The 72,089-nt window shown below is 40.6% G+C and overlaps 1 pseudogene across 1 annotated transcript; it reads left to right on the top strand.

Annotated features, from left to right (window-relative positions):
* The first annotated feature begins 26,797 nt into the window (after positions 1-26,797).
* On the top strand, positions 26,798-47,657 carry LOC309646749 (GSK3B-interacting protein pseudogene; annotated as a pseudogene). Its single transcript has 2 exons — positions 26,798-26,809; positions 45,235-47,657. The product of its transcript is annotated as a GSK3B-interacting protein pseudogene (transcript).
* The last annotated feature ends 24,432 nt before the right edge of the window (positions 47,658-72,089 follow it).

Consider the following 72,089-nt stretch of genomic DNA (forward strand, 5'->3'; position numbering starts at 1 on the left):
TCCGATGCAAACCACCAATCCAGAGCCCACACGCCCACCACCTCCTCTGCTGCACACTGGGGCCACTATCCCCCTGCCCTAATCACCCCAGGGCTAGGTCCCAGAAAATCAGGGACACCCCTAGGTCCCAGAGCCCACTGAAATGATTTAAAATAGCCAACCCGAAGCCTGATTCCTCTGCCTCATCTGTTTCTCCCTGTGGAAACCACAGTAAAGACTTTTGTCCAATTTTCCTCTCGCTCCCTCTGACTGTTGCCTTTCCTGCCACTTCCCCGTGTGGCCCCCCATGGCATGGCGACCCCTCGTCTTGGGATCTGTGAGCACAGCAAGCTCTCTTAATGGCAGTCCTATCCTGATCTGTTGGCTTTGCTATACCTAAATAATAATAAGACCTACGTTTTAGAACGGTTTAGAGTTCCTGATCCAGAAAGAAAGCTAAGGATGGAGGAACGCTATCAGCCTCTCTCTGGGAACCTCACTTTATACCAAGCACAGCTGTCAGGGCTTCCCATGGGCTAATTCCACCAGTTTTCACCCAACTCCTACATGAATACAGACACATTTCAAATGAGGAAACTGGCTGGGATCAGAGAAGGTAAATAATCTTCCCAGCGTGACACATCGGGAATGGAAGAGAAGCAGAGGCGATGGTACACATTTTCTGAAAGGCTAGAGGCCAGTGGGGATGGCTGTGGGCTGACTTCAAATCGCAGAGTTTTGCATTTATGAGAAGAGCGGAAATCACCGTAGCATCTCTGTGCTGTTGCTGCAGATAAGCCGTCTGGCTTCTGCACATGAAAGAGTTCTGCCCCTGGGTTTTTTAATAAATGATAATGAAAACTGATAGATTGGCTGGACTCCCATCAAAGTCTTGTGCTTATCAACCGGGGACAGGGCCAAGCTTTCACAAATCCCTGCCCATCTCAGACTCCTGTTCTCAGAGCGCAGACACCTAGGGAGAGAACTCCAAAGACTGAAGCACACTGAGTCCTTTCCTGAGCAACAGTTTCATATTGCTTTCCTGCATTTCTGTTGCTTCAAAGCTCTGGGGAGTGAGTTGTGAGAACCTCAAATCCATTTTACAGCTGAAGGTCCTCCATTAGGCCGTTTTAGTTGGGGGAAGCTGAGAGATAAACCCCAAAGTGAACTCCACAAAGTCCAGCTTTGTCTAAATCCTATCAAAACAAGGAGTTAAAAATTCCAGTTCAGTCGCTGCCCCCATCTCCCCACCTTCTTCATTTTGCTCTAAGAGGACTTTGTAACAGGTGGTGCATTTGCTTTTTTGCCAGATTCCTTGTGACTTAAAACCAGTTGACTTCAGTCCGATTAATGTGTATGGTGTCGACAGCCAGGGGTGTCTGAATCCATAGGAGCAAATGACCACACTTCAAAAGATACCCCGGAAGGGGAAGTGTTAGTGTCACACACTTGAGTGTGAGTCGATGGCGAAAATCACACGTCAGGCTCCACAAAAGTGACCTTGGCTGAAGGCCACTGGCCCCAAACTGCTGGAACCGACGGGGTTTGCCTCTCTCACTGATTAAACCCTTCTTCCTTCAGGAAATCCTTCAGCTTTTGTTTATCTGGAGATTTCAGAGACAAATCTTTCCTTCCAAAAATCATGTTTGAGGTCCGCAGAGTCTGGACGAGAGGAAGCTTTGCGATAACTGTTACAATCGACCCTCACCATGGACCACCCAGTCAGGGATGTACAGCCTCATGATTGCCCAGAGAATTCAGATGATGCACCCGCAGGGCACAAGGAATTGATGGTTGCCAACGATAGGTCACTGAGGAGGAGCCAGCATCCTGGGGAGTCAGACCATTTCTGGAATTGACAATTACTAGGTGGCGTTATGCAAATTTGCCATTTTGATAGTTTAAAAATGGTCAAAGGGCAGTGTCACATGGTTGGATCCCATTCTACAGTATCTCCCCCATCTTATCATCATCTGGGCAAAAGAGTGACCAACCATCCTGATTTGCGTGGGACTGTCCCAGTTTTAGCCCCGAAAGCCCACTTCTAGGGAGACCCTTCTGTTTTGAGCAACCCAGGGACGCTGGTCACCCTGCTGGGGGAGCAGAATCAGACCCAGCTTGTGATGAAATCTTCAGGGCTCATTCGACTCTCGCTTGAGGGGGACCGCTGTAAGATTGACGTCCACTTGCTGGCTGGACTGCTTGCTGGGCAGGCACTGGCCGAGCCCGTTGGTCACAACCAGGTGAGCTCTCTGAGGGTGAGACCAGGCAAGAGAGTTGGGTGCTGCTGAGCCCCACAGCCGATGGTGCTGGGTGGACACAGGCACTGATCTTTCCTTAGGCTTCTCCCCTTGTGGATTGCTGCTCTTATGAACAGCTTTCTATTGGGGTTGCTGGTACGTAATATTTTGCTTAAAAAGAACACTTGTCAGAACAATCAAACGATTCTTGCAAAGTCAGCCAGGAACCTCCTGATTTGATTAGCTGTTGTCGTCCCCCTGGGACGTGCTGTGGTCCCCAGTGGATGTGAGAAGCCACGGCACAGACAGGGAGCATCTTTGTAGGAAGTCCATTTTACTTCAAGATTTAGGGAGTTTTTCTCTGTTACAAAAGCAGACTTACAAAGAGGTAGGGTAGAACATTTTTATGAGCGTTACATATAAAACATGGAGAATGAACAATTTTGAAGTTACTTCAGGCTCTACCCCTAGGCTCTCAGCATAAAGTTTGAGGAGCACAGGCCCAGATTAAAGTACTAAACCATGGGAACCTGCTTTTACATATCATTCAGTTATCCTCGGAAATTGGTTTCATCCTAACATTCTCTGTTAAAAAAATTTTTTTTCATGTGGGTCACCAAAAATGTGGAATCCATTTTGTGGAGACAAGCAAATTTTTGTTAATATAATTATCTTTTTAAAACTATTAATTTATTTAATTTATTTATGGCTGCATTTGGTCTTCATTGCTGCACGCGGGCTTTCTCTAGTTGCGGCGAGCGGGTGCTACTCTTGGTTGCGGTGCGCGGGCTTCTCATTGGGGTGGCTTTTCTTGTTGTGGAGCACGGGCTCTAGGTGCGCGGGCTTCAGTAGTTGTGGCACGCGGGCTCAGTAGTTGTGGCTCGCGGGCTTAGTTGCTCCACGGCATGTGGGATCTTCCCGGACCAGGGCTCGAACTCGTGTCCCCTGCATTGGCAGGCAGATTCTTAACCACTGCGCCACCAGGGAAGCCCGAGACAAGCAACTTTTAATCAAAAAGTGTAGGGCACTGTGAGTGATCAGACAAATGATTACAATTTTCTGAATAGATTTTGGACACCAGCTTTTGAAAGCCTAGTAGAGGCTTGAATTCAGCTCTTTTTTATACTTTTTAGTCTGGTCTGGTTTAGTGTAGTTTGGTCTCTAACTTTATGTAAGTTGTCATTGTAATAAAATTCTCCCTAAACAACTAGAACACTTGGTTGATTTCAAATGACTAATTATTGTTATTATTATGTGAGAGCACGAAGGATGTTCTGTCTTAAAAATAAGGCATGGCAAAAAAATAATTGCCATGGTTTGCAATTCACATTGGATGGCTCCCAGTGGTTAAGAAGCAGGTGAGCACAAGATATAAATCACTTGTTAAAAAGAGGCTATTTTTGTCCTTATCTTGGCTTCATCTGGTAGAAAGTATTATTTAGGGCTGCGTGTTAGCAGTTGAGTAGAAACTAGGAGTTGGGCTTAATTTCAGTTACCAGTTCAGTTGGCCAAGCCATTAGCCTGGCATTTTGAAACTTGAGTGTCAGAAACTACAGCTATCGCCCATAAGGACAGTGTGGCTTCCAAGTCCAAAATGATGAAGATTCCATGACATTGACCAGGCGTGGTGGGGGAGCAGGTACCTGCCTCCTCTCAGCTGCCTGAGTCTTTGGAAGTATGTTGTTTAAATGGATTTATGCTTCTAAACGTCTTCGATTGTTTTGATGAGGTGGCCTTGGCAAATAGGTTTCTGTTTGTTTCTTTTCTTCCCCTGGGTAAAGATTTTTACAGTCTTTGAATCATTCAGTTTTGTGATCATTGTCTTTGTCAGGAGAGAGAAAGTTGATAGATAATATGTACCCTTAACATTTTCTCCATTCTAAACTGGCATTTTGCTGTAATTTTGTGTTTTGTATTGAGTTTTAAGTGACAGTACCATTATGTAAGTTAGTAAGTGTTCAACAATGATCAAGAACTAAGTTAGATTCAAACTCACCAAGACAGAATTATTATTTGAAATTCAAGTTATGGATATTTTCCTTTGATTTTTATGGATTTTTCCATTTGTAAAACATGCAACGTTTCAATACTCATCTCCTCAGTAAGAGATGATAAAGCATATGAAAAGTTTTAGCAACCCAGGAGGCTATATTTCTCTCTTTTTTTAAAAAAAATGGGGGTGTTTTATTTCTAGGTAATCAAAGGAGATTCCCTATTATCACAGAGAGGTATGGATAGATTATCAAATCTTTTGAGTATGAACTGGGAAGGAATCATGAGATAGTACGCTGGTATGGAGTTGTATATTTGAGAAAGAAAAATGTAAAAGAGAATTACTTCTAATTAGAAAAGCTACCACTTACCCAACAAAAAAGAGACCAGAGTCATCCAAGATCGTCGCACACTTGAGTTTCTATTATTTTGCACATAAATCCAGGGAATTAGACGAAATTTAAACAAATGAGAAAAGCAGAGGAAGTGGATTGGAATAGTGACCATACCTGCTATCCTGTGGGTGCAGTAAGAGGGTGTGTGTCCGAAGACCTCCAACGGAAGCTGCCAGAATTCCTCGGGTCAGATTAAGAGAAGAGAAAACTGCTCCAGAGTCTGAGAGAATCTGACTTTGAATCTGGGCTCTACCATCTGCGAATTATATGAATTTGAGCAACTTACTTAACTTCTTTGAGACTCAGTTACCTCGTCCATAAACTAGGCATGAACAATATGTACCTTGAAGATTTTTTGGAGAGAATCAAGTTGAGTAATACCTGTAACACCCATATGCTGGTTTCTGACACACATTGGGTTCACAGCCATCAGGGAATATATCACCGTACCACTACACCAGCTCCTAAGGGGTAAACCCTGACACCAAGCACGGTGCCTCCGGAGGAAAAAAAAGAGTCCCCTCCCTCCAAAACCAACCATTCTCAACTTTGAAACCTTTCTTTATATTACTCGATCTAACAGTTATTTATAACTGATATTTGAGAGCGGTAATTAAAATATTCCAAAATCTTAAATCATCTTGGTGTTAAAACAAAAAAACCCAATAGTGACAGTAATAAATATGTAACAGGTGAACACTGGCCTTTGGTTAACTCTGGTGAGCTTTATGGGGTGTTAGCGGGATAGGGCTTTAGTATTAATCATTATTAACTACTCTGCGTACTAGTCTTGTTTCCTCCAGGAGAGGGAAACCAGGTAGAAATTTGAACAGGGAACGTTTAAGGCAAAGAATAGTAACTGTAACAAGGGATTGGGGTATGAGATGCGCTAGTAAGGAGGAACGAGAACTCTAAAGGATGTAGGAGCTGCCACTGCCTCCCAGGCGTGAGATGCACACCCAGGAAGGGCTGAGACCCAGGCCTCCCCGGGGAGGGCACAGCCCCGGCTGACTGGATGGCAGACAGGTCACTGCGGTGCGGGCACTGATGGAACTTGCTGGAAATCCATCCTCTGGACCTCGCCCCAAATCTTTCCTCTAGGAAAGCTGTGCGGCAGAAAGCTGTGTGGGGGGGACATCTCCCCGGGGACACTGAGCCTGGGCCACAAAACTGCTACTGGGCACTGCTCAGGGGAGCTGCTGGGTGCAGCTCGGACTTCGCTGCAGGAGCTGGGGGCTACGGGGGCCGCCTGCAGTGCAGGAGCCTGAGGAAGCAGGAAGCAAGACCCTCCTGTCTTGTTTCCCCAGTGGCCTTCGCTGACAAAGCTCAACAGCACGCCAGCCGGCAAAGCTGGAATATTTCAGCGGCTCAGAACCATTTTCACAGAACAGGCCAAAAGGATGAATTTGGAGCTGAGGGCCAGTGAAGGGATAACTTCACCATCAGAGAGACAGCTTTCCAGGAAGACAGATGAGACACATGCAAATGAGAGAAAAAGTGATACGAAGCCCAGGAGAGCTTAGCCCTCCCTCCTTACAGAGAGCCTGCACCGCCTTGGTTTTTCTGGGTATTTGCTTTCCTTATGGACTGGGGGTGTGAAGTTTGAACGGAGGGCCATCCGTTGTAAGGAACAACTTCACGAAACTGGGTTATGGCTATAAAAATATTGGTGTCATTATTCGTCGTGCTACGGCGTGCATTCAGATGAGAAGTCTGCGGGGTTTTCTCTCTGGTTGCACCCCTCTTGAGCAGCAGGTGGTGTTTCCCTTAAGATGTGAAAAGCAGTGGGGTGGGACCCGGTGGGACCCGCCCCCCTGCTGGTGCTCAGCTGGGTCTCGACTTGTGCAGCTGGTGGGATTTGGAGGAGGCTTAAAAGAAAAAATTAATCAAGGCTGGCGATTTAAAAAGGAAACATAAGTGAGACTAACACAAACATTGATAATATGAATATACTTCTTCTGGTAGAACATAAATTTTGCTCTAAGCTTTCTTTCCAGCGGCATTATGAATCAATCAGTGTTTGATGGACTGATTGCCAACAAGAGCAATTATTAACTAAGGTGAATCAATGCGGAAACAATGCCTGGATTACTATGTCTGCACGTGGCCCGTGTGTTTGAATTTAGTAAAATAAACTCCAAAGAGATGAAAGTTTCTAAAGTCACTTAGGCTTTATTGTTTCTTTTTTTCCTATTTTCTTTCCTGTTTGTTTATCTAATAATTGGTTACTTATTTTTTAAAAACAGATTTTATTAGATGTCTAAGGAATTAAATCTGACTGAACTAATTCTATCTCTAATAAAAGGCAAAAATCATCATTGAAAGAGAGGGAAAATTAAAAAAAAAAAAGAAACTCAGAAAAGATTACCTTTGTGCTTATGTTTATTTGATTTGTTCAAGTCTGATGAGGGGACACAAACGTCTTGTAGGCAGTGTCTACATCGAGGTGCTTTAAATTTCTCTGGGTTTTTAATACTGTATTTCTTCTCTCTCCACTTAAGATCCATCTAGTTTCTCATGGGCAGAAATTATGTATTCTCCGCTCAAAACAAAAACTAAAACAAAAACACCTTGCAAAATTGGCTTAAGTAGTCTACGCTTACTATATAGATAGCAGGAAACCCTAACTAGCAAGAAAGTTCAGTGTGGCAGAACTGAATCTTGTGCCTATCAAAGAATCTAATAGAGTAATTAACAAAATGTATGTTTAGTAGCTTCTTACCCCTTTACTGCCATGAGTAGTTTAGGGTTGCAGAGCATGTCACATTTGCCAGTAACATCTGTGCTTCCTATTCTATCATGTTGATTATTTTTATTAGTTATTAAACAAATCGATTCTCTTTTTAAAAAGAAAGGAACTTACAATGTAAGTCAAGAAATCTTTTTCTAGATGCTTCTCAATGGCCCAGCTCCGCATGCCTTTACTCCTGGGGTCTGGATGAAGTTTCCCTGTTCAATGAGTTTGTGCTTCATGGGAAAGACTTAAGAGAGTTGGAACAAGTGTCTGTCAAACAAATATAAATTCCTAATTAGGCAGAATGAAAATCCCCAGAATATTTTATCATCACAACCATTCTCAAAGTGATGTTAAGGTTACATGGGGAGAGCTTACTCTGGCATTTTTGATCAAGCTCAGCGGGCGCACAAGCCCTCGGGGTCTAGGGTGATGCTTTCCGAACGTATATGCAAATACTTGTACTGAAATCAAGAGACAAATACAAAATGTCAATTAATTCTAAAAGAAATTGTGAATCAAATGGTCTGTTAGAAAAACTAAGGCAGCATTGTTCCTCTCCAAGAAGAAGGCTGAAAAGATAATTAGACATCAGTAGAATACCAAAACATTACTGGGGAAAAGGGCAGAGTGACTTATGAAATGCACAGAAATAAAAGTCAGCACAGAGACCTAGACCCTCACTAGTTCTGAGTGGTAAGATGACTACTAATGTGGACGAACTTGAGAGTTAGGTTAAGTTTCATGCAGTTCCAGGATATTCCTTGGAATTATTCAAAGAATCAGAAAGTGTCACATTGCATATTCCCTTTTGTATTTATAATGGGCAACAAAATGCATTTTGCTAACCTATGCCTAAATCAATTTGCATGTTTTAAAAGGCCGAATTCAAGGGCACAATTTAACATAAATTGCATGTTAGTGGTTTTGTCGCTACCCTTAACAGCCACGAGTCAGACCCAAATAAAAGACACAGGAGCTAGAAAAGCAGATCAAAATTCCAGCTTTCTGGCTTATCAAAGCCGGATGGGAGAAGGGGGCTTGTACTCATTCGTCCTCTTTGAACAGATTCCGTGCCAATATTGCTGTTTCCTCCCCTGTCCCCCGCTTTCAGGGTGGTCCATCCTCCGGAAACTCTCGGCTCCTGGAGGGGATGCCCGCCCCTAGCGAGCGCTCCAGCATCTTCCAAGGGCGGGCGGAGGGGCAGGTGCTGCCCCCTAGCGGACGACCCTCGGAGACGCGGGCGGCAACCCCGACGGCTTGTTGTCTGTGGATGCTTCTGTTTAATTTTCATTCTGTTTGGCTCTGAAAAATGCTCTGTGTGATCCAGAGAAAATGGGAGTTCGTTTCTTGCACTTTAAACTTCTTTCTTTTTTCAAAAACTTCCTCAAAAAGCCTTCATTTTTTTTTTGAATTTTAGAATTTCATTTATTATTTTATACAGCAGGTTCTTATTAGTCATCCATTTTATACACATCCGTGTACACATGGCAATCCCAATCTCCCAATTCATTCCACCCCCCCCCCCCCCAACTTTCCCCCCTTGGGTCCATACGTTTGTTCTCTACATCTGTGTCTCTATTTCTGCCCTGCAAACCTGTCCATCTGTACCATTTTTCTAGGTTCCACATATATGCGTTAATATACGATATTTGTTTTTCTCTTTCTGACTTACTTCACTCTGTATGACAGTCTCTAGATGCATCCACGTCTCTACAAATGACCCAATTTCGTTCCTTTTCATGGCTGAGTAATATTCCATTGTATATATGTACCACATCTTCTTTATCCATTCGTCTGTCGATGGGCATTTAGGTTGCTTCCATGACCTGGCTATTGTAGATAGTGCTGTAAACTGCTTTCTTACTTCGGATTGAGTGAATTCTTTCTTCCCTTGAAATGAAGACTCACTGGTTGCCAGGTTAAACTCATTCTTACTTAGCCAAAATAAGTTAAAAGAAGATAAAACAAGATATTAAATAAAATATGGTAAATACAAGTTAAAAATTTTTGTTCATTCTTACCAGAGTTTTAAGATATACATACATATACATATATATAATACGGCAGGCCCGGTCTCTGTATTTTCTTGCTCTGATTAAAATGAAATTTGAGCGACTAATTTAGGGCAAAGCAAGAGTCAGAGCTAAGCTGGTTGGGAGCACAGACTCTGGGGCACAGACTCGGGTGCCTCCCGTCCAAAACGCAGGCCTTAGCACCTCTCTCGCCATATTGGAGGGTCTAATGAGATCATGAACTTACCCAGCTCGGTGAAATGCTAACAGTACTCCTTATTAAGCTGCATGTGTGCACAGTCTGTATGAAAAGTAGAGTTTGATTTTACAAGAGTTATAGCTGAAAAAGCATGATTATGTAAACCATTTGGAAAGATATGCTTCCTAACAGTACTACCATTGGAAGTAATCCGTCTGTACCTTCTTTACTTTCTTATATTCTGATTTGGTTTGTGGCCGCTCTGTATCCGTTTTTCCTTACATGGCTGCTTTGAAGCCTCATGAGATGTCTGGGGCTTTGTTCCGGAATCTTGTCTTCACTCTGCCCAACCGTGAGGGCCTGATGCTAGTTTAAGGGCATCAAGTTCTCCCTTCCATGCATAACAGAAAGTAACATCCTAACAACTCCCAAATCTGGCATTACTAACTCAGATTCTTTTGGTTCCGTAATCATTTAAAGCTATTTTTTCTTTTAGAAATGTATTTAACAAACGCTAAGGAGTACTTCCTAAGCGCCAGACACTTCCCCGAATACTTCATAAGTACTAATTCATTATAACGTCTCTATGAGTAGATTCTATATTTTATCTAATTTTTATATAAAACAGAAACCAAGATAGAGAGAGACCAAAGGCTTACCGCAAATTCCACAGTTAGTCATTGGTAGAAGCAGGATTCCAAGCCAGGGAATCTGGCTCCAGCCCTGTGCTTTTAACAACTCTCGGCGACGCTCGTTAAATCATCTTTGGGTCTGATGCTGCCGAGGAAGGGAGTTCTAGGCTTAATTAGATGGAGATTGAAGAATTTAAGATTTCTGAAAAAAAAGTTCAAGCAACGGTTGTGATGTAATTGTCCACAGCAATCACAGGAAAGGTGATCCAGGAAGATGGCACATTTTGGACGGTGGTTTTGGTTTGGTGTGGCTTGTAGCACAGAGGAAATGCAAGAGTTCTGAGCACAGAAAATGAGGAAGAGCCGGGAACTGGAGCAGAAAACAGGGTGTTTGCAAAATGTTTGCAGAAGAAGGCGTTGGTTGGGCTTAGGTTTCAGTGTGTAGTTTCTCATCTTTGCTGAGAGAGAAGCGCAGGGGAAATCGTGTGAGGTGAGAACAAGGAGGCTGGTGGAGGGCTGAACATCAGACAAGGTGGGATTGGAGGACGAGGGGGCTTTGCTGCCATCTCTTCTTGTCTGGGATTTGCTTCCCCATTTCTCCTGGGCTTTTGAACTTTCTAAATCGGGAGGTGTTTGTGTCTCAGAGCTATACTTTCGGAGGAAGCGGACACACACTAGAGATGAAATGTCACCATCAGGGCTGCGAATGATCTCGATGAAGAAGATCACTGGGATCACCGAGACAGCCGCTGTACGAGCATGGAGTTCATCACTGAGCTCTGGGATAAAGCGGGTGCGTGCTAACGGCAGTGGAGAGCCTCCTGGGCCAGGTGAAGTGTCCCGAAGGGACACTATGCTTAGCAACGTCGGGAGCATCAGGCCCACGCAAGCTGCGAGGTGACGTGGGCTCCTGACACCTCCCCCGCATAGCTGTGGAACTTTGTGCAAGTTAATCAAACTCTCTGTGCACCCATTCCCTCGTCAGAAACATGCAGAAAACACTCAAATGATGGCGCTTGTGAAGTGTCTAGTCCAAGCCCTGGCATGTGGTAGGTGCTTAAATATTTGCCGAATGAATAGTGGGAACTCAAAAAATATTTGTTGTGCACTGGAAAGAAGTTAAAGACTCAAAAGGCCCTCCTTATACTAAGAATTTGTAAAAACACAAGAGAGTAGAGAATGGTATATCAAACTCTATTCCCACTACCCAGAAATGGTGATACTGCAGAGTTGTCAGAGATGCTTCATTTTCTGAATAAGAGAAAATAAACCATTGTGGCTTTCAGTGTCATGCTGGGATCAAGGGAATGTACAAGGAGTGTAGAGCTCCATTCTCTGGGCAGGTAGCACAGGCACAGAGATAAGAGGGAGAAAGCTTGCTTTGTAGCCAGTGAAAAGGTATTTCATAGTGGAGCAAACATTGGCTCCAAGCCTCCTTATCCAGAGGCATTTCGTCTGAGGACAGAAACACACAGGGATGCCCTCGGGGTGTCTCTGTGCCTGCGGTATTTGAGGAACTGTGGAGAGGTTGACTCTTCAGAGAAGCAGATAGAGATGGTTCCAAAGGGAAACCGTCTGTGAACTAATGATGAGAGAGCTTAACCAAGGCAATCGTAGGGGAGGAAACGTTGTCCTCTACCCTTCCAAGTTCTGTTGGCTGGTCTAGTAATCAAACTGACACAAGACAGATTAATAGGAGAAAAACAAATTTCATTTTGTATGTATGAAGTCCCCATAGGTAGAGGGACCTAAGTAGTGACTAAAGCGGGCTGTTCATGTATCTTTTTTAGACAAAGAATCGATTCTTTGTGAAGGTTTGACAAATTAAAGGGGTTTTTGCTTGGGGTAGCAAATTAATGAAGAAGTAATGAAGTTTGTTTATACATCTTTCTCGGCCTCAAATTCCTTGTCTCTGGGGATAAGGATGGTCTCCATCTTCCCAGCACAGGGAGGCTACCTTCTCATGGGAGCTTTGTTTCCTGCCTTCAGGGGAGCAAAGGAGGGTCAGTGTGTTCTTCACGGACTGGCTGTTTCCCATGTAACTTTAATACAAAATAATCACTATGTCAGCTTGGCATATTTTGGGGCCACCTTCCCCAAGCCTCATGACAACACTGTGGGTTAATCCTCAAATGAATGGTTAGTGAGAACCTAGGAAAGGAAAGATTGATTTCTTAGGACTCAGCAAAGTTTTCTCAGGAAAAATCTTTCCAGAATGAACTTTGGGATATAATTTTGGACTGGTACTCCAGGGAAATTCTACAGCTGTGTTTAAGTGAGGACTTGATATGTCCCCTTTGATATCTTTGTTGACAAGATGATAAATATAGCTATAGACAGGGTGATGATGCAGTTAGACTGGTAAGAAGGTGGTTGAACAACATTTGTATGAAATGCTGAATAATGGTTGCTGACAGCATCGTAAGAAGGGGCTCCTGGGATGCCTTGGCTCAGTGGCAGTGACCAAGGCATATTTAATAATGGGATGGCTCTTCAGAGATGACATAAAGATTATTCATGGACTTTCAACATTAACATTTAGACACATCTCTACAATTCCATTTTTCTTTCTGGAGGATTTGTTGATTTAGTCTAACAAATGTCACCTTGTAAATATTAAAGTTCACTACATGAAAGGAAAATGGTAAATCTCTCATATTCAGTCATGAAGCCTTTATTGTAACTGTAACACACTTAGAATTATCTTAAAAGTAAGAATGAAACTCATCCTTTTGTTAAAGCTTCAACTCTTCAGGGCTAGTAGTTTATCAGTCTTTTATACCTTGATCTCCTCCTTCACTGCATGCCCCTGTTTAATAAATTAGGTTGCAAAAAATAGAATTATGTGTGGCTTTGAGGGATAAACACATCTTTTTTGATTGGTGGTGGTCCTTCATTCATTTAGCAAATGGTAAAATCTCCTTTCGTTTGGGTAGCTGAGTCTTCAGGAATTGAATCGTAATTGATCCGGGCTAATTACAGGAACCGCATATCTTTTGCCAGTGGTTGGTCTAAGGATGTCCATGGGACCCAGTTCTAGCCAATGAGGTCAAACAGGGATTTTGTCGGGAGTTCTGGGAAAGATTTCCCTCCTTGATAGAGAGAGACGGGGGCAGGGAACAGCCCCCTTTGGCTCCTTCGCTTCCTCCCTTTGGACACTGCTGTGTGAACACGTGACGTCTGTAAGGCAGCAAACTCAAGGACACAAGCCTACATGCTGAGGCTCACGGGGTGAAGGGTGAGGAGACCTGAGTGTCTGCTGGCATCGCTGGGGAGCCTGACCACCCCTGGGGGCTGCCTGCTTCCCGACTGGTATTCACGCAGCGATGCTGCTATTGTCTGCCCTTGCCATCCACCTCAACAGAGCCTAACTGACGATGAGGTATCCCTAATTTTTGGAAGACCCCAGAATAATTTCTTCCAGCTATGCGGGTACAAAATTAGAACTCTGCAAGTTCTGAGACAGTGTATCCGCTCCCCCCAGAAGTTAATGCTGCCTCTGGGGGATCCACTGAGAGAGAAAAAATGCCATTTGGCCATTGAGAGATTGTTCTGTTGATTTGTGCACTGGGTTTGCTTGCACATGCTATGGGAATTAAATTAATTTGAAAGCTCCCTTTTAGATGGATGATTTGAAGCTAATATTTAAAACATAAAAAAGATATATGTGTACTGAAGGGGTAGACTTAAAAATAAATGAGATCTGACATTCTCTTTTAGTGCATTTTTCACTTTTATTCTCCATGCCAGTTGATTTATTACAGCTTTTCAACTGTGAGCTTATCATACTGCAATCTTCCCTAGGAAAAAGCAATTTGAAGGTTGTGGCTGAAGGCACTTTGTGATGGCAGGAAATCAAATAGAATCCTGACTTTTATTTAAGATTGTCAACTTGATGAATAGAATAGACTGAAGTTGACTTAAAACAGACAGGACCTGATAAAAATGATCTATTTCTAACAGGTGGAAGGCATGTGGAACGATGGTTAAATAAAGCATATTTGGTTCCTCTGTTACAGAAATTATGCATTTAGCTTCTTTTGAACATTGAGAACGAAAACAAGCTGAGACCTAGCATCTTCCAAACCAAATTCTTTTAAAATAATGTCCATTTTGATAAATTTTGAAATCATATACATATTCCTCCTTTTTACTTTGGTAGGAATATTAATTCTTTGACAATTATTTTTCCTTTGTTATTCAAAAAGAATTTGCCTTTTTGGAATCAGTTTTCTGTTTTAATTTGTTGTGAAATCCTAACCTTGTACGCTTAACCTTGTACTTTGTGATTTTTCTTTAAGGCAGTGGTATGCAAGCTCTGAGAATCACTTACTGAATATGGCTGAATCATCACATGTTTGCGGACTGCCCTCTCTGTGCCCTGCAGTAGGCGTGAAAGACCTCGGACCATCCCACGGATATGCTATTAGAAATTTGAGACTCAGTTGCAAGTGTTTTGACGGAACAGTCTATGGATCCTGGTCTGGTTGAGGGTAAGTAAAGTCTGAACTGAAATCCGAAAGACAAACAAAATCTATGTACCAACACTATTTTTATCCAGCGGTTTTTCCCCTTGGTAATTCGTTCTTGAGTGTATGTGCTGTGTTCAGGAGACCTTCCTCTGCTAGGGAACTGGCCTGAGCCCCAAAGAGTGAAGGGAGAACCAGTAATACCACAGGGAGGCTTAAAGATAGTTCCCTAAAGTATTCCAGAAAGACAGCATCCTGAGAAAGGCCCAGGAGAATCTGAGAAGGAAGATCAAATGGCAGGTTCCGAGCAGGAATATACGTAGCTCGTTTCTGTAGCTTTTGGATCCAAGAAAACAAAAATCAAGTGATTAATCTTACATACGAGTAATTTTATTTAATTTCCATTTTATGTCATTCAATCATTTAGCAACTTGTAGGGTCTCCAAGTGACAACAGTTTGAGAGTTTTACTTGAGGAAGAGCAGGCCCAGCCCTGTACCTGGAATAGTGTCACCGTCCAGCCCTGGAAAACGTGCTTCCCGAGGGTGGGGCTGTTGTCTCTTTCATTCAGGGCTCTCGTCCCGCTGCCTGGAGCGGGCCAGGCACATAGTGGGTCTGCAATGAACACCTGATGAAGGAGGGGAGGGAGGGAGGAAGAGCTGTCAGATCAAAAGTGAAAGTGTGCGCGTAGGGCTGTGCATGCCTTAGGAAGGATGTTTTCAGCTCTCAGTTTTCCGTTCTTTCTCCCACTCGCAGTCGCAACTTCTACAGAAAAGCTCAGAGGTGCGTTCTAGAGAACTCCTAAATGTACTAGCTTCCACCTGAAAAAGTTGTCTGTTTTAAAATAATGTAGTGCTTCATCTTGACAAAATTCCCTTACGAAATTACTCCTATTCCCCTCTACTTGCTAGTCACAGGCTCAGAATTCTCCCCAAATGATTTACAACTTTCTAAAATATCTTTCCACAAAAAAATAATATTACACATGTAGTCGACCATCATTAGAAAATGAATCTTTGAATTGATTAGATAATCGGTACATAGGTTCCATGGACATCCTTGTGTTTGTACAGAGGGAGACTTCATGCTCAGGAGAAGTACATGGCCGGTGAGAGGTGTGATTTGTGGGGTGCCCGAAAGCCCCCTTTTATATTCATTTACATTTTTATGGGTAAGATTTATTATTGGGGGGGAAAGATAGCAAAGCTTTCAGGTTCTTGTTAAATACAAAGTCCCCAGGGTTGAGAGTGGGGACCATGACAAGCGCTTAGCAGCCTCTAATACTTTAGTATGAACTAGGATCCTGTCTGAGCTGAAAGCAACTTGGAGACCGTTTACTACCCACTCTTCACGTCATAGATGAGGCACCCACAACCCCGGGGGTGTAAGTAATGGTGCTGATGATGCTGGAGAAGACCTGAAGGGGACAGCGCACACCTACATTTTGTTGCCCCTGCACCTAATTCACCCATATTCAACAGGTGAATTACAGGATGCCTGCTTCTTTCACAGTTCCCTGGGCAAGTTCTTATTTACAACTGACTTTCTAGGGGTCTCTACAGACCATAAGCATGCTTCTTTCTGTTCCTAAGCTCACCAGTGAACAGGGAGGAAATGCTTCAATGTGAAGAAATGAATATACCCCTAAGGATGAACCATTTTCCCTTCTCTCTGGTGAAAACAGCCCCTTGGAGAAAGCCCTTGGGGCTGCTGTGGCAGCCCAGGCGCCAGGAAGCCAGTATGTTTCTTTCTTTTATTGGTTGTACTTGCTAAATTCCTGTCTCTAATGAGCTGATAGACCTTGAATGAACACAAAGTTCATTTATTTCCTTTGCTAGGTTTACATATTTACAGAAAAACCCCTCCAAGTCCTGAAAGAATAAAGTCATGCAGCTGCTTCAAATCTTTTAATTATGACAGAAACAACGTTTTAGTTTTAAATCAGTAAAACTAAGTTAAATGGAAAACTGACAGCGCATGCCTGACAAACACATTTTCTTAAACAGATGGAACGCTTTGGGTCTCAGACACTGCTTTACTAGAGTTTTCAATTCATAGACTTTGCAAAGACCCTGACCCAAGTAATTTTTTTCAGAAGCATCAGATTTATAGTGAGTTTTAAATAAAAACTAGAGGCTTTTAAAAAGGCAAAAATTATTATTTAGGGATTACACACAAGAGTTTGACTTCCTTATTGGAGGACACAGAAAAATGTGTTGAATCAGATAAATACGTTTATTTCAACAATGTAATTCTAGTTGCATCCCAAATTAGCTTACATAAACGGTCTTCAGTAGGAAATACTAAAGTTTGGTGAGATTAAATTGATACAAAATCTATCGCACTCAAACTTTGTTTTAGTTGTTGATAGATTTGAAATTAGGCAAAACGAAAATGAAAGTTTATTTTCTCATGACTCCAGAAAGATTTGTTTGGTGTTTCATGTAGGTCTTACTAGGTGTATTTAATTATTTTAAGTTCCCAACTTTATAATTAAAAATATTTCCCTGAAGTTGTTCCACATTAACTTGGAGAAGTCATCTAGATTTCAGGGTAGATAATTTCTTTAAAGAAAAAAAAAAAAAACAACTGTCCAGAAGTTTCCAGGATGCAGTGCTCTGAGTATGATAGCTGAATGCAGATTCTCCAATATTCGCTCTTCCTTTGATACTCCTGGGCTCATTTATACCCTGGGAGCTAAAACAACTGTTTTTGGAGAGAAAAATCAGACCATCCTCTATAAAATATTTGAAAACATTTCTTTCCAAATAAAAAGGTAAAGAAAATTGCTCTTTTTTTATCCTGGCTTCTGAAATACTGAAAAAAAAAATTCAGAGAAAATATTTGACCTCCAAATTCCCATATTTCTACATTTTAATACATTTTCTACTTAAAGAGTGGATTGCCACTCCAAATCAATTTATTCTCCATATAGTGAGGCTTTTGCTTATCCCAGAGAGCAGCCTATGTTTTGGCTGCCCCTGGTTGAATTGTTCTTCCTAATTTTGCAGGAACAGAAGACTCAATGCCGAGGGGCATTTAAAGAATCTCAAAAAACCTTTTTTTTTTCATTTGAATTCATGGCATCTTGATATGCACCGTAAAGCATATTTAATAGTAGTTAAAATGACATATTACTCAATTTATTCAAAGTTTACGTATTCATTCAAATGACCACAATGAAAGAGTGCATGCCTGGAAACCAAGGAGCAGTTGTGATCACACAAGGAGTGTTTGTTTATGTGAACTGTACCTACAGACAGGACAGATTATAAATGAGCTCACTGCTGATTTACTGAGCTCACAGATTTATTACTCCTTCGTTCAATACTCATTCGTGACACCTTTAATGTGTCAATTACCCACTGGGAACATCTTGATGAATTAACACAGGCTCTCAAGGGACAGCCTGGGGGCTTCGAGGGGGCCCTTCGTGTGTGCACTGATGGGGGAGCTCTGGGAAATTCAGCGTCCTCACCTGACTTGGAGATCAGGTGCAGTACATACTCTTGAATACTGCACAGGGTACTTATTCTACAGGTGTGGGACTACAGAAAAAAATCAAGAATTTTACTTTCGTAAGACCCACAGCCAAACCTGGCAGCAGTCCTATCAGAGGTCCCAAAGGACGTTCCTTTGGGGAATAAGGAACAGATCCTCACAGGAGGCACAAAGGAAGGGCAGGGCACTGGCCCTAGTGCATCTCGAGTGCAGACGGCCTTTGGCTGTACCCGGGAGTCAGTTCAGAAGCTCTCCGTGGATGACAGGAGAGTAACGCCCTAGTCCTGTGGATTCTGTTGAAAGGAAGGCTCCACCATCTGCCTCCAAAGAGCTTGATGGGAACAAACAGTTAGTGAATAAAAACATAGAACGCCTGTCCCCGGGCCACTGCTCTTCTGCCTGGGCACGAATAACCGGAAACTGTTGACATTCAGAGAGACGGGTCTACACAGAACCATTCCTTGGCTTCCGTTTGGTAAATGCTTCTCGTTCCCAGTACAGGTTCTGACACTTAGTGGGTGATTAATAAATGCCAGCTGAAGGGATAAGTACCAGATTCCTGTAATACCAGACACTTCGCTGAGTGATAGAGAATAAGAAAAAAATAAACTCCTTCCCCCGTTCATGAAAATATCAGTGGGATCAGAATTATGAACTTCTAGAAATTGAGACAACTTTCTCTTAAAATAACCCAAAAAACAAAAACCTATTTATTCCCTTCCTGGCGTAGTTCCTTTCCCTCTAAAGTGGCGGTCAGTATACAGAAGTCTCGTGAGCATCAACCGGCGTGAACAACGTCAGTCTCCCCTCCCCGGCTTCCCTCCTCTTCCTACCTCCTCAAGCCCTAGTCAAATAATTGTCGAGGAAAGAGCTCAGGATGGCATTACAAGAGCCCTAGTGGGTGCAGCATAAAGGAGAATAAAGCCTTGGTTTGCTTTGATTGTGCACCCTGTATCCCACGAAATAGATCCTTCGTTACTTCTTCCCACGCTAGGGAATTGACTTCCATACGCGTTTCCATTGGTAAAATTCTGAAACATACTTATGTCTAATTGTAATTCTAATCACTACACTTCTATGTGATCTAGATGAAAAGGAAAAGAATAAACTTTTTGTATTTTGAAATTTTTCCATCATATACAAAAATAAAGACAGTGGTGCAATGAACCGGCTGGGCCGGCATTCAGTTTCCACAGCTGTCAACATATGTCTTCTTTGCCATCTGTACTTCTGCCCACAACCCCTTGACAAGGATTATTTTCAAGTAAAACCCGTATGTCATAATGTTTCATTTCTACATATTTTAGTATGTATTCCTAAAAGATGAGGATTCTTTAAAAAAACTAGGATACCATCATTACATCTAAAATATTGATAATAATTTATTAATATCAAACATCTACTTAGTATTCACATTTCTCCATTAGACTTTAAATTAGTTTTTATAGATATGTTTGAACAGGATTGAAATGAGATCCATACATTGACATTGGAGATATATATCTTAATTTCTTTCAATAATCTGTATGTTCCCCTTTCATCTCTGTTTACTTACAATTTTTTAATTTTTTAATTTTTTTAAAAAATTTTTTATTTATTATTTATTTATTATGTTTATTTTTGGCTGTGTTGGGTCTTCGTTTCTGTGCGAGGGCTTTCTCCAGTTGTGGCGAGTGGGGGCCAGTCTTCATCGCGGTGTGCGGGCCTCTCACTATCGCGGCCTCTCTTGTTGTGGAGCACAAGCTCCAGACGCGCAGGCTCAGTAGTTGTGGCTCACGGGCCCAGTTGCTCCGCGGCATGTGGGATCTTCCCAGACCAGGGCTCGAACCCGTGTCCCCTGCATTGGCAGGCAGATTCTCAACCACTGCGCCACCAGGGAAGCCCCGCAATTTTTTAAAATGGAAATAATGAGGTAATTTGTCTTGTAGAGTTTCTCCATGTCTGTATGTTTGTGGATTACATACACATGGTGGTATTTCACATATTTTTTGGCTTCTTGTAGTTTCCGTATATTGGTAGTTATCTCTAGAAGCTTGATCAGCCTCAGATTTGACGTTTTTTTAGAAGACTTCCTCTTAGGTGCTGGTGTCTACCCTCATCAGGAGGTGTGTAAGGTCTGGGTTGTCTCTTTTCTTGTCAGGTTACCAGCCATTGATGAGTACTGCCTGGCCCTATTACTTTCTTAGAAATTGCAAAATGGTAAAATTCTAATTTTCATGCACTCTTCATTTATTAGCTACAAATCTTCTATAAAGAGAAATTTCCCCTTGTTGATTCTTGGGTTACAATCCCTTAAGTATGGATTGTGTAGAAAAGGCAGGATGATTTTTTTTCCTTATTAACCAGTTTTCAAAATAGAGTGTTTCCTTTTGATCTTACAAAGATAACCACTGCATTTTTTCAAGTATAATTATGAACTTATGGGTTTAATTAAATTATATTTAATAAGTTTTAATCCATTGCAGTTATTATTCTCCTTGATACTCAAATCAACTTATTTATGGCCAGTGAGCGCTTTTGATCCTCGGAATCTATAGCTTTCTTGTTTTCTGTTTTTACCAGATAGTAAATATTTTAGGCTTAACAGGCCATAAAGTCTCTGTTGCAATTACCATGGACAGTATGTAAATGAGCATGTTCTTTATTTATAAAAACCAGGCCCAAGGGCCATTGCTTGTGGCCCCCAGTCCTAAAGTATATAAACCTATGTTCTAAAAGAAAAATACAGAGCAAAACGCATCATTAAGTTCATTTAATCTTCACTCTACCTCTTCACCCTACCAAAACATAGTTCTGTTTAATAGAAAAGGAAAAGAAGGCAAGCTTGGCAAAGCAGAGGTAGACTAAACGGTGGGTGCAGTGGCATTGATTTGATGAAATAGCAACGCTAATTTCTTCTGATTAAAAACATATAATATAGATATAGGTGTAAAAGTATCATATATACTTATAATAAATATATGTAATATATACTTTTACACACACACCTCTATATACGTGTACATACATGGAGCTATATCTCCATGTACGCACGTGTGTGTGTATATATGCATGTAAATGTCTTGGCTTGATTGGCAGAATGCCAACAAGTTTTATAACCACAGGGCAATATCCAAACTGGTCATGTTAAAAGCCCTCCTCAGAGCTTTCTTGGGGATTCCCAGGTGTCCCTATTGGTACCAGAAACTCAGGGTTGGCTGAGTTCTCAGTTTGCCTGACATAGGCTTTCCTGTTGTGTGGCTTCCTCCACACAAACCATCCAGCAACCAGCGATACAGACCCTGTTTGACGCATCCATCCACCTCGTGATGAGATGCTCACTTCCTCCGGAGGCAGCCCGTTCCTCGAATGATTCTTTACATGATTTTCTTTGTATTAAGCCCACGTCTGTATTTCCTCCCATCACTTCTGTAAGAAAGTCATTCCCAACTGCCTAACTTGGTCAAGCTCCTCTGTTACATGCTTTCCTACAACCTGCACCTCTTCTGTGTAGAATATGTCATCTCCATTTGTGGGCTGTTTGGTTAGTTACGACTCCTGTATTAGACTATAAGCTTCAAGAGGGCAGGGGTTACATGTGTTTATTCACTTTGTCTGCCAAATATCTAGCACATAGCAGGATCTCAAGAAATATTTGTCAAATGAATGAATCAGTTCTTAGCTTTCCCTCTGTAGTTATAGAGAATAAGTACAACCCTTTAAAATACCATTCTCCCCTTAAATCTTCTTTTTTCCTTGGGTAAACATCTAAGCCTCCTCGATACTTCCTCCCATTGCATAGGTTTTGATTTGTTTGTTAGTGTGGTTGTTTTCCTTTGACCAGATTCCGGTGGTGCCCTCAGAACTGAACAGTAGTCTTGAAGCACCCGGACCAGGTTAGGGTTTGAATAGGACTGTCACCTTCTTGTTGTAGGACTGAAACCACCATCGATGTTTGGTAACAACATTGCATAATGTTGATTCACACGATGCATTAAAAATACTTTGTCTCCTTACTTTCATATTTCCAAGTGTTTACTGAATCTGCTGTCAGTTGACACTGTCAGAGTGTTTGAGTTATTCAGATTCACTCTATTCCCTGTTTTCTCACACATGATATTGGTTCAAATAAACGTCCTACTTCCCATATTTTTTTAATGTTGAAAGCCTATGTGTGTGATCCCCGAGTAGCACAACTGAACGTAAACACGTTACTATTCTTCATCAAACAATCTTAAAACAAAGAGGGTACTTTCTTCCCAAACGACTGAAGTCTCCCCCCACCCATCCTAATCACAACACAGCACTCCAACTGGTTAGAAGACGATCTTTGTGTAGTATATTCTCTTAGGAGCTCATTTGCAATATATTTTGGTTGCTAAATGTTTACCGACCCATTGTTTCTGATCTGTTCCCTGTTCTGGACAATGTTCCAGAGGACAGCAGCCGTTTACCAGTTTCCATGCCCCTGATAAATGCCACTTGCCACTCCAGCAAAGCAACCCCTTCCTCGGGATTTGCAGTGGTAATTGAATGTCTGGATCAGGCATCTGCTGTCGTGAATCCTTCCTTGGAATACATTCAGCAACTGTGTAACCTCATCTCTCTCACAAACAACACAGGCCTGGAACATTGTGATCTCTCTTATTAATTAAAGGCACAGGGAGCTTGGGACCTGCCTCTCTGAGAGATTCCAGACCAGCAAGGGCTCTGGAGAAGAGCTGGCCCAAGAATAAATGCCTGACAACCCTTTTCCTTCTAAGGGGAGATCCATCTGATTTCCTTTCATGTAAGGTGGACAGAACACACTGAGTTATAGATTTCCTCTCTGCCCTTATCAGAATATTTCATGGGCGTCACAGCTGTGGGTATAAACATGCATGATAGGAAATCCTAAGTGATGCAGGATATTTTCGTTCAACGTTGGAACACAGAGACAAGGTTAGTGCCATAGTCTCTTTTTTAAAGGAAAGCCTTTTTATTTTTTCTAAATTAATTAATTAATTAATTTATTTATTTATTTTTGCTGTGTTGGGTCTTCATTTCTGTGCGAGGGCTCTCTCTAGTTGCGGCAAGCGGGGGCCACTCTTCATTGCGGTGCGCGGGCCTCTCACTATCGCGGCCTCTCTTGTTGTGGAGCACAGGCTCCAGACGCACAGGCTCAGTAGTTGTGGCTCACGGGCTTAGTTGCTCCGCAGCATGTGGGATCTTCCCAGACCAGGGCTCGAACCCGTGTCCCCTGCATTGGCAGGCAGATTCTCAACCACTGCGCCACCAGGGAAGCCCCCATAGTCTCTTTTTTTAACCATCTTTCTGGTCACCCCAGATGCTTCTACAATACCTGCCTCATCTTCGCTCAGTGGACTCTCCCCCGTTTCTTTCCCAAACTTCGAGGCCAGGAATTTCATTGCTGGTTGGACATCTCCAACAGGATTTTTACATATTTCCTCAAACTGAACATGTCCAAAATCAGAGTCATCAACTTTCTCTGCAAATTTTTTCAAAACTCCGTCTTTCTGTTAATAATTATTCAAGTTATCTGTTTCTTCAGACTCAACATCTGTCAAGCTTGCAACCTCTCCATTCTTGTGCATCTGTGCAGCTTGTGAGGGTGAAATCCATCTTACATCTTTCCCCATCTCATACCTTCAATCCATCCCATACATTTACATCTTTCAAAACATGACCACTAGACCAGAAGTTCCACAAAGGCAGGGGCTGTTATTTTTGTGTTCATGGCTGTATTCCTGACCCAGAGGACTGTACCTGGGGCACTCGAAAGTGTTTCTTAAGTGATTTACAAGCTCCACACATTTCTGTATGTTATTGCAGCCTGAAGAACTCCTTAGCTTGGTATTCAAGATGTTCCAGGACTTAGCCCTAGTCTGTTACTCAGAATCAAAGCAGTTCTCCCAGATGCCAAGTCTAAGGTTAAATAAAATGACTAAACAATTTGCTCCACTTAAAAGTAAGTGGCACTTTTTTTTTTTTCTGCCAAAGGAGTCCTCCATGAAAGGCGGTAGCTTCAGTGGTCTATTTCCCAGACATAATGATGAGCATAAAAAAGGAAAAGAAAGAAATATCATGATATCATTTGGACCCTTTATAAAGAGGGTGTGGTTTTAATTTTGAACCAATCCAGGATGTAGTAAAATTGCCAAACTCTTTTCATGGTTTTGAAATAGTGAAAATTGATAATTTTGAATAATTTAATGGGTCAAACTTACTTAGGATTTAATAAGAAGAAATTATGGCCAATTGTGAGGCCTGCTCATCTACATACAATTTAGCTCCACAAGTATGTACTTATTAAGTGATTCATGGGTGTTCTTTTTCATAGAAGAAATGATGCTTTCATAGCTGCTTTCTTTGGGCACAGAGGGATGGGAGTGGAGTGCAAAAGGAAAGAGAAGAGGGCGAGAGTAAGGGGGCCGTGTAGTGAAGTCATCTTCCTTCAGCACCGCTGTTAGCTCATTAGCTGAGCTTTCGGGTAGCAGGAAATAGCAGCAAATGAGGCAATTTAGCCTGGAGAGCTGACTTCACAAGTGGGCAGAGAGCGGAGTCGCCCGTTTGCTCTGTGGTCAGAGGCATCAAGGACTCCTTATGTCACACAGTGTCAACTAGTGAATGCCTGGCAATTTCGATGAACAATACAGTCATTTGGCTAAATGTTTTCTCTCCCATTTCGGTAGAATTACTCCTGGGTTAAGGGCACATCACTCCTCTGCAGTCATTTGTACTGTTAGGGGCTTCCTTTTGTGGTCGAGTCCTCAGAGACGAGAAACTTAGGCAGTTCTGTAGGAACATACACAGGACACACTCAAGTGGGGGAAATGGTACCAAGAGGAAGTGACGCTCAAACGCCATCATTTTGACAAGGGCCACTGGCTATCCATTCATTCTTTCCGTAAATAATGATTGGACACCAGAGCACTATTTTCACATAGGCCAGGTACAGAATTCTACAGTTGATGGAAATGTTTCTTAGGGTGAGGACGCTAGGGGTGTGAGGGGCAGAGAGATGACAAATGCCATGATCCAGGGGTCAGAACGAGGGCCCAGGGAACAAGGATTTAGCCAGTTCACCTCTTGCTGGGGTCTCCCCAATATATATATATATTTTTTGCCTACCTGAACACCAACTTGCTTTCAGAGGTTGCACTTAGAGTTCATATCACAAGTGTGTGTGTGTGTGTGTGTGTGTGTGTGTGTGTGTGTGTGTGAGAGAGAGAGAGAGAGAGAGAGAGAGAAGGCTGGTCGTCATGCACAATTTGTTCATTCATTCATTGAACAAATATTTCTAGAGCAGCTGCCATGTGCTTGGTTGGGGCATGAGATCTGGTGGCTTCCTCAAATCTCTAATCCTGCAGGGAAGACAGATGAGAATAGGTAATCACATGTGTGACGGATACTATTGACTGGACCTCTGGTGAGCCATGAACGCATAAAAACCATCGGGGAAAAGAGTAGGAGGACAGAAGGTATCATTACCGAGGAGGTAACTATATTACTGAGGAATTTTTAGGCTGCTTATTGATTCGGGGCTTTTTCTAGGGGCAGAAGGAATTAGTGAAAAGATTTGAAGCCAGGGAATAACATTATCATATTTGGGTTTTTAAAAAGAACATTTTGGGTTCAGTGAGGAGAGTGGGCTAGAGGAGCTGGAAGGGGCTTCTGGTGGGTTAGGTAGGCGACCACTACTGGACTTCAGGCAGTGGTGATGTTGGCATGGTCTAGCGTCCTGGCAGTTAGGTTGGAGAGACGTGAGTTGATGAGAGAGACACTTAGGAGGTTGTAGGTTCAAGATGAGGGCTTCCCTGGAGGTAGTGGTTATGAGAAAGACAGAGTCAGAAGTGCTTCCAGGCTTCCACCTTGAGCAACTGAGTGGATGGAGGGAGTGCCATTTACCACTGCAGGCAAAATAAAGAAGCAGATTCAGCGGAGAGTTCATGAGTGCGTTTTTCCATAAGTGGAATTTGAGGTACTTATGGGATAAGCAAATGGGAATTTTGAGTGGCTGTCTCTTAGCATGGGAGAGCCTGCATCCCACTGATGGAAACAGATTATTCTATTGGTTTCATCATGACACACTTTGGAAAGGCTCCCCATCTCCTACTGCGTCAAGTCTAATCTTTTAAGATCAACCGTTATCTGGCTACAACCTATTTGAACATGCTCCCTTGGTTTAGTCAAGCAGTTTTTAACCCTTTTTTTTTTGCGGGGGGGGGGGTGCGGTTTGGGGGACAGAAGCCTTTTTTTTTTTTTAAGTAGAGGGAAGGATTTTTTTAAAAATTTATTTATTTTTGGCTGTGTTGGGTTTTTTCGTTTCATGCGAGGGCTTTCTCTAGTTGCGGCAAGCGGGGGCCACTCTTCATCGCGGTGCGCGGGCCTCTCACCATCGCGGCCTCTCCTGTTGCGGAGCACAGGCTCCAGATGCGCAGGCTCAGTAGTTGTGGCTCACGGGTCTAGTTGCTCTGCGGCATGTGGGATCTTCCCAGACTAGGGCTCGAACCCGTGTCCCCTGCATTGGCAGGCAGATTCTCAACCACTGCGCCACCAGGGAAGCCCCAGAAGCCTTTTTAAGGATCTCTTAAAAACTGTGAACCTTCTCGCTAGAAAAATGCACAGACCAAGATGCCCATACAATTTTGCTCCCAGTGACAATGGGCTCAGAGGTGAGTTTAATTCCCTCCCATTGGCTGGGCTTGTTCGTGTATGGATCAAGTGTCGGGTGGCCCCATTTCCCAGTTTCCTGTGGGCCATCCTGCCTTCCGCCTGAGGCCGTGGTGTTATGTACAGTCTGTGCTGCCTTTCATTCTCAGAGCTGTTCCGTGTGGATGATAAATTAAGTGCTGACCTTCATCAGGGGATCCTGCACCTCTAACACTACACAGACCTTCTGGGGACGCACGCACCCGCTTGGGGCTTTATCAAAGAGCACAAAGAAAAATCTGTAACACCAAAAGCAAGGGATAAAATTAAGCAGCTTGTGATGACTACTGGACAGTATGAGATTTATGTGTATCATTATTAATGTTCATTGATTATTCTAAGATATACCACCTATGGCTTTCTTTATTTAGCACGCCCAAGAATATGTGTAAATGCTAAGTAAAGGACTTGTTATTTAGCGTATTTAGCATTAAATTATTAGAAATTATTAAAACATAGCTACGAAGTTGCTCACATAATGCTCACAAAATTTTTAAATAGTTAAATTTAAAGTCATTTCCTTGGGTCAATTTTAGGCACACTAGGCAGAATAAATTTAAAAAAATTCTCTGTAGAGTTTCTTTCACCATACAGATCTTTTAAAGATTTTCTAATCATATGATGGAGGATGTTTTATAGTTCTCAATATGCCTGTTATTTGTAATAATTTGGTGGCTTGCCTTTGCTGGTCTCCAAAGGCAAGAAACTGAATATTTTGCAAGTGGCTTTCATGATAGTATTCGATAGTCATTCTTTAGAAAATTAGTACAGCTTTGGGTCTATAATGATATTGCCATTTTTCAAGAAAATGATGACGCGGACACTTGGAGGCTGTTATATACCAATTCAGATTGGATGGTTTGGTAAAGCACTTCCTGTGTGCTCAGTTTCAGGCGGGGACAGCGGGGAAGGCATGTGGCATGGTCCCTGTCCTCCCTGTGCTCATGCGAGGCACCACATATGAGGATGAACTACAAGCTCAGTAAAGCATCAAGGGCTAAACTGCACTGCCCAGAGGATCGTTGCTATGGGAGATGAATCTATGCTGTTTCAGGGCATCAGGGTAGGCTTCGTGGAGGAGGCATGATTTGGACTGGATCTGAGCGGCTGTGCAATATTTATATAGGTGGAGAGCACAATGAGGGCATTTCCAGCCCTGAAGGGAAAGAGCAGGTTGTACGCTTTTTTGACAGCCTGTGTATAAATCAGAAGCTCCCCAGCCTACAGCCTACAGATACCAGCCTACAGATACCAATGAGGTCACAATAGTATTAACAATCTAACTTTTGCTAGTTGGTCCCCCCTGTCGTACTAGCACAAGTCTTCAGCTCACCTCCTTCTCTGGGGATCCTCAGCTGTCCCATACAGGCAGAGGAACAAAGTCTTCTTTAGATCTCCCCTCCACCCCCTGAATTGGTGTCAGCTGTGGGTAAGCCATCACCTGCCCCTTTTGTGGCCCCCTCTGTGGGAGTAGCCATCCTTCCCCAGGTGTCAGATGGCTGAGAGATGCCACTGGCTTCAAAGAAGGTGGCAGCATCCATGTAGGGTGACTCATGGCCCTACAACTTCTCCTGCCAAAGAATCTTTAAATATATTCCCTTAAACCTGAATACAGAATTAGGAAACTATTGATGTAGAGCCAATTTTCTAGGTCTAATAAGTTCATATAATGATCTACCTATGTAGGAAAAGAACAAGCTAATCCACAGGGTGATGCGGAAATACCTGGTTGAATTCTGTGGTAGGTTAACCCTTTAGGGAATGTGAAGTTGGATCCATTTGAGACTTTTTGTAGTTAATACTGTAACCGAGTAGGACTCTATGGGGCCTTCCCGGGACAGGTCTTCCCCCATAACCTCTGCTTTAGCTCCTCTCTGAAGTACCCAGATAATAGTATTTGATGCACATTTCCTGAGTTGTTTGCAATGTGAACCCCCACCCTTCCAACAAATGGAAGAGGTTAACTACTTGCCGACCATGAGCACAGAGCCCCCAGGCCTCCTGGAGCCTAAGGACTGATGATCTGAACCCCCGTGACACCACCCTGTGACCTCACCATCAGCCAATCAGAGAACTGTGCACAAGCCGATCACATACCCTGTGACCCCTCCTCCCTCACCTGGCTTTTAAAAGTGCTTTGCCGAAACCCTTCGGGGAGCTTGGGGCTTTTTAGGGCATGAGCCACCCATCTCCCTGCATGGCCTTGCAATAAACCTTTCTCTGCTCCAAACTCCAGCATTTTAGTTTGTTTGGCCTCGCTGTGCGTCGGGCACACGGACTTGCATTAACAATACCTCTCTTTGCAAGTATAGTAAGAATACTGAGCTTATTGGCGCATACTGGCTGTTAAAAGTCCAGATACCGTTCTATCTGTTGGAAATTGACCTCTGTCTTGATTTCCCAAGTGACCCCTCACTGTCTGACGCCCACTCTCTTACCGAGGACCCACCTCCACCTCCCCAGATCCAGTGAGGGTCATGACAGGGGGTCCAGGACCTCGAAGTTAATGTTGGCGTTAGGTCTCTGTGTTTGTTCCCATGCCAGACCAGTGCTAAATATATTTTTGTCCATTGGCTTTTAACACATTTTCATTAAACCTCACAACAAGTTTTAAAATGTTCATTAACAGAAATAGAGTTACAGATGTAGAAAACAGACCTATGGTTACCAGCAGGGAAAGCGGGGGGAGGGATAAATTGGGAGATTGGGATTGACTTATACACACTACTATATTAAATAGATAACTAATAAGGCCCTAGTGTATAGCAGTTCCTAGTGTATAGCACAAGGAACTCTGCTCAATACTCTGTAATGGCCTATTGGGTAAAGAATCTAAAAAAGAGTGGATATATGTATATGTATAACTGAATCACTTTGCTGTGCACCTGAAACTAACACAACATTGTAAATCAACTATACGCCAATAAAAATTAAATATTAAATAAAATAAAATGTTTGTTAAAAACCATACAAGGAGAAAGATAAATTTAAGGAATGTATCAATTATTTCACACAAAAAAATTAAGGCTACTAGTGGGTCTTTGTGGGTTATTTTGGCCTGTTTATATCTCAAATTTTTGTCTAGGAAACAAGCCATTAATTATGCAAATTAAGTACTAAGTAAGTACTTAGAGAAAAATTATTTTGTTAGATTTTCTTCTCAAATTTAGGACTTTTAAAGTCAGTGCATTTAGCGTTTTTAGGATTAACCAAAAAGTTTGCATTTTACCACCCAATGATAAATCTACTTAGCTGGCTGTAACCAGGGCCCCTCTCTGGCAGCAGGAGGTTAAGAATAGAACAGGTTATCAATGGAGGTTGTAAAACTGCTTTCCCGGAAGACCTTTGTGAGTAAGAGGAGGTACCATGTGTCAGTCCTTCAACATTGAGTTTTTCAACAAAAGAGCAATCTAGTTTCTAACCCGAGGGAAGCCCTGACTGATGTGGGCCCCTCGCGTGATCTGTCCATGGGGAAGGGCTGTGGGATGTTAATACTGGATGCACATGGTCAAAGGGCAGCAGAGCGCAAGCAGAAAGGAACCACAATGGTCAGAGCACTGCTGTTTCCTGCATTGAGTCAGACTGTTCCCTGTGTACCAGTCTCTGTCATCGCGGGGCCACCCTGGGTTCTAGTTGAACCACTGCCATCTGTTCCCTTGTTATATAAACAGAAAAATAAGCATTCTATTCATGAATTGGTTTTGTTGAGTGAAAGAACTAACTTGGTCCTCAGTAATTTTAGGAACAAAAAAATGGATAACCAAAGTATTTCACATGGTGCTATGTTCCATGAAGTTCCATGCCTGACCCCTTTGGGAAGGACACTGGGAAGACCTCATTCAGGCGTCTTGGGTTTATTCCATCAACGATCTGGACACATGAGAGGAGAGGTACTGGTTAGATCCACAGGGGACAGAATGGTAAGTGTGGAGGATATGGGGGACTGACTCTCATCAGTCCAGTATCCCTTTCTCTCTGTGTGTCTTCCTGTACTGCACTCACTTCTTTCAGATTCTCTTGCAGCTAAGGCTCCAGGTATTCAATCATCACACACCCTCACTCAGGCTGTGTCTTTGCTGCATCCTCTCTTGTTGCTGGCAAGTATGGTCCTGAGGTATTGATACTTTTCATCTCAGCAGGCAACCCAGTGGTCAGGTACTAGTTTCAGAGATGATGTGAGGCTGATGCGAGGCATCCAATTTCTGCTTATTCTGGTCTAGCAGTAAGTACTGTTCTGGAGCTAATCAGTCTGTGGGCAGCTTCCTGGGCCATGTACCACAGCATTTGATTCCCTGCATCTGCCTGTGGCTAAGACAGCAGCTCCCCTGGAAGGTCAGTTCTGCAGTATTGTATTTCCTACCCCAAAATTTGTAATGCAACCCCATACTTAGGATGTAAACAACTTCTCAGAATTGCAAATATTAATTTTGATGCTGTAGAGATTTTTTATTACCAAGTTATACATGTTTAAATTTATTTGTTTGCCTGTTTCCCAATTTATTTTCACAAGTATTATTGAGTTACTTGATGTAGATTATCTTTTCTTTAAGGAAAAAACATTTTGTTTTGGATGTCCCTGATCCTTGTTTGACTAGAGGATTGGTCCTGCATTGGTTGTTATAACTAAGCATCTCTCAACTATTTAAGTCCCTCACTGATGTTCCAGTCATGGAAACAATTTAGATGCCACACAATCATAAGAGCTGATGCTCCAGGGAGGCAAACAAACCAAGCACTTTGAAGAGAGAATACTTAAAACAAGGTTATTGTAGCAGGACCTGATGAGAAAATGCTGTTAGTGTCTCTAACTAAAATTGAGAGAGCAAAGGAATTGTCACACAGCATGCAGATTTAATGCTTGTATTCAAGAATTGTATTAAAATGTATTAAAGAAAATAATGAAATTTTGTATTGGAATAGAGACTAATATGCACCATAAACATCTGTTTGAGTGTCCTAGTGCCCTGCATGGGTACTTATGGAAATCAGTAATGTTATCTGGTAAATGACTTAGTGAGAGCCTAACTTTCCAGGAGGGAAGTGGGAGAGGGAAGAAAGGAATGAAAGGTGACTGATAGAACACCAGAAAAAAGCAGATTGAAAAATAACATATTTTGTTGTACTGGAAAGAAATCCCTTTGAAAGTTAACTTCTATATTCAACTCATAATCAAAACTAGATTACCTTAGCCAAGACTTTGTATGTCTTCTTCTATAGTACCTAGGGTTAAGAAAAAAAGAGGAAAAAATATCCTTGCAGGATGAAGAAACTGGTTAAATATTGAGCATGATTTTTTTTTTATTGAAGTATAGTTGACTTATAATATTTTGTTAATTTCTGCTGTACAGCAAAGTGATGCAGTTATACATACATATATATATATATATATATGTGTATATATATATATATATATACATTCTTTTAAAATATTCTTTTCCATTATGGTTTATCATAGGATATTGAATACAGTTCCCTAGGTAGGACCTTGTTGTTTATCCATTCTGTATATAAAACTTACATCTGCTAACCCCAACTCCCATGAGCAAGGTTTTTTAAAATCGATCTAGACTCCGGTTATAAAATGTTTATGAGTGTACTTCTGTGCCTGACATTGTAATAGGAGCTTTACAAGTGTTACCAAGTAGAAGCTCATGCTGCTCGCCACGTGACAGGCCGATAAATCGAGAGATGAGTTGTTGAGGGAAAAAATAGTGACTTTATTCAGAAAGACAGCAGACCGAGGAGATGGTGGACCAGTGTCCCAAAGAATCATCTTCCCTGAGTGAGAATTCAGGCTTCTTTTATACTAAAAGGGGAGGGGCTAAAGTCCTGGTTCTGGTCAGCGTCCAGAGGGGATGCGTTCATTTCTTCTTTCCTGCAGCCATTCACGGGTGGGCCAGGTCTGGATGTTTCCTGTGAGCTAAACAAAGGTATTTTAGCTTAACGTTCATTACATGGGAGGTAGGGATCCCATCACGTATAATTTAAGCTTATAGGCAACACCCCCTTAGTGATTAACTTGTAGTAAAAGCAATAGAACCCAAAGGTTAAAGTAAAAAGAGATAGATCCAATACGGAGTCAGATTTGTTCTTCCTTATTATGTAAGCACTGTCTTGTTTAATTGTCTCCAAACTCTTTGAGATGGATACTATTATTATTGACATGCTACAGGTGGGAAGATCAAGACTCAGAGAGTTTAGTTCCCTTCTCAAGGTCATTCAGCAAGTCCCTGGCATAGCAGAGATCAAGATTAAAGTCTGTGAGATTTCAGTTTCCAAACTATGAACCACTGCATGATGCTTCTTGGTTGGGCTTGAAGTCCTGCCCAGGGCAGCTTTTTATTTCTCTTCAGGAGAATCCTGTCACCATGATCAGTGTTAGTTTGCTCTCAGTTCTGGAGGCTGAGGAGTCCAAGATCAAGGCCAGCAGGTAGATTTCACTCTGATGCCTCTTCTCTGGGCTTGTAGGTGGCTGCCGTCTTGCTGTGTGCTCACATGACCTCTTTTCTGTCCATGCTCGGAGAGGGAGAGAGATCTCACTTTTCCTGTTCTTATAAGGCCGCCAATCCTGTAAGATTAAGGCCCCACCCTTATAACCTCATTTAACCATAATTACCTGCTAAAAGGCCTGAGTCCAAATACAGTCACATTGGGGGTTAGAGTTTCAACATATGGATTTTGGGGGGAGGACACAATTCAGTCCATATCACTCGCTGATGCGGACACCCCCTGCTACTACCCCCACCCCAATCAAAGGACAATATTTAGTAATTAGACACTATTTCCCCCAATCCTGGATTTTGGTAAAAATGGAAACTTTATTGGAGGTAAATTAAGGAGCAGAAGTCAAAAGGTCTTCTGCTTGGCTAAAACAGAAGAGGGGCATGGCTTTCTGTTTTAGTGGGACTCATGAGTTAAAGAGGTCACCAGGATGTCACAGACCTGCTCCCACCCTCAGGAGGGAAGACTCTACAGCTACCCCCATACTCTGCTGGGTAACAACTCTCCCATCGGCTGTTTGCTCTCCTTTGGTAAATCATCACTGATTGTTACTAGTTGTAATGGTGAGGTGGTTGGAGCCCAGAACTCTTCTCTGGCCATTGTCATAGTTTCTCCTCACAGAATAAAAGGGGCCGCTGTGATGTTATTTACCTTCCAAAAGATCTTGGGTTCAAGTCTTGCTCTTCAGAGGAAACGTTGAAAAATATCAGAAGTGATATGACCAAATAAAGGGTTATTTTCAGTGTTCAGTTGATGGCTGAATACATTGAGGAATCCCTAGAACATCGTACTTTTTCCAGTTACCATGATGGGGCAGTGGGAATTAGGGTTGGGTCTTCACTGTCCATCAGTTTGTTTTGATTTATCTGTAGGACAAACCTTATGTTCTGGGTCTGGGAGACAACATAGTCAAAACAAACAGATAGAAAATGTTAAAAAATAAATTTTTTCTTGAGGGCAGAGACTATATTTTATTCATCTTTGAACCCTCAATTCCCAATTCTTTGCTTCACAAGTGCTTGTTGCATGAATATACTCTGAATCTTTGAAGACTTAGTCCTACTATTTTGCCCTTTATTTAGCACTTACTCATTGTGGGAAAAAAGATGCGGTTACTGCTTCCCATTTTCTTTAAGACATGAGATACTGCTTTGTTCTAAAAAATCCTCTACTGAGAATTTTATGATTAATATTCTCAGAGGTGCAATGTTGCTATATCTTCTGGAAGTGAAGCCATGTAAGGACAATCTGGAAGAAAATTATTTCACAGTGGGCGAGTAGGATGGCTTTCTGTCCACTCAAATGTGCAACTCAAATGAGTAATAACTTGGGTGTTGAGTGCAATCATTTGGCATTCGATAATAACATGTTCCAAAGACATTGAGAATGGCTCATCTTTTGGGGACAATAGCTAACTTTTGGAGATTCTTGAAGGGTTAGGCTGTCCAGACCAGCATTAATTACAGAACATCAGGTAATTAGCATATTTTCCCTAATGCCTAGATTCATTCTCATTTCATTTTAAATTTAAAACTATTTTCTCTTCACTCCCCTTGTTAAATCTTTCCCAAAATTTTTAAAAAGCATATTTTTTTGGAGAATAAGGAAGCCAAAGACGTGTTCCTTGATCTGGGAAGAGTATCACAGTGGGAAGACAGGACTCGGAGGTAGGAAGCCAAGATTAACTGTAATTACAGGGTGTTGTGGCGAGGGCTTGATCCCACCCTTCTTTCCCTGCTCCTGTCTGCTCTCCTGAGTCACTTTGAGTCACTCTTCAGGTATCGATTGCAGGATTTTTCTGCTTCTGTTGTTTAAAATGAGGGCTTTTTATTTTTATTTATTTATTTATTTTTGTCTCTTGAGAGAACATAATAGCCTAAATTGGATTTCTGTTGGTTCCACGTGGTCTGAATGCTTCCCTGCCTTTGAACTCCTCTGCCCCAGCGCATGAGCTCCTACACCCTGATCTTGTCAGGGCCCTGGGATCCGGAAACCTCCTTTTGCTTTAGGCTTTTTCACAGACTAGTTCTTTACCAACTGATTAATATTGAAGACCTTGTCTTCTCTCCCACAAACTGTGCAGAACGCTGTCTGCCAGCCGCACAGAGCACAGGACGGCAGTGAGGGGTCGCCCGGCTCCTGCAGGTGCATTTGCCTTGCTGGGTCTCCCGCTGTCTCCTCTAAGCCTCAGCAGCTTTCAGTGTGCTCTGCGGAGAGCCAGATTTATGGAACCACATAATACAGTCTGTACATCTGTATAATACTTATATATCCATGTAATGTAATAATACCAATAGGTAGGTTTTGTTGTTGTTTTGTTTGCTTGTTTGTTTTTCTTTTTCTATTTTGGCCCACTGCACTGGCACGTGGGATCTGAGTTCCCTGCCCAGGGATGGAACCCACGCCTGCTGCAGTGGAAGTGGGGAGTCTTAACCACTGGACTGCCAGGGAAGTCCCAGTTTTTTTGTTTTTGTTTTTCTAACAAAAGAATCTTTTGTCCTTTGAGTTCAAAGCATCCTAATATTTCTTGTAAAACATCACATATTCCCCTAGATGTAGAAATCAAGGGCATTATGATTACTTTTTTTATTTTTGGCTGCATTGGGTCTTCGTTGCTGCGTGCGGGCTTCTCATTGCAGTGGATTCTTTTGTGGAGCACGGGCTCTAGGCGTGCGGGCTTCAGTAGTTGTGGCACGTGGGCTCAGTAGTTGTGGCTCACGGGCTCTAGAGCACAGGCTCAGTAGTTGTGGTGCACGGGCTTAGTTGCTCCGCGGCATGTGGGACCTTCCCGGACCAGGGCTCGAACCCGTGTCCCCTGCATTGGCAGGCGGACTCTCAACCACTGCGTCACCAGGAAAGCCCTGATTACTTACTTTTTAATCTAGTGCATGGAACAACTTGACATGAATCCCTTAACCAATACAGATGGAGCAGCCTCTGTGTGTCAGGCACTGCCGTGGGTCCTGGGGAGACGTGTACCCTTTGCGTCGGGAAAACTGACATCAAGCAAAAAAAAAAAAAAAAAAAAAAAAAATCACGTGACGACATGTCAAGGGGGTGAAGATTATAGCAGAGGGAGGGGCCGGAGAGGGGCGGTGAGCAGGCGTCAGGCAAGGACTCTGAGGAGTGTCATTGCTGCAGGGATCTGCATCCAGGGAGCCCAGACGTGGCCCTGCTGGGGCAGATGCTCGGGCTGGTCCCCACCTCCCTCCTCCGCCCCCAGCCGTGTGCACCCGCGCCCTGGAACCTGATGGTCTTCTCTCTTCTCTCAAGCTCCGGAAGCATCTCTTTGCTCGTCCTCCTCAGGGCTCCCCCCAGGGCTGTGGGAACTCAGCCCCAGCAGGGAGTGTTGTGGGTTGGTCGTCCTCTTGAAGCCGAGGAGGTACAAGGTGGAGGGTAAATGCCTTTCTTCCCCTGAAGAGACAGTTGTGAGGAGGGCGGGACTGGCCCCTCGTTGCAGGCCGCACCTGCTCCCGCGCTCTCCGTGGGCTTTTCTCCTCACGCCCCTTCCTTGGCTCCGGGGTCCCTGATCCCTTCTAAATAAACCACTTGCATCCAAGTCCTTATCTTAACTTCTGGGTTCGGACGAAGCCGAACCAAGCTACATGCTAATTATTTTCTTGATGTTGCTGTTTTTCTCTTCGAAAGGAAATCCATTTTTAATGTGTCTGAGTCCTAAATTATTCTTCCCTTATTAGACTACCCTCTACAGACGGTTTCCTCAGTCATGCCTCTTTCATCTCCGTTACCTCATAACAGTCCTTCCCCATTTTCTTCTTCTTCCTTCTCCTCCTCCCCTCCCCCTCCCCTCCTCCTTCAACAATTAAACGTCAAAGGATAGAGACTCTTACTAGTAGAAGCCGAGGCATCTTCTTCAGACTTTAAAAACTAGGGTAACGATTTATTTGAGTATTGAACACCATTGTACCATGTAACGTAATACCCTTCTGTAATGTCTAAATATAACAGTGAAACACGGACATTTATAAAAAGAAGCAGAGACAGCCTGCCCAGATATAGACTGTAGTACCATTAATTAATATTTGTTGAATACTAAGCGCACAAAGCAGCTGCTATTTCATAGGCCAGCAAAGAGCAAATGCCAGTTTTATGGAAGGAAGGGTAGCATCGCCCCGGGCTGGACGGGTACACGAGCGTGCAATCACAGGCTCAATTTGCAACCTCTGCAGAAACGGGACACCGCTCAACAGTTCTGGGAAACGAGTCCATCCTCCCGAGCTAATCAAATATCTCACAGTGCATCACGGAGGGACTCGCTTCGTGAGAAGTGAAAAGTCCTCCATGTTTCCGTGAGTGCTAATGATCAAGAGGAACATTTCAAAATCCATATAAGTAAGAGCATAGGCGAAGATTTTACAGCGATGGTGTGACCCTCCTGGGTCAATAATAGCTCCTGGAATATGAAAACATAGACTGAAGCTCTGCATGACAGAGTACTTTTCCTAAATGGTGATTTCAACCAGAAGAAAAGTGTGTGGATAGTAATACAGCATTCTTCAACATGCAGCCACTAAATCTTCAAATCACTCCAAAGAAGAAGTAATTTGTGATGTTTGTTATGTACTTTTTGGTTAAAATCTCCTCCCGTGATGAAGGCATGTCCTTGCTCTTGTAGGTTCATGAAGAGAACCATGTGTTGCCGTGGAAACTAGGATGAGGGGTGTTGAAAAATGGAACTTGGGAAGTAGGGGAGGTGCCATGCAGCAACCGATGGGACCACAGAGTGTCCCCCAGTTTAGGGGAGCAGGGGGGCCTGACCGCACCCCAAGGTGTCCAGGCAGAGTCAACTCCTCTCTTTTTTTAAAAAACGGGACCGAGACGCTCCACACTGGAGTGTGTGACACAGTGATGGAGACCTGACGGCTGCAGGGGCTGCTCTGCCCTGGACAGGTGGCCCGTCTGAAGCAGGTATGAGGTGTGGCTGGCAGGAGGGACGCCATGGAAGTGCCAGGGAGGAGGGATGGAAGAGGAAGGACAGATAGTTTTCTGTTGTGGTTGTGGGAGGTTGGTTTTCTGGTTGTGGGAGGCTCTGGAGCCTGCCCTGAGGACCCACCCACATTCAAGGCTGCGATGGGACCCCTGTGGTCTGTGCCAGGCCGGCCTTGACTCTGTTCCTTGCTATCTGTTTGAGGAGCTCCTTTCAGCAGCCATGGGACTCGGGGATTCTGCAGTAGCAGAAACAAATGCCTGGTGGCTCGTAGCATCTTGTGAAACTATAGCATCGTCATGGTGCCCACGGCACTTTGGGAGTTAGAAGTGAATGTCCACCACCCAAGTCCCAAATGAATGATCTGAGCAAAGACTAAAAAAGAGAAAACGCTGTCCTTACTCCTGTCACCCGCACTTCTCACTTGGAGATACCTGTCCTGGCAGGCGCCCTGCTCTCTTCTTTTCCTCGGTGAGGTCCTGGCTTCTAAGGATGTTCAGTACGACATCTTGGCCTTAAATAGCTTCCCAAGTTTGGTACCGAGGTCTCAGAAAGTGCAAATTGGTGATATCCACGTATTCTGGCTTCTCTTGTCTATATTATCCCTCACTGGGGGCTACAACGGACCCCAGGGCAGCTCCTCAGTGGAAATCTCTTATGTGAACAGCGCATTTAACATTCCCATATAGGTCATTCCATAGCACTGAGTAGCGTTCCCTGTGCTCTACAGTAGGTCCTTATTTGTTACCTCTTTTATATATAGTAGTGTGTATATGTCAATCCCAATCTCCCAATTTATCCCTCCACACACCCCCGCTTTCCTCCTTGGTAACCATAAGTTTGTTTTCTACATCTGTGACTCAATTTCTGTTTTGTAAATAGGTTCATTTGTGCCATTTTTTAGATTCCACATATAAGTGACATCATATGATATTTGTAGAAATGGGTTTTCTTGTCTTGCACCTTGGCTATTCCCTTGCTAGATGCACGTACCAGGAAGCACCAGACAATTTAACTTGACCAGAGACAGCATGCTTAACTTCTCTTATTTTTTATTTTTATTCTTTATGCTTTTATTTTTCCTTTTTGTTCCCTCTCAGGGGGAATTATATATTTAGGAAAAGGACTAGTAACTTCTTTACATAAATATATGATTGGAATAAAAATTAGAACAAGTATTAAGTATTAGTGAAAAGGATACCAGATTAAAACTAGGTATTATCTTTTCTGAATCATGTTTAGTAGTAGGGTTTAATTATTTTAATGAATGCCAACTTATCTGAGTCTCCGATAACTCTTCCACAGAAATCTTAACTAAAACACTAATCTCCCTCTGCTAGCAGGATATGGAACCTGTGGTGAATGTTCAAGAGGGAATAACCCCATGAGCACTGCGAAGTGTAAAGCTAATCCCGTAAAATGAGAGTAAAGCCACAGGGAGAAAGATAGTAAATACAACAGAGTGTCAGTTAAAAGATAGAATCAAAACAAATGAAACCTTCTTGATTTTGTGTTGAAGTTCCCAGAAGTTGCATGGAGATGGGAGAAAGCCTGTCCAATGCATTCAGAGATTTGAAATTGCAGTGAAAGTTGAGCTGCCTTGTGTGGATTTTTGCATTACTTAAAATGTTACATTTATGTTTGAGCTCTATTGTTTTTATCAAGGATACTTTTTATTAGCCACGTGGTTAGGTCAGGGTTTGGTTCCTTGGAATGATAGCAAAGATTACTGACCAAACAAACCCTGGTGACCTAAAGTTCATTGGGAAAAACTAAATTTGAAGTACAGAAGAGATTGGTATTAAATCAAACTTCACTCAAGAAAACTGAGTTTTAAATACAGGAGAGATCATCTCTAAACAATAAAAACCCTGGGACCAGTGACAAATAATTAAGGTAGGAATTTTAGAGTCTGAAGTAGAAACCAAGCACTATGGTTCCCGCTTCTGTAGACTGGTCTCCATGGTAGGCAATTTCATAGATTAACTAATACAGCCTAGATGCCGCCAATATTACAGATAAGGAAAATGAAGCTCTGAGGGGGACTTATCTTGAACTTCATGCCTAATAAATACTGTAGCTGGATTTAAACCAAGATCCATTTGGCACCAAAGTCCAGTACACTAGGTGAAAATGAGGGGAGGCTAGCGGCCAGTAAGGGTAGGGAAACTGTCAGGATTGCCAGCAGTTCTCTTTCTGTGTGGTTTGCTTTTTAACTCTTCAACTCAAGTCTATGCTCCACGGAGACTTGCTGGATCTTTTTTACATGATGAAGGGTCTCCATGGGAAGACCCTAGGTAGCATTTGAGCTCCACACAGGTAATTTGCATGGGGTCACCTTTGCTTCAGTGCTGGTTGGTGAATTTCCTTTCCATGGCTGGCAGCTGTGAGGACTAACTGGTACCCGCCGGTGATTAGAAACCATCCTTTCTTATTCTCGTGGAGTGAAACTGGAAAAACCAAATACACTTCTCTTCTCTGTGGTACTTGGTACAGACTGCTGACCTTTTCGTAGTGCTTCAGTGAGTTTCCTTGGGCATTACTTTTGTTTGACTGCTAAGTTTCTGCCTTGGTTCCACGGTTTATGAATTTTTGTGGGTTCTGCTCCTGCAGTCACACGGAACCTAACCAATGACCAGTCCTTTCACATTGTCTTTGTTCTTTCACAGAGGATTTGGCTCCAGAGCTGACCATCCTGAACTCTTTTAAAACCGTGTCTGAGAAAAAGAGAACATTAAAAACTGCAAGTTAGCATGCAGTCATTGTGGACCTAGTTACTTTCATAGGCAGAGAGCACTTATAGGCTAGAGTTTTCCTCATTGCACATCACAGTCAGATTTATTCAGTTTTAAATGATTATGAGCCAAAATTGAAAGTGCTGGTAATCCCCCCTTCCCTAACCACCACCCACCCATCTGCAGCTTATCCTATTTGTTCCATAAATTTATAAGTGATTGAAAATAAAGGCCACTCTTCATTCTTCCCACCTGAAACAAGGTTCCTCGACAAATGAGCTTACAGATCATCATAAAAAGAATGTAGACTAGTTTTATAGGGGGAAACGCCAAAACCATGATTTTGGGCTACTTCTCCATACAAATTACTAGGGGATAATTTTACTCTTCCTAATCCGGTTGCAGCCCCCCGTCCCTACTGCACGGCCTGGACCTCCTTCCCTTCGCTTTTTACCCTTCCTCTGAGCTATTGAATTACTGGGTTCTTAACCTAGTCCCAAGATAGGGAAGAATATCAACTATTACATCACTTAGTGTTACTACAGAGTGATGGTGGTCTCATGGCTCTTAAAGACAAGAATAATTTGTTATTTATTTTCTTTTTAAAACAATGTTTTAAAATCACTAGTATTAATCTTTCATCTATGTTAAATGGAAATATTAATGTGTTATATAAGTGCACTTCTAAGTTACAAATTTTATAACAGTTTTATATGTAGAAATTCCCCACCTGTGTTTATTTGGTATTCCTATTTAAAGAATTTCTTTTAAAAATTGCTAAACCACATGACGCAGAGGCAATACTATACAGAGAGCCACTGAGTAATTATCAAGGAATAATAGCTCCTTTTACATGAACTGTCTTTCTGGACTTGAGAAAAGAACGGGACTTCATTGAGAGGCCAGTCTAAAAAAGTACCATAACTAACAAATGCTATTCATATATCCTTAGCTGTTTGTGTAGGTTATAACCAGAATTAAAGGAAATTTCATGAATAAAATTACATCTTCTCATTAAGACTTCAAATTATGTTGGAAAATTACCTCTAATTTATTTAAAATATGAGTGAAGCTTTGCATAAATTCTGCATGCAGCACCACTAGCTTACTTTAGTTCCTTGTTATAAGCAAGGATATTTGAAAATTGTAGCTGAATGCTATCAAAATGACAAATTTTCCTTCAATGTGAATTGAGTTTAATTCTCTAATTCTTTGAATTTTTTATACGACACAGTGTGTTCTTAACTAAGATAAAGTTAAGAGTCTTTAGAGCTAATAGGGAAATTAGAGTTTAGTCCTGTCTTCTCCTTTTGAAGAACATGAATCTGAGGTTGGTGGCACATCTAGGGTATCCCGGGTAGACCAGTAGACTCAAATCCCAGGAAGCAGGAGCAAGTTCCACGCTCTTCCCTTCACGTGTGTCCTCCATGGATGCTGAAGAGAGTTCCTTCTGCACATTTCCTTTATTTTCAATTTCATTGCCCCTGCCCACACTGAAGTTCTCATCATCTATTGTTGGATGTAGTTTAGTCCTTTATATTATATGGCACCATGTCAAGAGCACAGTAAAGATTGTACTGATTTGTTACCAAAAATAACAAGTTTATCTTTATTCTGTCTAAAAAGACAACTAAACTATCACTAAATGCCAGGACTCTCTTTAAAGAAAACCACTTTGTGATGTAATGGAATAGCTACTCAGCAGGTGCTTTTTGAGTTAATGAATGAATCTAACATTCTTTTAAAATTTTCTTTTTGAAAGAGTATGAAGTGGTTTGCCTATATATTTCTAGTTAAACTCATTCTCCATGGTATTTCCAACTATCCTTTCAAAATGTGTTTCTGGTTATACCATTGCTCTCTGTATAAACCTTCCACTGTTCCAATGAATAGAGTCTGAATACTTCAGGACGGCATAAGCAACATTTTATACAGTGGCATAAGACAGTGGTAGACCGCACACTCTGGGTGAATACCTAGAAAATCAAGGCTGGATCAACACGAAGGTGGGACAATTATTGAAGTGTAGTTAGATTTCACTTACTTCTTTAGTAGTTTTTTAAATAAAAAGCTACATAGTAGTGACTCTAGTACTCCTTTCCAGTGCATTTACCATGTGATCTCAGACTAAAGTCCAGTTTGTATTGGAATTTGTTTTAAAAGACACAATACATGTCGCTTGCAAACTTGTATGGACTATTGTTTTATTTCTTGAGAGTGTCTGAATCTTTAGCTGAACAAATGTCAGAATTTGTCAGTTCTCTCTAAAGCAGGAAAAATAAAACAAAACAAAACAACAACAACAGTAAGAGTTAAAACAGAGGGATGAACTTGAAGTTGTATCTAGATCTGGGAGAGGTTAGTATATATGAAAAATATTCTCACAAAGAAGTATTTTAAAAAATTAAAAATCTGGTCATATTGGTATCTTTTTCAGTGATAATTAGTTTTCTTGACAGTATAAGATTTGATTGGCTTTTTATTGAATTTTCTGCATGATTCTATATAGCTGAAATATACCCTGCTTGATCTTTAATCATTGTTTTCTTTAGTTTAATAGTTGGGTACCATTATATGAATACTCATTTTCTTCTGTTGACTTTGTGGGTAGATATTCTCAGATTTCTCTGAGTCTAATGGAAGATAAAAGATATTCTTTTCTCTCCTTTCATGATGTTGCCTGCCTTTGGCTTCATCCTTCCATAGATTAGGATATCGGACTCCACTTCTAAGGTTTTTATAGTGGAAGATGCTAAAAAAAAATGCACAGACGTATAGATAATTGAGGTGATGGCCAAATCCCCTGACCTGGGCTGAGAACAAACACCCCTCCTGAAACCGCTTAGTTGTTTGACGCCCCTATGAGCATTTCCATTGAGTCCTATGACATGTATTGAAGAGATAGCATTAAAACAATACTTCTAACATCATATCTATATTTCCATTATCATCATATTATACCCTTATTATAGGAAATGTTCTCTTTTTTACTTAGATACTTGTATTACACTGGAAACATAAGAAATATGTCTGATAAAATATACCCTATATAGAGTAAAAAGCAGAGGTTTCTCTAATTTCTAGAAAAATAGAAATAGAACTCGCCTCTATGAAATCAAAGAAAAACACTCTGTTGCCCCATAATACCACATTCTATGAAACAAGGTCAGCTAAATAAACAGTTGGAGGCATAAAAATCTAAACTTCTCAGATGGATGAACTGGAAATCATTCTGTTCTCCCTCTTTACCGGGATCCATTTTCCCCTTCCAACTCTGTTCCCCCTGGCTCTGGGGCAAACCTAACATTTATGGGTCCAAATATTGATAGTCTCTGGGAAGTATGGTGGTAGCTGACCCCAAACCCATAGAATGTACAACGTCAAGAGTGAACTCTAATGTAAACTCTGGACTGTAGGTGATAGCGAGGTGTTGGTGTAGGTTCATCAACTGTAAGAAATGTACTACCCTGGTGAGTGATATTGATAGTAGGGGAAGTTGTGCATGTGTGGAGGCAGGGTATAAATGGGAAATCTCTCTACCTTCTGCTTCATTTTCCTATGAACCTAAAGCAGCTCTAAAAAATAAAATCTAAAAAAAAATGAGACCAAGGCCCTAGGTCCTGGCCCTGCTGTGAACTGTTGTAGAATATCAACAGGTTAACACTTGGGGTTCTCCCTCCTAACATCTTTCGTGGAATTGGCTAACCACTTATTTTGGAAAGGCAAGGAACAGAATGCCTCTTAGAATGCTGAGAATAAATGTTTAACAAAATTATTCTTTTTCATGGGGTTATTCTTGTCTTTCTATTTGGCTGAATGTTCCTTAAGGGCACAGACCACACCTTATGCTTAGAATATGCATATTAGACTTATGAATATGCATATTAAACGTATGCATCTCAACGGAATCTGTTCGGCAGGAATTTGCGTTGGTACAAGGTAGCTATTATCTTGGTTAGAGTTGCGGATGTCCAGAAAATCTGTATCCCTTGAATTAAAATAAATAAATGGCCAGATGCCTGGGGAGGGAGTAAGAGGAGGACTCGGGGCGCGCGCAGACTTGTGCCTGAGGTGGCAGGAGTAAGATGGTAGTGTTCCCACGTCGCACGCTTCTCAGAGCCGAAAGAGGGCACAGCTGCAGCCACTCCACCTACTGTAAAGATCACCGAACTTGGAGTCAAAGGGCTTAGGTCAAAGATTTTAGGTCAAAGATGTTTGCAGAAGGGAAACAGACTGTAATCCCGTGGAGCTGAGCAGTGTGTCAGGATTTGAAGAAGATGCAGAGCTTAATGGCTTTGAAGGATCTGATATGAAAGACATGAGGCTGGAAGCTGAAGCGGTTGTAAATGATGTTCTCTGCAGTTAACACCATGTTTGTCTCAAAAACCCTGTGCTGTGCAGACGATGTGGCCTATATTGATGTGGAAACAAGAGAAAGGAATAGATACTGCCTGGAGCTCACTGAAGCAGGGCTCGGGGTGGTAGGTTGTGCTTTCGACCAGGTGGATGATCATTTATAGACTCCCTACCATGAAACAGTCTACTCCTTGCTGGATGCCCTCAGCCCTGCCTACCGGGAAGTATTTGGAAATGCACTCCTTCAAAGACTTGAAACTGAAAAGGGATGGACAGTCATGACAAAGTATTTTCTTGTTAGAGGGGCTGTTGCTGGTACACATGTTGACATAAAGCTTTAAATTCTTGCAGATGGTCATAGTAGAAAATGCGTCTTTGATTTTGTGTCTTTATCATTTTTTGCTTCACATTTAGGCTTTTGATTGAGAACTTTATTGACTAACGAATTGTGTTTCTCAGTTTCTGATTCATTAAGGAAATCCTGAGGCCATTGCTGTGATGCCATCATTAAGACATTCAAATTTCTTCATATAGTATCTCTGGCATTCTGAAAACCTAATCAGTATTTCATTCTCTTATTACAGGACTTTGATGCTGGCAGCACTTTCTTTCACATAGGAAATTCTAGATTTGCATGGTCATACAGGAAATAAACTAACTTCAAACTTTGATTCAGCATGCTAAATCAGGGGTTTACTGCCAGCTTGGACTGACTTATTAACGGAAAAAAACAGCAGTAGATTATGTTGGTAGAGCTTTTTATATTCAAACATCTTTTACATACATTATCATCACATTTCATCTTCAGTAGTTGTCGGAAGAAATCAGGAAGCATTACAATTTGCATTTTAAAGATGAGGAAAGTGAAGATGAGAGGAGGAGGTTTTCAAAGGCCACAGAGCTGGGAAGTGAGTCTGTAATAACCCTGATCTGTTCCCATATAAGAATCCAGAAGGCACATCCCTGATGGAAGACCACACTTTCCAAGACAGGATCATAGTGTCTGGCATTTGAGTAAGCCTCAGAGGAAAGAAGAGACAAGTATTATTGAGGAGGGGTCTATCAAAGACCTCGCTCAGGTACACATTTCAACTTAGAGATTCTCCCATCTTACAAGCAGGGTGGATGTGCTATCCTAATATTAGTTACATAGTTGGCAGAGATAAAATGAACCAGTACCAAGAGTTATATATCATCTAGAAGTAGCAGAATGTCTGATAAATTCTTGGTTGTCTTCTTGGCATTTATGTCCTTAATTTATGTTGAGTAAATTGTGATCAGAACTGTTGCTGTAATCATGATTGTGACTATCATTTGAACTTGAAAGAAAGTGAAAATGTCACAGACATCACATTAACTGGGCAGAAATAAACTACCTCTGGAGACAGGTATTTGAGATTGAAAGATGTTCAAAGAAGAGTCATAAGACCATATTCTAGGAGCTCTCCAAAGTTCTGGGATTAGAGTCATACAGTATAAGTTCAATTAATATATTGGATTGAATGAGTTAGTGAAGGACATAGAGTTTTATTGCTTGACAAAATCCTGTTCATCTATAAGCTACTAGTTAAGGAAATGGAGGATATATCTTAATTGTCTTATCTCTATCATTTTATCATTAAAAGTATCCCAGAGTGATGCATGTTAACAAAACTTTGTGCCATTATTTTAAAAAACAATGTGATACATATTATTTTCAGATTAAGTGATATTAAATATTAATTGACATCAGTATAAAGCCTTCTTCAGAGAAAACTGACTTTCATTCCAATTTGTTTTCTCATACGTATCATATTAGAATGTGTTTCCTTACTTTTATGTTTGTTAATAATGTGCAGTTATCGAAGAGCAAAGAAAAATTGATTCTACCAGTGATGGTCCTTAGTTGCAACTTTGAGTCAAATTTCACAGTAATGATGTAAAATTGTATTGAATACTATTTTTTGCCATTGCACACATGGAAGAAGTTTAAATGCAGTGGATTTCAACCAAGTAGCTAACTATTTAACATCACATTTTAACCTAATCCAGAGTATTAGTTCTCTGTCACTACTGTATCAAATGACCACAACTGGGTGGCTTTAAACAACAGAAATCTATTCTCTGACAGATCTGGAAGCCTGAGTCTGAAGTCAGTTTCCTTGAGCTAAAATGAAGGTGTCGGCAGGACCAGATGCCCCTTGCGGGCTCTGGAGAGGGTTCGTTTCTTGCCTCTTCCCACTCCCATGGGCCGTCAGGGTTCCCTGGCTTGTGGCTTCATCTCTTTGTTCTGTCTTCTCCTCCATGTGCATGTCTTCTAAATATACATGTGATTGCATTTGGGACCAACCTGGATAGTCCAGGACAATCTCCTCTCAACACCCTTGATTTAATCACATCTTTTGCCACGTCCTTAAGGACATGAACTGTGTCTTGCTCCTGTTGGTTTCTCTTGGGTGAGCCTAGCACAGGGCCTGGCCCACAGTAAATAATAAATGCTATTTTCTGTTGAATCGAGTCCATCTGTACTGTGGGAGAAACGTATGATGGGATCCTTTTTTATTGCTCATATATTCTATTTTGACTGATTCTTTGGGCAATGCTAGACTTGGCCTGGATATTTCCTCTTAATCTGAATGCATTTGAAAGGTAGAAGAATATGCCATGCCAAAAGTAGTTATTTAGGACTGAATAGTTTACTCATTTAAATTCTTTTATCCATTGTTGTCTACTCTTCACATGGATTGCCCCAGCTACTTGCAATACAGTGGCTTTTTCCAAAAAAGACACACAGTGTATGTGTGTGTGTGTGTGTGTATACGGTGTGTGTTCATGTGGTACGTGTGTTTGTGTGTGCATAAGAGGCATAGCGAATACATATAGGTTTATAAAATCTTGAATTACATTTCCATTTCTTTCCAATGTGAAGAAGCACCAGGATGAACAGTCTCTGGTAGCTGAGGTCTATTAATCATGTTTGACAGACAGGAAGGACGTGACACTTCCCATGTGAGTTCTTTGAATTGTATTAATTACAGAGTCATTACTACGCTCCAGCGCTGTGCTCCTGCGCTCTGCTGTCTGTTATCCACAACACAAATTCAAGTGTAGCCCCATCAGATGCTTTCTGAGCACCATCTAATTAGACCCGTGACATGGTAGCATGTAGGGAAGTTGATCAATGGGAAGAGTTCGAGGATAAATTACTTTCGTCTAAAGAATATTAACAGTGTCTACCCGGCTAGAAACATAACTGTGATGGTAGAGATAGAATAAATCAATGATAAAAGTCATCATTGCCTTAGATCTTTTATAATGAACTCAGTATGTTTGTTATTTGTTACGTCTGTGAGTAGAATGGCAAAACAGGCTGAGAGGAGAAACAGTAAACACAGATTTGGGGCTGATTTCAGTAGACTGATTTTTTTTGGTAAGTGTTTTACATGTACAGAAACATTAATCAATTATGGCCAAACACCTTGATAAATTTTCACAAACAGAAAATACCCATCCAATTAGCAACCATATCAAGAAACTGAACATAACCGCATTCCAGAATCCCACCCTCAACCCCTTTCTAGCCACTAATCCCACCCACCATATACACTATCTTGACTTCTAACCTCATAAATTTATCTTGAGGCTGGCATTATTTTGGGGGTGGATAAATGCAGGTAAAACAAAAATATAAAATAAGTATTCAGAGAGCTTAGGACTTACTATCCCCTAAAGAGCAAAAATAATTTGTGAATTGTGAGTTGGTTTTGGGTTTGATGAAGTGGGAAGACTAGAAGGGGTTGACCAAGAAGAAAAGAGATCTATGTAATGGCAGCATAAAATGATTATTTTTAGAGGACAGATTTAAAAGTTTATATTTTGGTTAGTTTGAAGGTCATTTCATAAGTACATATGTGAACCTCTTGATAAACCATAAATATTTCAAATGTGAAGGTGGCTAGAAACTGTTCATGGTAGGTCTTCCAAAAGTTGGATTGAGCTGATATTTTCTTTGAATAACAGAGAAGTATGTTAAATAAGTCCAGAGAGAAAACATTTAGGGGAAGAGTGACCAAGTATATTATTTAAATGCCAATTGTAGTTGACCTTCGGAGATGGATAGCATCTATTCTCAAAGCACCTGAGCAGAGTGAGTCCTGGGACTCCCAGTGGGACCTGGGGAGTGGGAGGTGAGCCAGTGGGGACTTAACACAGGAGAGAAAGAAGTTTCAGAGAGAGGAAAGTGAATTATGCAACTCTGCATCTTGGAATTAGAGGTTTAATTATTTTGAGAAGTAAGCAGTGATAAATAGTAAAAAGTTCAGATAGGAGAGATTCAAAAGCTCCTCGCCAGATAGAGTTTCTATGGAAATGGAGTGGTAGGAGTGAGGTGTATACACTCATAGCAGATGTATGGGAACCACCTGAACTTGACTAATAAGCATAAAGTTATATAAAGCAACTTAAGTGGGTGCAATATTGCATGTGTTTGTGTCCTTTTCTTATTCACATAATGATATCCCATTGTTCCTTTTCCTTTAGAGAATATATTCAGTACAACATGATGCTTTGATATACATACACACTGTGGAATAATTACCAAGATCAAGATAATGAACACATCTATCGCCTCATATAACAACGCTTTTTTTTCATGATGAGAATAGTTAAGACCTACTCTCAGCAACTTTCAAGTATTCAATACCCTATTATTAACCACAGTCACCATGCTGTACATTAGATCCTCAGAACTTATACGTTATATAACTGAAAATTTTTACATACATCACCCCATACTCATGACTTTTAAAGAGATAACTAGCAGCAATATAATTATACAATTAAATAGCAACACCTAGATTATTTTTGGTAACTAAATGCTCATTTGAAGCATTCTTACATTTATCTTTATATAGTGTATTTAATATGTGTTATATAAGAGCAGTGTCAGTCAATGCAGTTCTTAAAAGTACAATACACAACTCATTGAAACCACCCCTGTGGTATAAAAGAAATATATCTAAGATGGTTTAGCGAAAGACTCAGTGTCGTCTGATAACTCTGCTTCCTGGGCCTCAGCATCTGGGTAATAAACTTGTTCAGACCTGTCCTCTCCTTAACTCCAGCTGGTGTTTTATTCCTCATCACCAGGGAAGAAAATTAGTGGGGAGAAATACAAGTAGCATGGGGCTTGCTGCTCACCACAGAAGGCTTGCAAAGTCCCCAATCAATAATACGCCAGTCTGTTTTTAACTGATTGTGTTAAAAGCTCCATAAATGTATATGGCTTTTCTTGGCTGTTGTCTGAGCTACATGGGATGGTGGCAGTGGGTTATCAGTGGGATATCAACGTGTCTACATATCCAAAAGAAGGTTATGAGGCCAGACACACTCCCATACGCAGGTTTGCATCTGTGTGTGGTGAGCTCCTTAGAATTAGCGGGAACATGAAACTCATTTAGGCACAAAGAATAAAAGACCTGGCATAGCATGGGTCCATGTCTCAGGATTTGCAATTCTGCATCTAAAAATATTACCTTACCTGTTGACGTTTATCACCAAGTGACAAGTTCAGACAATCCAATATCAAAGTGCATTGGCCTGATTGAAGGTCATGTTGAGCCTGTGAGGATGAACTGGCACCTGGGTTGGTCTCTCAACACCTCTGACTTCCATGTTGTAGATTTCCTGCTGGAGAAGATGGTGCTCTTTCTTACAGAAATAAATCATGTACCTGGACCAGGACCTGGAGAAGCTGAGGGAAGCCCCAGGGCAAGGCGGAGATAGTGCACACCGGGATGCTGCCGTTCCGATGAGGTGAAAGCACGTGAGCAGCAAAAGCATCTGGTGCACGTGGCTGCTGCTTCCCTTCTATCTTCCAAATCATGCACACAATGTCTCTTTTATTCCACCCTAATGGGGAAGATACTGGGAAGGGAATTCTGGAAAAGAAAGTTTAGTTGAGTTGACGTATTGCAAAGCCACTACGGTCCACCCCTTGTCAACCTGGCACTCTTATACAGTCTTTAACCACGCTTAAAATCCAAATAGTAAAGTCATACTTCCACCTAACCTACTACAACTATCTCATGTACAACAGAGAATATGCTGCCTGTCACCCCCAAGAGAGGATACAGTGCCCCTTTGGGTGATGCTCATTCTTCTAAATCACCCTCTTTGATGTCCAGTAATACTGAGATATAAAGTCTAACTACTTTTTAACACAACTTATCATCGGTAGTAGGGAAATAGGAGAGGAGATGAAAAAATTTTGTTGATATCTACAAGCCAATTAATATTAAAATAAGAAAATGCTCGTAACTGTTAACATTCTCATTTCTGCAACTGGTCATGTGGTCACAGCTGGTACTTACAATGGCCTTCTTCAACTACCCAATCTATACCTCCTTTGTTTTTAGCAAGCTCTGGTTTCATGCCTGTGGGGTAACTCAGAACTTCTTCCTAATGTGTCTGGACCGTTAATAGTCCTTCCTGTATTGGACTGATGTAGCTTTTAACGGACTTAAATCATAGGATACAGGAATATTAAAGGTACCCTGGGGGAATCTCCTATATTTGTCAGAGCAATAGCTGCATACCAGGTGCCAGAGGTGGTGTTGACTTGCTTCAGCAAGGGAATCACATTTGGAAAAGCATCTGAAATTAGAGTCATTAGCTGATTAAGTTTATGGTAATCACTATCATTTGTTCAGTTTCATCTTCCCAGACCCAATAGGTGAGCTGAATGGTAAGAATCATTACTCTTGTATTTTGAAGTCCTTGATGGTGGCACTAATCTCTGCAATCCTTTTTGGAATGTGGTATCACTTCTGGTTTATTTAGGTAGGTAGAGTCAGTTCCAGGGGCTTCTAGGTAGTTCTTTCTACCATAATCACCCACATCCACAGGCAAGGAATTTGGGAGGGGTTTAGCTAGGCAGTTGTTGCCCAGAATCTCTCATGAGGTAAGAAAGATGCTGGCCAGGGCTTCAGCCATCTGAAGGCTTGACTGGAGTTGAGGGATCTACTGTCATCAGAATAGTGTGATAACAGTGAAAGGATCAACATAGATTACTTAAATGAAGGGACTTCAGAAATAGACCTACATATATATGGTCGAATGATTTTTGACAAATTTGCCAATTCAGTTCAATGGGAAAAATAAATAGTACTGGAACAGCTGTATATCCATATGAAAGAAAAATGATTATCTATCCTTACCTTATCCCACACTCCAAAATCAACTCAAAATGCCTTGTAGGCTTACGTGTAAAAGCTAAAACTATAAAACTCGAAGAAATCATAATAATATTTGAAACCTGATAGGTGAGTATTTCTTAGGATACGCAAAGCGTGAGCCCCTAAAGAAAAATTGACAAACTTGATCTTATCAAAATCAAAAACACTTTTAAGAAAAGGAAAAAGCAAGACACAGGATGGGAGAAAATACTTACATACATGTATCTAACAAAGAACTTGCCTCTAGAATATATACAAAACTGGTAAAGCTCAAGAAGTTCAACAACCTTCTAAGAAATATAAAAATATTTGAACATACCTTTTACAGAAGATGAAAGCTCATGAAAAAATTTGAACATATTGCTTATCAGGGAAATATAAATGAGATACCACTACATACACATTAGAATGGATAAAAACCAAAAAAGTGACAGCACCAAATGTTAGTGATGATGCGATACAACTGTGACTCTTGGACACTGGTGGGAATGAAAAAGGCTGGACTTTGAAAATAATTTGGCACTTTCATAGAAAGTTAAACATATGCCTATGAAGTGACCCAGCCTTTTCTTGTATTTACTATGTATTTTCTCAAGAGAAATAAGAATATAGGTCCACACAAAGACTTGCATACAAATGTTTCTCGCAGCTTTCTTAATCTAATATCCCCAAACTGGAAACAATCCGAAAGTCCATCAGCAGGTGACTGGATAAACAAAGGTGGTATATCCATACAATAGAATATGACTCAGCAATAAAGAGAAATAAATTACATGGAGGAATCTTGAAATCTTTATGCTGAGTGAAAGTAGCAGATACAAAATAGAACATACTGTATGATTCCACTTATATAAAATTCTAGAAAATGAAAACTAATTTACACTGACAAAAAGCGGAAAAGTGGTGGCCTAGTGCCAGGGACTAAGGGAGGGCCAGACTGCAAAGGGGCAGGAGATAAGGTTTGGGGTGACGGAAATGTTCTGTGTATGATTTTGGCAGTGGTTTCGCAACGTACACATTTCTCAAAACTCGTGTGTTTATTGTATGTAAATTACACCTCAATAAAGTTGATATAAAAAAGGGATTAGTAATAAGGAATCCATTCCCACATGTTTACCAAAATCCTGTGAATTCCTAAAGATGCCACGCTCATTGTCACCACCTTAGAATTCACTGTGTACCTGAAATTTGGTACCTCATAGACCTCAGCTGTCCTGTGCCCCAGAGAGAAAAGTATCAATGTAACGAGCGTACTGTATTGTCTCTCTGTCCATCTCACTCTGAAGTGGGCTTTAAACTGTCATATTTAGTTGAAGCTTTTCATTATGTGGAATTTGTTTTTCTTCCATATTTCTTATGTATACATCTGGTAAGATCAGAGTGTGGTGTGTGTGTGTGTGTGTGTGTGTGTGTGTGTGTGTGGAGTATTCTGTTTAGTTTCTTTCAGCATGCATGTGGGACAATAGTTTTTATGTAGCAGAGAAGGTCTGACAAGTTGGTGAGCTTAGTCTGTGAAAATCAGCCCTTTCTCTGATTCAGGACTGCTTCAGACTGAAGCAGGTAACCTTTGTCATTCTCTGGTCCCCTCCAACTTTTTTATTTCTCACTCCCTTATCATATTGTATGATGATTATTTATTCTGTGTCTGCCTTCATCCACTAGAGTTTCATCTCCCTGAGGGCAGGGATTGGGTTTTTCTTTCTTTTTTAAAAAAATCACTGTACTCGTGGTCTACCTATGTGCCTGGCACATAGGAACCCTCAATACCTTTCTTGAATAAGTTTCTTGAATGAATACATATATATAACTAATCATATGCATATATGTATATATATTTATATACAGATGTATGTATGCATATATACATATTATATATAATATATATCTAATTTATATTCTATTAGTCTGTTTTGTGTAACTGGTGCAACTGCTTTATCTTTATGCAATACAAGTTTCTCTTTTACTAAAGATGTGAATTTTACTTCTTATTAGCGAAGGTAATTACTCTTGCAGCGTTATTTTTCCAGAGAAAATTAATTGACTTCCCCTCTTCTGTAATGTTTAGCTTCATGCTTATTTGAATGAGCTTGAAAATTTTTAAGGATTGTCACCACCTCCTTCAAGTATAGCAGACACCTTTTCATCATTGTACTTTCTGATAATTTGATGTTAGCATAAAATTAAACTGTCAAGAAATCAAAGGACACTGACAATCTTAAAGTCGTCACTGAACAAAAACGATTTCATCTAATTCATCTGTCTTTGGTTCCTGACTTACCAATTAATATTTCAGAATGAATTTTTCATTTAATTATTCAACCAAAGTCCAGTCATGAAAACTTGTAATGTTTATTGTCATATTTAATTCTCCCTAAAACAAAAGTGAATACTGTGTAGATTTTTTTTTGAAGTCAAAGGATCTTCCAGAAAAATTAACAGCTGTCAAAAATGAATGTTTCTTGCAAAACAGCTATAATTTATAACAGTACCAAAGAAAGTTGTCTCATTTCTTCCCTGAGTTATTTCAAGATATCAGGAATGATAGATAACAGACAAAATGACAAAGAATACAATTAAAATCCTAACCTGTTCTAGCTGGTTAAATCCAATGAAATGCACTATTTTCTTTTTTATCTCCATCTAAAAACTCCTATTACCTCAAATTATGTTAGTGATTCCTTCATGTGATTAAGATTAAATGAAGGATTTTGCTTCACAAAATTCTTTTGAAATCTTAGATTAGACTTTGTGATGTTGTACTTTTTATTCTTTATATAAATTACACATGACAATTTATCAGGGGACTCAAATGTCTTTAAAAGAAAGCTAACATATCACTTACCTACAATATAAGGAATTAAAGTATATATATTATATATATATTCTATTATAGGGCTAAAACAGTCTTTCTAAATTGCATTAATGTCCTTTCCAATATACCTGTTTTAGATACTCAGAGCCAATTGACTATCTGACGTTCAATGCTTTACAGATGGATTAGACTAAATGTAACTTTTAAGTTCTCCATCACCCTATTTGCTCTTCTCAGGTTGGCTGCCATCCTATGAGCAAACAACACCATCTCTCAGGTTTTTCCAGCCTGAAATCTCCAGGTCATCTTTGATTCCTCTTTCCGCCTCCTTGCTGTTCCGCGATCACAGCCAAGCAGCAGCAAATGTCTCACGCTGCCTGCTTCCCCTGGTGGCACAGACACCTCCACGTCCAGGTTAGTGTCTGTTCACCTGGATGTTACTCCTGACTCTTGCTGCTTCCCTCTCACTTCCCCAAAGCCATCGTCACGCAGCACCGCTTTAAAAGAAGAGGGAATCAGATCATGTTGCTCCTCCCTCTGAAACCTTTTGGTAGATTTCCATTACTCCTCGGAAAAATCCAAACATTTTCCTGGACGACAACGCCCTGCATGATTGGCTTTTACCTGCCTGTCCGTGTTCTCTCACATCCTTCACCTTTGCTTACACCAGCCTCCAAGCAGCTTCTCAAGCAAAAGGTCTTTTTCACCCTTGCTCCTTTGCATTTGTTGCTTCCATTGCCTAGAATCCCTTCCTAGACTCTTTGTATCTCCAATCAGCTTCTCAAACAAAAGGTCTTTTTCACCCTTGCTCCTTTGCATTTGTTGCTTCCATTGCCTAGAATCCCTTCCTAGACTCTTTGTATCTCCAATCAGCTTCTCAAACAAAAGGTCTTTTTCACCCTTGATCCTTTGCATTTGTTGCTTCCATTGCCTAGAATCCCTTCCTAGACTCTTCATATGGCTGGGTCCCTTTCTTGCTTGTAAGTCAGATTAAACAGACGGCAAAGATGAACAGGAGCAGGGGGTGGAGGGCAAAGACGATGTGCCAGCCATCAGGCTAGGGCTCAGGAGGTATCTCCACCTCCACCTCCACCATCTCCATCTCTATCTACATCTCCATACATATTTGTATCTATATATCACCATACTGTTACTCCATATGTTATTAATTAATGCAAGAATAAAGATCAATATATACATTGTTACAATATTTTTAGACCACATTTGAAACACAAATATTTTCTTGTTAAATTGGATTAAAACAAAATATTCACTTAACTAGAGAAACGTGAGCCTGCTAGCTAATTGAGATTTTTTTGTTGCATCAAGTACAGGACATCAGCTCCTGATGATTTGAAAGTCCAAGGTAAACTAAGGATCGTAGACGGATACTTTGTTCACTCATTCTTTGAACAGATGTAGCTATCATAGCTATAATAATATATAATGCTATACATGTTTAGTATACTTGTTTATTTATGAAAAATTCTCCGTAATCTAAGTATGTTAAGTTAGTTTTCATACTTAGTTTCCTGAGGATTTTAAAATAAAACATGTGTGCATAAATAATGCATCTTATTTAATTCAAAATAAATTACTGTCATTTGAAAATAAAACACTTGATATTGTGCAATTATTAAATGGACGTTAAGCAGTGATTGATTTTGAAAGCAAAGTTTAGGGCTTAAAACAATCTGTGTAAGCTATATGTCTACGTGTAGTGAATTTTAAACATTTAATTACCACTTTTAGATAAACTTTGTATAAATTGTTCCAGGGTATTATTGAGTTAATTTAATAAACACCAGTTAGGTGTGTATAAATTGCTTCAGGAAACCTCAATTTGAAATATTACCGTAAATGTTTTCTAAATAAGATTGTGGAACACTGTGTTTATCAAATTATATTCATTAATCTTAGAAGGAAAAGATTATTTTCCTGACGTGAATTTCTAAATAATAATTAGAAGAGACTTTATTATGAACTTAATAAGTGTTAAATTATGCCAAGTTTATCAAGCCAAGTTTAAAGATAACTTCAGAAATCTTTTCTTATCAAGGACACAGGCAGCCATCCTACTGTAGATGGAAGAATAAAGGTAGCTCTATCCCTCTTATCCATGAAAGTGAGCCCAGGTTATGGAGAATCAGTGACAAGCCCACTGGAAGTTAAAGCAGGAAGAAGGCAGAGCTGGCAGAGGAGAGTCCTCTGAAGCAGGAGGTTACACTGTAGAGTGAGACAAACCACTCCTCATTTGTAATATGAGAATCAGTGGGTATTCTGTGGCTATTGGAGCATTCCTAATCTGGCAAAACATCTGTCTAAAAAGGTAAATGGATAGATTTGCCAGTTTTTCAAGAAGTAGGCGTTTTGTGTGATAGAAGAAAGCAAAAATGTTAATGGCAAATAATCTAGTGGCTTCAGATCTTGTCAACTAACAGAAGGCTCTGTTTCCACTCAAAGACACATGGGTGTACACGATGGCACATTCTAAAAGTCCAGGAAAACTAGTTTAACATAAAAATAATCAACAAGGAAGCATCAAGGTGAGATCCAATCCAAAGTAATTCAAAGAGAAGAAGGGAATAAGAAGCAGAATAGTTCCTTACAGTCAAAAATATACCAGAAAGTCATGCCTATGAGATTAATCAAAATGAAAACCTACTGTTCCAAAATGAGCCAAAGATATTAAGAAATGCTCCAAGACTGTGCTCTTTCCATTTGAGGTTTAGGGACCATCACTAACCCACATCCCATTTTGACTCAGCCAATTCCATGTATTTGAGTCTGTCTCTTGAGATATCCTAACCCTATTACTCTGGAATTTCTCAAGACATTCAGTAGCAAGTAACAGAAATGCCATCCAATGAAATTTCTTTAAGAAAAAGGGAATTTCTTGACTTAGATAACTGAAAAGAAAAAGGGGGATCTGATGGCTTCAGACATGGTTTGAACTGGAGCTCATGACATCTTGTCAAGATGACAGTTTTTCTATCTTTTGTTCCTACATCCACAGTGTTGGGTATATTATGAGGTCAGCTTTCTATGTAGTGGCAGAGAGGGCCATCAAGAGCTATGGTATTAGTATTTGCCACCTGTTAAACCCCAGATAAATGTGTGCGTCTCTTTCCTGATGACTCTAGTCAAGATTCTGGTGACGCTGATAAGCCCAGCTCAGGTCACGTAACTACCCCTGATTCAATTACTGGAGACCCAATTACTACATGTATTATCTGATTCAATCACTATTGGCCAAGCTTAGATCCTCAGCTATGTGTGGACCTGGGGTGTGGTGCTGTCAGTTTCAACAGGATTACACGGATGGAGAGTGGAGATGGTTTGGCTTTTAAAAGAGAATGAGAAATTTTATGCTCAGAAAAGGGAGAAAGGGGAAAACACAAAATTTTCCCTATAAGATACCATAATGAAAGAAACATAAGCACATTTTCACAAAATTTTACAATTTTACAAGCTTGTCATTTTGTAGTTTGGAGAACCTAAATGGGATTTTTGCTTCTATGCAGGTGGTCAACAAAAAACTGATGAAGAGAAACATCAGACAAGGTGTCAGTCTCCATACCAGTAAGTCCTGTTTCACCAGCACTCTTTTTTCCCCCCTAAATTCAAACTGTTAACTTATTCTTTCTATGTGTGTCCAATACAACACAAATATATTAGGCAGTCACGTGGTAAACTTGATCAGTTTAGACACATGCATTGGACTGCCATATTAACAGAACACTCCTTTTTTTTTTTAGCTGGAGTTCACTAGCTTATTATTGGATCCAAATTTCTAATTAACTGCCACATTCCTACTTACCTCCCTGCTCTGTACATGTCATTCCATACCTGCATTAGCAATGAATTGTAGGCATCTCAGGAAAATTGTGACTGAATAATAAGGGCAAAAACAGGAACTCACGTTACAGGCTCCCATTTCTCTTCTACTTTCTTTGTAAGGCACCCAGTTTATCTTTTAGGCATTTTAATTACAATGACCAGGTTCGCCAGTCCAATAATTTAATTCCCAGGTACACTTCTCCCGCAACTAATCTATTTAAAAACAAACAACAAATAAGGAAACTATTTTAAGTGTTAGAAGACAGTTATCATAATCTTTCTTGAAATGCATAACTTGAAGATTAATCCATATCTGAGTTATGGTTAGATGCTAAGATTCCAAGTAATATTTTGGGTTTGGAAAATTACAGTCATTTATAGACATTCTGAAATAACTCACTCCGGTTGGCTTAGAATTAGAAATATTTGGGGATGAAACTTCTAGTCAGCCTGAAGATACCAAAGAAAACCATTGAGTCATTCAAAGATGGTCTATGGAGTCATTGAAGCCTAAATGGATTATTTACATAAAATTGCTGTGGAGGTTAATAGAAGGGACCCTGGGTCAGAGTTAGGGAGCAGGGTTTCTAGGCAAAGATTCACCATTTTACTTGCCTAGAGTTTAATGTTCCCATGCCCTGATTTGCACATCTAATAAGCAGAGTTAATAAATACTAATTGTCTATATACCTCCTTCCCAGAGAACCCAGGAGGATAAAAGAGATAATATATACAAACACCCCAAAGAGGAGAAATCATGTAACCCAAAGTTGGCCAAGTAGCCTATGAATTCTGAGGTTTACCTTTACTCAAAGTTTTACTTAATGATAAACAAAGATTCTAGGACAGATTTCTTTAAATGGCATTCCTATAAAAGTTACCTCACGCTAAACGGCATAAGGTCCATTTATGGGACATTCACATGTCAGTATAAGTTATTGTTTACCTACTAGTGAAGAAGAAAAAGAAATTTATTCCTCTTTAGAGGAGAAGTTACGGTACACCTCGAGTTAATAGCTTCATATCTATACCAGCAGCTACTACTCACATATCAGTATTTCTTTATCCCAAAGAAGCAGGGAACCCTTTCTTTTCATCCCTCATCCTGAACGTCCTGAAGTGAAGAAGCCAGCTCCTTCTTTGTCTCCACATTCCCCTACTCCAGCTCTATTCCACTCCACCTTAGACTCTGGATTTATAAACATAATTTAATGACAATGATGGTGACGGGCATCATTTTCCCAGATCTTGTGTTTTTAATGCTATGGAAACTGAAACAAATTGAAATTTAGGGATTACTGGTTTTTTCTACTAACCTCACTGCATTTTTTTGCTGCATGGGGGAATGAGTTTCATTTCTGAGACAGCTATTGCAGGAAATAACAGATCAGAATGCTCAGTCATGGCTATTGATATGCTAGAGGTGTGGACTATTTGAACAATACAATACACAATTTCTTGCACATACAGGACCACGAGCCTAACAATACGAGAATACACACCTTTCTCAAGAACACACAAACATTAAGTAAAAATGACAATATAATGAGTCTGTGAAGCAAATCACAGCAGATTTTTAAAAAACTCAGTGCCATACTTTGTGGTCTTTTACTACAGAGAAATTTAAATTATTACTCAAGAACCAAAAGGTAAGTAGAAAACTCCATACATTTTGAAATTCAAAAAACATAAATCTGTATAATTGTAATTGAAGTCCAAAACTGTAAACTGAACCTTAAAAGAAATACTTCATAAAGGTGCAAAATGCAGAAAATTTATATTTAAAGGGAAATTTATAGGCTTGAATTTTATTTTATTATGATTATTAGTTTTTGGCCGTGCCTCGTGGCTTGCAGATCTTAGTTCCCAGACCAGGGAGTGAACATGGGCTCCTGGGCAGTGAGAGCGCTGAGTGCTAACCACTGGACCGCCAGGGTACTCCAGAGGCTTGAAGAAAAGAAAGGAAAAGGAAAAAGAAAATAAACTCAAATAAAGTAGAAGGAGTCAAATAAACATTAAATAGTGAGAACCAGCAAGGCCACATGTTGGTGCAGGCACATCTCGGAGATATTGTGGCTTCCATTCCAGACCAACACAATTTGAAGCAAATATCGCAATAAATCAAGTCACACAAATTTTTGGTTTCATAGCACATATAAAAGTTATGTTTACACTATACTGTAGCCTATCAAGTGTGCAATAGAATTATGTCTAAAAAAACAATGTACATATCTTAATTAAAAAATACTGGGGACTTCCCTGGTGGCACAGTGGTTAAGGCTCCACGCTCCCAATGCAGGGGGCCTGATTCAATCCCTGGTCAGGGAACTAGATCCCACATGCATGCCGCAACTAAGAGTTCGCATGCCACAACTAAGACCTGGTGCAACCAAATAAATAAATAAATAAATAAATAAATATTAAAAAAATACTTTATTGCTAAGAAATGCTAACAATCATCTGAGCCTTTAGCGAGTCATAATATTTTGCTGGTGGAGGGTCTTGCCTCGATGTTTATGGCTGCTGACGGATCAGGATGGTGGGTGCTGAAGTTGGGGTGGCCATGACAATTTCTTAAAATAAGACAACAGTGAAGTTTGCTGCAATGATTGACTCTTCCTTTCATGAAAGATTTTTCTGTAGCCTGCAATGCTATTTGATAGAATTTTACCCACAGTAGACCTTCTTTCAAAATTGGAGTCAACCCCTCAAACCCTGTGCTGCTTTGTCAACCAAGTGTATGTAAAGTTCTAAATCCCTGGTTGTATTCCGACAATCTTCACCGGGAGTAGATTCCACTTCAAGAAACCACATTCGTTGCTCATCATTCATTAAATGAACTCCTCATTTGTTAAACTTTTATTCTGAGACTATAGTAATTCAGGCTCCACTTCTAATTCTAATTCTCTTGCTGTTTCCACCACATCTGCAGTTACTTCCTCCACTGAAGTCTTGAACTCCTCAAAGTCATCCATGAGGGTTGGAACCAACTTCTTCCAAACTTCTGTTAATGTTGATATTTTGACCTTTTCCCGCAAATCATGAATGTCGTAATGGAATCTAGAATGGTGAATCCCTTCCAGAACGTTTTCAATTGACTTTGCCCAGATCCACCAGAGGAATCACTATCTACGGCAGCTATAACCTTACGAAATGTACTTCCTAAATAATAAGACTTGAAAGTTGAAGTTACTCTTTGATCCATGGGCTGCAGAATGGACATTTGTGTTAGCAGAAGTAAAAAGAATATCAATCTCGTACATATTCATCAGAGCTCTCTGTTGACCGGGTACATTATCAATAAACAGTAATATATTGAAAAGAATCTTTTTTTTTCTAAGTAGTGGGTCTTAACAGTGTGCAGAAGATATTCAGTAAGCCATACTGTAAACAGATATGCTGTCATCCAGGCTTTGTCTTTCCATTTGTAGAGCACAGGCAGAGTAGATTTAGCATAACTCGTAAGGGCCCTAGGATTTTCAAAATGGTAAATGAGCATTGGCTTTAACTTAAAGTCACCAGCTGCATTATTAACCCCTAACAAAAGAGTCAGCCTGTCCTTTGAAGCTTTGAAGCCAGGCATTGACTTCTCCCCTCTAGCTAGGAAACTCCTAGATGGCATCTTCTTCCAATCTAAAGCTGTTTCATCTACAATGAAAATCTGTTGTTTAGTGTAACTACTTTCATTATCTTAGCTATATCTTCTGGATAAGTTGCTGCAGCACTTGCTGCTTCACCTTGCACTTTGATGTTATAGAGATGGCTTCTTTCCTTAAACCTCGTAAACCAGTCTCTGCTGGCTTCAAACTTTTTTTCCCTGCAGCTTCTTCTCCTCTCTCAGCCTTCATAGAATTGAAGAGAGTTAGGCCCTTGCTCTGGATTAGGCTTTAGCTTAAGGGAATGTTGTGGCTGGTTTGATTTTCTACCCGGACCCCTAAAACTTTCTTCATATCTGCAATAAGGCTGTTTTGCTCTCTTATCATTCCTGTGTTCACTGGAGCAGCACTTTTAATTTCCTTCAAGGACTCTCCCTTTGCACTCATATCTTGGCTAACTGTTTGGCACGAGAGTCCTAGCTTTCAGCCTATCTCAGCTTGGACATGCCTTCTTCACTAAGGGTAACCATTTCTAGCTTTTGATTTAAAGTGAGAGATGCGACCCGTCCTTTCACTTGCAAACCCAGTAAGACTCTCTTTTTCAGAGCAAACTCACAGAGGCTGGTGGAATATTGTTTAAGTCACGAAAACTCCAGCTTGAAACTAATCTGGAAAGAAGGTGAAAAGAAATGAATGATTTTTAAAGAGAGCCTTGGGATGTGATTTTGCTTTTCCTTACCGGAAAGCCAGTTGCAGTGGTTTGAGTGGTTCTCAGCCTGCTAAGTGCACCACACAGACAGCAGCGTGAAGATCTGTTCAGGGATTTTTATGTTATTTACAGCCAACCCTCCCAGCAGGTCTCAGGCAGATAAATGAGCTCTTACCTGAAGATTAAACCAATTCAGCTTCTATAGCACACTGATTGAAAAGAAAGCGAAGTCAGCAGAGGTGTATGACTGAGCAAGCTTCCCAATCATTCTATAAAAATGGAACCTGGGACATTTCCTTACACCCACCAGTGAAATGGAAAATGCCTCCATCCCCACTGAGATCAAAGTCCCTTACTCTGGACCATGGTAACAGTGCATAACATATGCAAGAGTGGAGAAGTGTGTGTGTGTGTGTGTGTATGTGTGTGTGTGTGTGAGAGAGAGAGACAGAGAGACGGTGGGTGGGGGTGAGTGAAAGGGAGGAATAAGGAAGGAAGAAAGAGAAAGGGCTTTTCTAGGCTTGAAATTACGTGATCAGTAAGTGAATGGAATATTGGTCCCTCGTCCTAGGATGTCCTTCCTATGATCCCTCCTTTGTAGAAATCTTTGTTATTTCTTATTTGATGATGGGACATATAAAATTCATTTCACATCTGCTTGCCATTTTCTCTAACTTCATACTCCGGATAAAGAGAACGGGCTTTTGGATTTTGATTTTGTTACCCCCAATTGTGTGATCTTTCAGAGATGTGTATGCCTCAGAAGTAGAGGAGTGAGGTGATTCCTGACATTGGATTTTTGAGAGGATTAAGTCAGCTATGACCAGAAGACTGCTCGGCTCCATGCTCGGTACACGATAAATGCACCTTCCCTCTTCTGTCTTTTTAAAATTTCAAGCCCAGTCTAGAAAGCTGGCGATATCCTAGAGGCGTGCTAGGCACGTGTGGGATTCTGTGTGCTCCGCGCCCTCCCTTTGAAGGCTGAGCTGAAGTTACCCAGGGCATCAGTGATGCGCTGCAGAAAACTCAGCCAGGCGGAGCCAGACAGAACTAGAACCCGATTTGCTGTATGAAAAACACGTCCCGTGTCTCAGGGTAGATAACAAGGTACGTGTGTCTACTCGCCTCATGTCCACACGATCTGCGAACTCTGCCTGAGTGGAAATTAAAACAGCCCTTAAAGAAACCCTTCCTCACCCTTGCCCATTCACTAAGACATTTCAGTTTGTGTCTTGGGAGACGTTTGCAGCTATCTGATAGCTTTACTCTGACTGAGAGCTAAATTCCATTTTTTCCCTTTATGAAATACTCCCATTTTATCATTTGTCACAGATATAATTAATTGCAGCTGTCTTCTAAAATTTGACAATGGCTCTATTTCTCCCCACTTGTTTATTCTGTATAACTCAGGCTGAATATCTTTAAAAGTGGATGAGGAAGAAATATTTTTCTTTAAAAAGTCCAAAAAGTTGAGGTTCATCTGTGCCTTTGAGTGAAATTAGTCCTGGAAAAAAACATTAGAGAAGGGGATTGTCTCTTACCATCTTATTTTTTCAAAGTATTTGGGAATCAGACATTTGTCAGTATTATAGAATTCTGAATTTATACATGGAAATAGATTTTCACAGTAAGTTGAGTATTTCTCCTGGAAAAAAATTGAAGCAATGATTTTCTAAATAAATTCACTTCCCTCTAACGTGCCCCAAACGAAGAAAATAGCTTAGAACAATAGAAATAGAATATTTGAATGGATTTAACTTAAAAAGAAGATGCTCTATCCATCCTTTAACATGCAGCCCAGTATCATTGTTTTGGTAATGAGTATGAAATAATCATGCAGAAATCCCATGCCCAAGCTCCCAGATAAGGCAGCATTTTTTCAAAATTGTTAAAGACATGAACTGTTGTGGATATATTTTTCATGTCTACAGTTCTGACCCTTTGTATTGGACTTAGGACAGATTCCGAAGATAATACAGATCATTGTTTCAGAAGTTTCCTAGAGAAACCTCGTAAAACTTAGTATCGAATAAAATGTGATTTGAAAATAATTTTTTCAAGGGATGTTTTTTAACGTCCTTTTCCACAGAAATTTTAAAGCATAGTAATCTAAGACAATGTAGGTTCAATTGTATCATAAATTATGAGGAACTATGTTTGATGGTGTTGTTATTTTCTGGTTCCATTGATCAGGACATTAGCTTTCAGATAACATCTCTGAGTACAACTTCAAAGTAATTTACCCTTGTACGTGGCAAAGGTCTGTGACTTTCATTTCCATCTAGCACAGAAGACCTGTTATGATTATTTTTTGGCAGAGCAAAAAGTAACATGTAAATCTCTTTCGAAAGTGAGTGGGGCTTAACTGCCATTGCAGACAACTTAGTTGGAGAACTTAGTCTGTTCTGCAACATTTTCCATCCCTTGTGGCTTTGTCTGCGTAGGTGATGGTGGTGTTATATCCACTTGGACACAGTTTATGAACCACTGTATTTTCCCACCTAGCTCTTCTGGATTTAATGTTCTTGTTTATTTAAAAGCCAGACAAACATACAGTCTGCTTGTAAATATCAATAAATTTTTTTTACTAAAATAAATTGATATTCAAGAAATTAAAGTACATGAACCAGAGGGCTTTGGTGAGTCTTGGTGACTGGTGGATGAGATGCACAGAAAGTTTGTTCTGTTGCATATGGAAACTCATCAACAGAATGGGCAAAATTTACGTTTTAGCTTAGGCTTATCACTGGGGAGTATTTTAAAAGTATATCTTAAAAATAATCTTGAAAGTGTTAAACATTTCCATAAAATTTAACAATAAACACGTAAAATTTGTTTTATAATGCCTAACCTGCCAGATATTGATAATTGTTAACGTATACTTCATACCTAATGATTCATCAAGATTATTGTTATTTAGAAAATTGCTACTATTAAAATCTCATACGTGGAAAGTAGCTTTTTATACAGTTGAATTAATGATATATTTATTTGTCTATTCTCAGTAAATATTTCCACGTAAATATCACTATTTATTAATATTTTGTTAATATTAACATATACCTTATTAGTTGAGTTTTATTTTACAGGCTTTATATCTCGAAAAAGTCTACTACCTTGGGAAAAAAATGACATTTCTTAATCTTGGCATATCCCATGTAGAAATTATCTGATGCCTGAGAATCAAGCCATTTTTATTTGCAAAACATGTCACTTATTGTATTCAACAAAATACAAAATAGTTTTACATTTCTAAAATAAAATTTTCTCATCCAAATGCACTTATTTTCATTCTTGTCAGGTACAAGCCACTTTTGGAGCATAAACGTTTCTGGTGACTTCCTGTTCTACTCCTTCTACTTCTGTCTCCATGGAGCAGGTTGTTATATTCAGAAAGGACAGAGCGGACCACCTAGACCACCGTCCTTGCTCCGACCCGAGGCGGCTTCACAGTCTCTGTGTCCTGATGCCTGTGTGTGCCTGGTGTCAACTCCATCCATTTAAACACAACTCATCTTCTGCAGGGTACCATCTTTCAGTTGCCTAGACTGTGTATGCCTCCGCTCCAATTTACTAGCTACCTTGTATAGGTGTCAATGTTCTCTTTTTAACATTTTAGCATTTGGAAAGTCATGCTGTTAAGGCAATGAAGCATGTCTGGGTGCGTGTAGCTTACCCTCACCTGGACATTTTGCTGTATCTGGTGAGATGTGTCCTTGGATCACCTCACTTTTGTGACAGAAAAAACAAGAATATTCTTCTATCTTCTTCTTTTGTCTTCCTCCCAAGGTCTTGTTGACCTATATACGTTTCCGGAACTTATTAACAATTCATTTTATTTCTACCATCTACATTAATATCTTTTCCTCCCCTTTTTCAGTGGGTCCCCCTCTGAATCCCCCCCTTGGGAGGCTGTGCCCTCTGGAAGCCACAGGTAGTTAGAGAACCACATCGTGTGACTCAGGTGCCACACAGGGTGGGCCGGGCCATGTAGGGAAAGGGTTGGGACAGGATGTTGAAAGGAAGAGAGGAGCTCTGGTTGCTAAGCAACCGAGTTCTCAGATGCCCTCCCACGGGTCATGTGACCAGAGACTGGGAGTGAAGTCGAGCATAATGACAATGATTTATTACTTAAAATGCAAAACAAAAGTGTAGCGTTTCTGGTAAGAAAGAACATGTTTTTCCCTCTGTTCCTTTTTCTGAAACCCAGAGTTATCAAGAGAACAAGAACTCTGAAAATCACATCTTCAGTGAGATCGTCTTCGATTGGCTGAAAACTCCAAAGTAGAACTTTTGAAGAATAGCGCCAAATACGGGAAAACTTGGACCAAATGGAGAGGAAACACAGAGCCAGTGCATACAGTTCCAGGTTTTAGCTACCATTTGGAGACGGCAGACGGGCCACAGGAAAAGCCAGGAGCATACTTGCGGAGGGGGGGGATGCAAAGTCCCAGAGGGCAGAGAAGCAGAAGGGGCAATTCTGAAGGAGGAAGAGGAGAAGGCATATCTTCCTAACTTCCTGCAGACCAGCATCCTTACAACAAGCAGTGTGAAGGAACGGTGGGATGGAGGAGGGAGAGCTGCTCACGTTTGCTGCATGTACGGATCTCTCTGTTTGGACTGCGGCACTGGGGCTGCTTAGACTTCCCCGAGTGACATGCTCCCCCAGAGCGGGCAATGTGACGCTCTTGAAGAAAGACGTACCCAACCAGAGGATGTGGCAGGCAAAGTGCATTTAGGCGCACAACATTTTTTTTTTCAGATCCTCTGTTTACCCACATCTTGCCTCCGTTCAAATCCTCCATTGCAGGCTCGAATAAATAGCAGGTCCAGAAGGGACGGTCTCAGTTTAAACATGAGAAGTAAGTATAAAGGATCCACATGAAAGCTCTGCATGGATATAACCTGAAAAAAATAATCAGGAAGGAGCATAATAAATGAAAAGTAGACAAAGAATTCACGTTAGAAGAATTACTCCAGGAAACAGAAACAAAAACTCAGAAAAATAATACTTTCTCTATATCACTGAAAAATTTTAAAGAAATGATAACTGTAAAAACAATCCATTAACGGTAAGATATGAGATGACATAAAATAAGAAAAGCCCATGTGAAGAGTTGAAAGTAAGCTGGCAGACTTTAAGGAAGAATTGAAATTTAGTAATAAAACAATCACAAAAATAAAAGCTGTGATCAAAGAGGGGAAGAAAAAAGTAGGGCATTGCTGAAAGCAGAATCAGGAACACAGAAGAGAGACTTAAAGATGGTACATAAAAGAAGATGGAAAAGAACAAAAAGATAAAAGTGTTTAGAGAAAAGATGAAACACAGAAAACAAAAAACTTCCCATAAAAAGAATAGTGTTCCCAAAAATGAGAAGGGAGAACATACTAAAACACATTCAGTGATATAATTGAGGAAAATGTTTCTAAAATACAGAACTAAATCTGTTCACTGAAAGCTCTTCCTGGAAAAACTGCAGAGAATAAAATATATTCTCGTAATGTCAGTGAACTTCAGCATCAACACAACACAGTTTCCTGTGGATGTCATGGTAGGAAAAAGCCATCTCAATGAGGTAAACCTTGGAGACCACTGACCTTTCCACAGCAGGGGTCATTCCTGGAAGAGAATAGAGCAATAATAGAAACAGGGCCAAGAAATTGTGGAGCTTATAATCATACAATGTAAGGTAATATTTTTTTTAATTAATTTATTTTATTTTTATTTATTTTTGGCTGTGTTGGGTCTTCATTGCTGTGCGCGGGCTTTCTCTAGTTGCGGCGAGCGGGGGCTGCTCTTCGTTGTGGTGTGCGGGCTTCATTGTGGTGGCTTCTTTTGTTGTGGAGCACGGGCTCTAGGCGCGCGGGCTTCAGTAGTTGTGGCTCACAGGTTGTAGAGCGCAGGCTCAGTAGTTGTGGCGCGTGGGCTTAGTTGCTTTGCAGCATGTGGGATCTTCCCGAACCAGGGCTCGAACCTGTGTCCCCTGCATTGGCAGGCAGATTCTTAACTACTGCACCACCAGGGAAGCCCAACATAAGGTAATATTTTACCCTATGTTATATGAAAAAAAAAAAATTAGGAGTATTAGGAGTATTTTTGGCTTAGGATAGGGAATGTAAGTGCCCTCACATCCTCATTTTTGTAGTTGGGAGCACATAAATGCTTTCTAAGTCTAACACATCATCACAGAGAGATTTAAGTAAACTAATTAAAGTTATTTTTTAATTACTGAAAAGAGACACAATTCCTGTAGTGCCATTATTAAAAAAAAACATACAAATAGGAGCGAAAGTAAATATAAGCCTTCCAAATTATCGTAATGAAAAACCCCATATGGAAACACACAAAACAAAACAAGAACACATTGAAGATACTGCAAATATAGTAAGAAAAAGGAAGTAATACAATCAAGAATTTATACTATAAAATAAATTTACAGAGTTAAGGCCAAAGTATTATACTATAAATGTAAATAAAACATCTAAAATATAGACTCTCAGAATGGCTTTTATCAATATGAACTACAGGCTATCTACAAAAGGTATGCCTGGGACAAAATGGCACAGAAAGGCTAAAAGGATAAAAATATGTCAGACAGAGGCAAACAAATAAAGCAGGGGTCATGATGCTTAGATATGGTTGAAATACATAATAATTCTAAAAAAGAATGCTTACAATAATATGTGCAAACAAACCCAAATGAAGAGCTAATGTTCATTAATTTGCTTCTTATTAAATAACGAAACCTTTAAAAGTAAGAAATATGCAAAGGTCTTAACACAGAAAATTTAGTAGTTGGAATATTTAATCTCTTATCCCATAAAGATTAGGCAGTCAAAAAATAAATAAGGCTGTGAATCCCAATAGCATAATTATTAAGGTTGACCACACAATACATCCATCCAGCTTTATACACTGAAACTGGAGAATTAATTTCCTTTTCAAATGCCATTTAATTTTAACAAGACAAACACAGATTGGCCCCAAAGGAATCTAAGTAAATTACAAAGGAGAAAAAAATCCGGGCAAGAATTTTGAACTACCGATATTGAATTAAAAATTGAGATTCAAGGTTGAATGCTCTAAGGCTGTTTGTCTATGGTCTAACATTCCAGAAAAGGAACTGGTTTTCTGCAAATACCACGGAAGCTGTCTCTAGCCCAGTGCCTATGCAATCAATCCTGGACAATCTCAGGTTTGGACCCTTGTCCTCAAGCACACCAGGAGAGAGGCTGGTGTTTCCCTAACTATGAGTGCTGAAGTACTGATTCTTGCATGTCACATAGCCGCAAACCAAAGACTTGGACCCCAGCCCCTAATCATATCAAGAAAGAGGCTGGTCACTCCTTCACACGTAAATGCTGGGCTGGCAGGACGGGTCTGGAGCCAAGGTTCTGCCACTCTGTATTGATAGTGTGTCCTGATCCCTGGTCATATTGAGGGTGGGAGAGGCCAGAACTTCCCTAGCCGTGCAGCTTAAAAGCTCCAGATCATGCGCCCAAAGTTTAACCCTTTCAAATCCCTGTGTTATGCCCCGGTATGCAGTGGGCAAGCAGACCCCTGCACACCTGTTTCTGTTCCTTCTCTGTGTGGTTTCTCCAAAAAAGATTCCTCCTACTGGGTGATATGCGTGTACTCTTGTCACTTGCCCTTGTTTGTATATTAATGACAGATAAACAGCAATTTTTTAAAAAATCTGCAAATTTTACCATGCTCTCTTAACTCTTGTTTAGAAGGAAGATAAAAAACTGTAATTGCAGAATATTAGATAGTTAAATACTGTATATAAAAACCTAAGAGGATATAGCTAAAACTAAGTTCAGAGAAATAGGTATATTATTATATTGTATATGTATCATATGTATATTATAAAATACTTATATGGCCTAAAAAAGGATGACAATAAATTAATTAATTCTTGATCTCAAGAATTAGGAAACATAGACATAAAGAAAGAAAAACATAATAAAAATGAAAAGTAATGCCTTAGAAGACAAACAGAAAGAATCAAAGAATCAAACCAAAAGCTGGTTCTCTAAGGAAATAAGTAATAATGCGATGAACTACTAGCTAATTTTATCAAGAATTAAAAGAACTCACACATTTAAAATGAAATCAAAAATGAGAGTGGGAAGATCTATTCACTCACTCAACAAATATTTTCTGAATTCCTATTACATGCCAGGCACATTTCCAGGCTGGTTCTGAGTATATAACGTTGAATAAGACCAACACAAAAATATGCTGACCTTATGGAGCCTGCACGAGATGAGATGACAGAAAATAAATGTGACAATTATTATGAGTAAAATGGATACTATGTTAGACAGTGATAAATTCTAATATAAAGGTCATGAAGGGTGGTGAGATATGGGTGGTTACGTTTGGGGGAATTGCAATTTTGGGTAGGATGGCCAAGTGATACTACCCAGAGGGAAAAGCAAGCGTAAAATCCCGAGGCAGGAGCAGATCTGGCTACTGGGAGCCTTTATGCAGAAAAGTGATGTGCTTAGACTGGCTTTTTTAAAAGA

This window comes from Balaenoptera physalus, assembly GCF_965194825.1.
Source record: "Balaenoptera physalus genome assembly, chromosome: 17".
NCBI classification, from domain to species: domain Eukaryota; kingdom Metazoa; phylum Chordata; class Mammalia; order Artiodactyla; family Balaenopteridae; genus Balaenoptera; species Balaenoptera physalus.